A 64,429-nucleotide genomic window follows, 5' to 3' on the forward strand; every position below is an offset into this window, starting at 1 on the left:
ACCCCAAATGATTGCCGAGTATTAATTTTAGTAAACGTAATTTACCTTTTCCAGATTCAAAATGTCATTTCTTCCAAATACTTGTTGAATAGTCTCACTGTTTAACTTATAAGCACTCTCATTGAATATTGTCATTATTCATGATGTAAACCATTTGTATTATGACTTTTAGTTTCATAAGCCTTTTTTTGTTTTGTTTTATATTCAGATTAGGGTTTTATTGCATTTTTAGCCAAGATATAAAATATGAAATACATAATTGTAAGATTTATTTAAATGCTAATTGTTTTCTTTAAATATTCTTTGAATGTGTCCTTTTTAAAAAGAATTGATAACCAGAAGTTTTAAAAATAGAAAAATGAATTTTATGATTACATATTTGATTATTATAGACTTGATGAAGTTTCATGACCTTCATGATAATATGATGGGTGTACTTCTTCACAGAAAGTAATTTGGCAAAAATTATCTTTTGGAAATCAAGGTTTTTATTTTTGTCCAAGGATTTGAATGATATTTAATGATAAGGTATCTAATTTCTAATTGTTGAAGGGTGACATATTAATCCTTCATATTTTTCACCAACAATGATGTAGAGTATAAATGTCTTGATAGAGAAATTCAGAATTGCTGTGGTTTCATGACTTTGTAATTTGAGTAACGCATTAAAGATTATATAATAGGAAAAGATTAAAAAGATATCGATAAGCCATTTTTAGTACTCTTTCAGAACCTTTCCACTTTGTTTCAGTTTGGTATTGGATTACCTGCATTGGAATAACTGAGTCTATTGCTTTTAAATAAGATGCATAATATAGGGCTCCAGATTTATTGAATCAAAATCTTCGTCAGGGTGGGGCCCAATAAGTTGAATTTAACAAGTTAGGTGTTATTATGCATAAAACAGTTTTTAAAACACTGCCTTCAGTTGTTTTTATCAACTGAATCTATATATCATTTGGCATTTAATCAAAGGCTAATGGTAATTTGAAATTTGTTTTTCTTCACTGTGCTGTAGAGCCAATATGAAGTTGATACTGGCACTATTTCTGCTGCTTAATCCATTTTTCTAATAAAGGGCAACCAGCAAATTAATGCCAAACCAGAAACATTGGCAAAGACTGGACATTTGCTCTGAGCCATGAGATGACTACCATCCTTCTCTTCCTTGCACACATGGCCCTAGGACCAGAGGGAAATGCTCAGGAACCACTATCTGAGGCTACATACCATCAGTGACTTCCTAAATCTTTACGGTGCTAGACTTCAGCTTTTAAAATATTTAACACCTTCCATAATTTGGCCCTATCCTGCTTGGAATCTAGTTCTTCCCCCGTAGTGTGTTCATTCCTGCCTTTGCACACGTTCTCCTTTCCACTGAACATACCATCATTCATTATCCCCAAAGTACTGGCATGTTATAAGACTCATTCAATTCTTAAGGAATTCATTTTATATCTGGGTCAAGAATGGTATTAGACACATAATCACTGCTTAGATTGAAAACTCTGTGAAGGCAAGAGCTGTGCACATTCCTTAAAGAGCATAGTTAAAGAATGTGTGTGTGGTTCCTACATGGAACATTGTGATAACCAGGACTGATTCTGTACAGAGCTTATTAGGGTATCATGTGCACAAAAGTACTTAATAAATATTATTACTAGTATTAATAGCAATAATGTTTGTTCTGGACCTGTTGTGGAATCTGTGTTCCCTTTAGTCTGTGCATTTTTCATAGGGCACAACCAGATTAGAGAAGAGGTGGAGTGACCATCTGTTCTAGATCTCGTCTTGAATATGGAATTTTGCCCTGGGGTGAAATCAAGTGCTTTGAGCATCTGGGCTGGATATATGTGGCAGAGCTGAGACTTTGAATCCTCCTAGTAGCTGAATAAAACACACAAGGGAAATTCCTAGAAGTCTTTGCTCAATTTGATTGAGCCCTGATATAGGCTTGTTAATGTGCTTAGATGAGAGAGTCATATGCCAGATTCTATCTTCTCAGTGGTTTTTGCTAGCTCTGAAATAAATATCAGCCAAAGAACAACATTTAGCTGGAAGCTTAAATCATTTAATTACCAATATATGCTTGCTTTGGAAAGATTTAGTAAGATGTTTTGGGCATATAAATATCTTGCTTCTTTAATGAGAACATTTGTGGAGCACTATAATTTTATTTTTATATGTACCATTGTTAATACTTTGACACTGATCTACTCCCTTAATTATGATTTTTTTCTGCTCTTTTTTCCCACTTTATTGAAATATAATTGATATATAACTCTCTATAATTTAAGGTGTACAGTGTGATGATGTGGTATATGTACCTATCGTGAAATGTTTACCACAATAAAGCTAGTTAACATATCCATCACACCTCACATAATTACCATTTTGTTGTTGTTGTTGTTACGGTAAAGACATTTAATATCTGCTCTTACAGCAACTTTCAAGAATTCAATACAGTTTTGTTAACTTTAGTCACTATGCTGTACATTACACCCTGGAATTTACTTTTCTTATAACTGGAGGTCTGTATCCATTGACCAATGTCTCCCTCCCCCTACCCCTCAGCCCCTGGCAACCACTGCTCTACCCTCTGCTTCTATGAATTCAGCTTTTTCAGATTCTGCAGGTAAGAAATATATGGTATTTGTATTTCTCTGTCTGACTTATTTCACTCAGTATAGTGCTGTCAAGGTCCATCCATATTGTCAAAATGGCAGGATTTCCTCCTTTTTATGGCTCAATAATATTCCATTGCATATATATATATATATATATATATATATATATATGTATATGTATATGTATATGTGTATATATATATATGTGTATATGTATATATATATATATACATATACACACACACACACATATATATATATATATATATACATATACACATATATATATATACCATGTTTTCTTTCATCCATTCATCCATCCATCAGTGGACCCTGAGGTTGTTTTCATGTCTTGGCTATTGTGAATAATGCTGCACTGAATATGAGAGTGCAGATACTTCTTTCAAAATCCTGTTTTCATTTCCTTTGGATATATTCCCAGAAGTAGGATTGCTACATCGTATGGTAGTTCTACTTCTAATTTTTGAGGGACCTCTATACTGTTTCCCATAGTGGCTGTACCAATTTATATTCCCATCAAGAGTGTACAGGGTTCCCTTTTTGCCCCATCCTTGCCAACATTTGTATCTCTTACCTATTTGGTAATAGCCATTCTAATAGGTATGAAGTGATATCTCATTGTGCTTTTGATTTGCATTCTCCTAATGGTTAGTGAGACTGGGTACCCTTTTATGTACTCGGTCATTTGTGTGTGTTCTTTGGCAAAATGCTATTCTGATCCTTTACCCATTTTAAATTGGATTAGTTGGATTTTTGCTATTGAGTTGTATAAAGTTTCAAATCAGGAAGTGTGATGCTTCCAGCTTTGTTCTTTCTTAAGATTGCTTTGACCATTCAGTTCTTTTGTAGTTCCATATAAATTTTAAGATAGTTTTTCTATTTTTGTGAAAAATGCTATTGGAATTTTGAGAGGGATTGCATTGAATCTAAAGATGGTTTTGGGTAGTGTGGCCTTTTTTTTTTTTTTTTTTTTAAGATTTTATTTATTTGACCGAGAGAGACACAGCGAGGGAGGGAACACAAGCAGGGGGAGTGGGAGAGGGAGAAGCAGGCTTCCTGCTGAGCAGGGAGCCCAACGCGGGGCTTGACCCCAGGGTCCTGGGATCATGACCTGAGCCGAAGATAGATGCTTAACGACTGAGCCATCCAGGCGCCCCACGGGTAATGTGGACATTTTAACAATATTAATTCTTCCTATCCATGAGTATGGGTTATCTTTCCATTTATTCACATTTTCTTCAATTAACTTTGTCAGCGTCTTATAGTTTTCAGTGTATAGATCTTTCACTTCCTGGATTAAATTTACTACTTTGATTTTATTGTTTGGAATGCTATTGGAAATGGGATTGTTTTCTTTATCTTTTCCAATGTTTTGTTGTTAGTATATAGAAACACAACTAATTTTTGTATGTGGATTTCGTATCTTGCAACTTACTGAATTTGTTGATTAGTTTTAATGACTTTTTGGTGGAGTCTTTAGGATTTTCTATATATAACATCATGTCACAGGCAAACCAAGACAATTTTACTTCTTCCTTTCTGATTTAGATGTTTTTTATTTCTTTTTGTTGCTTAATTGCTGTAGCCATTAAGTGGCATCCTTGTCTTGTTCCCAATTTTAGAGGGAAAGCTTTCAACCTTCCATTGTTGAGTATAATTTTAGCTGTGGAATTTGTCATATATGACCTTTATTGTGTTGAGGTATGTTCCTTCCATACCCACCTTGTGGAGACTTTTTATCATGAGAAGAGGTTGAATTTTGTTAAATGTTCCGTCTACATCTACTGAGACGATTGTGTGATTTTTTATCCTTCATTCATTTAATGTAGTATTTCACATTTATTGATTTGCATATGTCGACCCATCCTTGCATCCCAGGGATAGATCCCACCTGATCATGTGGTATGATCCTTTCAAAGTACAGAGAAAATCTGTGCAGGAGAAATACAGTGGTTAAATCTTCAGGGAGGCAAGGGGGCTATCCTGGTCATTGGTTTCTTCAGCAGCAAAAACTGATTAGGTCCTTTGCAAGACAGGCCACTGTGAACCAAGGTTGTGCCTGTGCCTGGCTGATACTGGTAGCCCTAGCCCTTCTTCCTTGTTCCAAGCCATCTCTGTACATCTCCGTTGTGCCGGTCTCTGGGTGAGATGAAACTGCAGCAGGTCCTTCATACAGTGCATCAAAAAGCTGGGGAAGCTGGTTGCTCACCTCACTCTTTCTTCCGCAGGGAGGGGAAGGAACTCTTGAAACTGGAAGTTCCCTCTATATGCTGAGCAGCACAAGCCTCAGTGATAGGCTGATACAGGGAAGGCTGATAAAGGGAAGCTGTCCTTCTTTTATGTTTGGTTGTTCTCAAGCTTTTTGTTCCACTGTGTTTTGGGGCTTTGAAAGGCATGTGCCCTCTCCTTCTCCTTTCCTTGATATTACTGACAAGAATTTAGATATGGTGGTGAGCCATCTTAGACTATTGAGACAAAAGCAATATCGACTTAGGAATAAGGCACGGATGTCTCTTTCATTGCTACTATTATCTTTTTTTTTTAAGATTTTATTTATTTATTTGACAGAGATAGAGACAGCCAGCGAGAGAGGGAACACAAGCAGGGGGAGTGGGAGAGGAAGAAACAGGCTCATAGTGGAAGAGCCTGATGTGGGGCTTGATCCCACAACGGCGGGATCACGCCCTGAGCCGAAGGCAGACGCTTAACCGCTGTGCCACCCAGGCACCCCTCTTTCATTGCTACTATTAATACTTGTTCTACAGGTTTTTGGAAATGTAAATACACAAGTAAAATATATAATTATAGGATGTATACAACCAAAATGTGATTGTCAATGACATGTTTTTAAAATTTTGTGTTACATTTCCATTTTCATTTGTCTCAAGGTTATTTTTTTTTTGTTTTTTGTTTTTAATTTCTCTTTTGATTTCTTCTTTGGCCCATTTGTTATTCAGCAGCATGTTGTTTAAACTTCACACACTGGAATTTTCCACTTTTCCTCATAGAATTAATTTCTAGTTTCATATCATTGTGGTCAGAAAAGATGTTTGATATGATTTCAGTTCTCTTAAATTTATTAAGTTTTGTTTTGTGGTCTCACATGATGTATATTAGAAAATGTTCCATGTGCACTTGAGAAGAATGTGTATTCTGTTGCTTTTGGATGGAATGTTTTACAAATATTTGTTAAATACATTTGGTATTGTGTCATTCAAGGCTGATGTTTCCTTATTGATTTTCAGTATGGATGACCTATCCAGTGATATAAGTGGGTATTAAAATCCCCTACTTTATTTTTGCATTACTGTCTATTTCTTCCTTTCGGTCTATTAATATTTGCTTTATATATTTAGGTGTTCCTAGGTTGGGTGCATAAATATTTACGAATGTTATATTCTCTTGTTAGATTAACCCTTTATCATCACGTAACACCTTTCTTCATCTTTTACTGCAGTCTTTGTTTTAAAGTCCATTTTATCTGATGTAAGTGTAGCTACTCCAGCTCTCTTTTGGTTTCCATTTGCATGGAATATCTTTTCTATCCTTCACTTTCAGTCTGTGTGTGTACTAACATCTAAAGTGAGTATCTTCTAGGCAGCAGATAGATGAGTGTTGGTTTTTTATTCATTCATTCAATCTATGTCTTTTGATTGGAGAGTTTAGTCCATTTACATTTAAAGTAATTATTGATAGGTATGTACTTATTGCTATTTTGTTAATTGTTTTCTAGCTGGTTTTGTAGTTCCTCTCTTGCTCTCCTTCTTTGTGTTTTTTTTTTATGATTTTATTTATTAGAGAGAGGGGGAGAGAGAGAGAGAGGGAGCACAAGCAGGGGGAGTGGGAAAGGGAGAAGCAGGCTCCCTGCTGAGCAGGGAGCTGGATGCGGGATTCGATCCCAGGACTGTGGGATCATGATCTGGGCTGATGGCAGATGCTTAACTGACTGAGCCACCTAGGTGCCCCTTCTTCTTTGTGGTTTGATGACTTTCTTCATATATAAGGAAAAATTATACTTATATTCTTTTCTCTTTATCTTTTGTGTATTTACTATACCTTTTTTTCTTGTGGTTTTTTGTTTTTGTTTTGTTTTTTAAAGATTTTATTTATTTGAGAGTGTGAGAGCAAGAGAGAGCATGAGCAGTAGGAGCAGCAGGTGCAGAGGGAGAAGCAGACTCCCCACTGAGCAGGGAGCCCAATGTGAGTCTCAATCCCAGGACCCTGGGATCATGACCTGAGCCAAAGGCAGAGCCTTAACCTGAGCCACCCAGATGCCCCTTTTTTTTTGTGGTTACATGAATCTTACATATTATAGCTTATATCTGTAACAGTCTGTTTTATTTTGATAGCAACTTAAGTTTGATCCCATTCTGAAATGCAACATTCTTATTCTCACTCCATGTTTTGTTTTTGAAGCCACATTTTACATCTTTTTGTCTTTGTATCCCTTCACAAATTGTTGTAATCATAGCTATTTTTACTACTTTTGTTTTTTCACATTCATACTAGCTTTGTAAGTAACTAATTATTGTGGTTTTGATTTGCATTTCTCTGGATGAGACATGATTCTTTACCTAGATAATCCTAAAGATTTAAAAAACAGCTACTAGTATTAACAAGAGAGTTTAACCATTTCATAAGACATAAGGTCAAAGTACGAAAATCAAATGTATGTTTTATATATTAGCAGTAAACAACTGGAAAATGAAATAGACTATTTTCAACTTACAATAGCATTAAAAAATTCTTTAAATAAATTCAAGAGAAGACATGTAAGCCACCAAATGTTGGAATGAATGTGGGAATGGAGAATTTTTATCCCCTGTTGGTGGTGCAAGTTTTGGTGGAAATCTCTAAAAGTTCTAATATATGAAACATTCACCTACCTTATGACTCAGCAATCCTACTTCTAGGTATTTATCCAAGAGAAATGAAAACGTGTACAAACATACACACAAAATGTGTACAGCAAAATATATAGCAGTTTCATTCATAATAGTCAAGAACTGGAAATATTAGTGGAAAATGCATTTTGGAAAATTCTGTCTTAATTTTAGTGGGGTAAAATCATCATCCCCCCCCCCCCACCGGAATCAAGCAGCAGACAAGAATGAGAAACAAAAATTCAACTCCTTTTCACAGTCAACGTAGGTCAGAACTAAAACTGTACTTCAAAAGACATGGAAGAAGAGTGAAAAACAGGTACGGTTGGTGAAAGCATGCAAAAGGACACAGAAATAAGACACCAGGAAAAGAAGACTTAGGTCCTACAGACCTCTGAAAGATCAAGACCTTTTAGAAGATGAAATTCACATGAGGTACAAATCCAACATCCACTATTTGCAACAATGGAACAAGTCTGCAATGGTTTGTGATAACCATCCTCAAACTGATTTGCTTCCATAAGGATATAGGGCTTAATGAAGAATGAAAGAGACAAGGAATATCTGAAGCAGGCAGCTTTTCTCATAGCAGTCAAGAAAAGAGATTCCTTACATTGTAAAAACAAAACAAAACAAAACAAAAAAAGCAAGCAAACCATAACAAACATAACCTGGCAAATGGAATTCATAAAAAAAAAAAAAAAGTCGTATGCAAAATTTCACTAGCCTGGAACATACCGCAGGCCCGTCTGCCATGTAACTTTCTATAAATAGGTGATCTAGGAAAAAATCTTCTCCTTCAAAAATGAGTCCAGAGATATGAACCAACACAGTATCTATGCAAATGTAGTAGAATAAGAATGGAGAAAAACAGAAAAAGTAAGTGGCAGAAAAATAAGTTTCACCACAGACAAGTTGCTACAGAGCAGATGAAAAATTTTAGTTTGAATTTGAAATATTACTGAAATAATTTCCTCCAAAAAGTACATGTTTAAGGTGGAATTAAATGTAAGAATGTAGGGAAAAGATGATGAGACATAGGAGCAGATGGAAGCAAGGTGGCAGGCAAAGCAAAGAAGTAAAAGACAAGAAATTATCTCAGAAAGTATGTATATTGCTGGTCTCATATGAATATATGTGTGTCAACAATTGCTGTTTGGGTGTGGGAGGAATGGCCTCGGAAGGGACATCAGAGAAATTTCTGGAGTATGAAGAATTTCTATATCTTGAGCAGGGTAGTGGCTCCAGACATGCATAAGCTGTCAAAGCTCATTAAACTAAGCCCTTAAAATGTGTGCACTATTTCAATATAATTATGCCTCAATTAGAAAATAAAGCATATTGGGGCAAAAGGATTTATGAAGCAAATGACAGAGATTCAACATATGTATAATTGGAGTCTTCAAGGAAGAAAACAAATAATGACACAGAACAAATATTGAACCTGTAATTCAACAATAATTTCCCTCCAAAAAGTAAATAAGCTAGCAAGAGAAATAAGTGAGAAAGAGAAAACTTCGAAATGATCCTAAGAAACACAGATAAAAGACTTAATTGGAAGGGAACACGATGGTCTTCAATTAGGAGGACTCAACATGCTAAAAGGTTACCCTGACCCAAATGAAATTTAACGTGATTGAAATAAAATTACTGGTATGATCTGTTTTTTAGGAGGAGGGAGACTAGACAAGGTTCCTGTGGAAGTTCATATGGAAAATAAAACAAGCAAAAATTACCAAGAAAACCTGAAAAAGGAGGGTGGTAGGAGGGAACTAGCCTTGCCAGATATATTATAAAGGCTTTCTAGTTTAAATACGTTATAAAGCTTCACTAATAAAAAGAGAGAGAGGACAGAACAGAAAGTCCAGACACTGACCTAAACACATAGGAGATCAGTGGGAGAAAGGTGAACTTTTTTTTTTTTTAATGATTTATTTTGTTTGAGAGAGAGACAGAGGGAGTGGGGCGGGGAGGGCAGAGGGAGAGGGAGCGAGAATCTTAAGCAGACTCTGTGCTGGGCTTGGAGCCTAACGTGGGGCTCGATCTCACTATCCTGAAGTCATGATCTGAGTCGAAGCCAAGAGTCGGACGCTTAATTGACTGTGCCACCCAGTTGCACCAAGTTGAACTTTCTAATAAATTGTTGTGGGATGACTGAGTATGATTTTATGTAATAATTTCTCAATGATGACAAATGGGTAAAAAATACAAAAATGAAAAATAAAAACTTAAAAGTAGCAGAAAAAAACCATGGTTAGAAAATTCATTTATGGGGTGCCTAGGTGGCGCAGTCGTTGGGTGTCTGCCTTCGGCTCAGGGCGTGATCCCAGCGTCATGGGATCGAGCCCCACATCAGGCTCCTCCACTATGAGCCTGCAACTTCCTCTCCCACTCCCCCTGCTTGTGTTCCCTCTCTTGATGGCTGTCTCTATCTCTGTCAAATAAATAAATAAAATCTTTAAAAAAAGAAAAAGAAAATGCATTTATATATATATATATATATATATATATATATATATATATATATATATCTCATTGTGGAGAATGGTTTTTGAGTATCACACAAAATTCAAGAGTGGGAAAGAAAGGAAAAGAATCAGTGAGTATACAAAAAAATAAGAAATATTTTTTTTCCGGGGTGCTGGGTGGCTCAGTCGGTTAAGCATCTGCCTTCAGCTCAGGTCATGATCCCAGGGTCCTGGTATCAAGCCCTGCATCGGGCTCCTTGCTCAGCAGGGAGCCTACTTCTCCCTCTGCCTGCTGCCCCCCTGCTTGTGTGCTTTCTCTCTGACAGATAAATAATAAATAAAATCGTAAAAAAAAAAAAAGAAAAAGGAAATATTTTTCCCTTGGCATGAAACACTAATTACTGTCAAAAGAAAAATACAAGTATGAAACAACTTAGATATGTACAATAGACAAATATATAAACAACTCCTATAAATCACTAAAAAAATAGAAAAAAATGACAAAAAAAATACAGTTATCTCTTAAGGTTGATGTTCACCTTTTTTTTTTATAAGAGAAATGAAATTTAAAAATACAGTGAAAAAACAAACTACAGTGAGATCCCAGATTAGTGTTTTGCTAATGGTGTGGAGAAACAAGTACTTTCATATGTTCTTTGTGGAGTTGTATCTCGGTACTATCATGGAGAGAAGGAAGATTAAGTAACAGCTTTCAAAATTACACTTAGATCCTTTGGTCCAGCAATTTCATTTCTAAGGATATATCCTAGAGATGCAAAATGTGTACATGAGTACTGTTATTTATTGCAACATTGCTTGAGCTGGCAAAAGATCGAAAAGTAACCCAAACATCTAACAAACCTGCTCTTAGATCACAGAGCTAGGCATCTAGGTCCAGAGCTCTGTCCACGCAGAGTAAGGGCTGTCCTTTTCTTATGCATGCGTTGGCATGGTATGAACCAGCATTGACTCATTTCTCAAAGGGAGAACTTAAAAACTGTGAAGCAGTCCTAGATTTTTAATTTTTTCGACCTTTATTGTTATCTTGCCCACACATAATTTAATTACATGTTTACCCAACTTTCTCAAGTCCTTGCAAAGCATTTCTGATCCAGCTTTAATAAAATAGAAACAACTTTCTTTCTGTAACCATTTTTCATGAGCTTATGTAATAAGTAAATTAATCATGTAATTAACCTATTACAATGAACATACAGAGAAATGACAGTTGGCATCAGCTCAGTGGGCAGGAGTGGCTGTGCTCTGGCATGACAAAGAGTTGCCTGCCTGCTTCCAGCATCCGCCAACCAGGATATTAGTTGGTAAATCTGAAAGAGAGATTGGAGAGTTTGGTTAATCTAGCAAGTTAGTTAAGTGTGCGTCTAAGAGAGCTGTTATTACATGCAGACAATAAGTAAAGAGCAATCTACTGTGTTGCAAAATAAATAAAATCAGAGCAATGCTAATACGCAGTGATTTGCTGCTGTCTTCACATTGTTATGTTGTGACTGCTTTGTCTTCATTTATGACTCCATATGAGCCCACGTTCTTTCCAATGTGCTGCAGGCTTTGGTTAAAGAGTTACAAAGTGATGTCCATGAGATAAGGCAACAAATTAGAGAGTTTCAAAAAATGCGAAAAAACAGGGATGCGCGCAAAACCTCAACCCATAAAGTCCAGACCTTGGCAGCTTCAATCCTGAACATTTCACGGTCAGATCTAGAGGAAATAATGGATACAGAAGATGAAATGGTAAGATCATTTAAATATTTATTGATAAAGGGCTTTTAACACATTGAATTTAACGTACTTTTGTTTTATAATTCTTAGAGTTTCCTCTTCGAGATAATATTAATGAAGGTCAGCTTAGTAATGTACGCATGAAAGTTACATCAGGGCTATTAGCCAACTCAGAAAACATTTAGAGAAATTTCACTGTATGATACAGAAATAAGCCAGTACATAAAACCTTTAGAACTGCGTGTTTGTTATTCAGGTCAGTTATTCAAGTCCTTTCCTGTCTCTTCTATTTTCTTTAATTTAGTTAATCATATATCTTGTAAGCTAGTATTTTTAATTAAACCAATTTGAATGGATTCAGTTAAGGTGGGTCATCATTGATTTGAGGACTTTTCCTCCTAGATGAGCAAAAGTAGTAAATCTAGCTTTCCTAGCTAAATTCAAAATTATTGCTGATCAAGTTAAAGAAAAAACATATATTTATGGCTTTAAGTTGGGTAAAGTCCTCCTGTCTGAGTGAATTTCTGTGCATATAGATATGGGTCCTCAGTAGCTGCTCTCTACCTCCTGGGGAGGCCAGTGCATTTTTCACATAGTTATGACCTCTTAGATAGCAGAATCTCATCCTGTGTACCGTCTTCTGTGAAACCTGAGAGTGATACTCAATCCTGTTCTCCCATTAAGTCTCTGAACTTTGATACATGAACATTAGATTTGGTTGTTTAGAAACATTAAAGAGATGATGGCGCTGGTAGCTTCCCAATAAATATTTGCTCAATGAATAAGTAAAATGATAGACTTAAATATTTGTATGAGAACATCCTTCAGCCCCCAATTAGCTGCTCCAAAAACTTCTGGAGAAAATAAAACAGAAAAACTTCTGGTGTAGAGCAGATCTACAATTTGCAGAGGTTTTTAATAAAACTGCCAAGAATTCTTAGAAAAGAGGTCAAAGGAATCCTGCAGAGATGGTTTTCATCCCATGGGTGAATGGGATAGTGAACTCTCCATTTCCTATTTTCAGCACCCAAGCTACAATGCCTGTGACTTTCTACACTTTGAATTCACTTTGTGAATTCTGAACTTTGAAGTACAAGAGCATTATCAAATACAGTATCACATGTAAGACACACAGGAAATGATAGTGTCTCTGGCAAGGGTATTAACTATACTTACTATAGACGCTTAATTAAAATGTATTGATTGATAGTGAGAATCCTAGCAAAAAATTAGGGTTGAGTGCTCCACTGTTCCCTAAGAGTTGTAAAACAAGTAGATTACCAGAATCCCCCGTGTGTATGTGTGTGTGTGCACGTGTGTGTAGATACATATTCTAGAAGATAGGCCCGTCAGCTTTGGGTGGTCTCAGGAGATGCCCCCTCTGGGCTTACAGATTAGTTGCCCCCTTCGGGTATATGAATGAGGAGATCTCTCTCTATAGTCCCAAAGAGTAGCTGGCACATTTCTGTGAAGAAAGGGCACCCCGGCCTCTGGGCAGATACATTCTAGAGCCAGAATATACAGCACTATGAAATGCATATCACCCAACCTTCAGTGGACATCCTCCTGGAAGAAGAAGGACTCCCGTAGAAATCACACTGTTCTGAAAAGGACCTGTGCACCTTGATACATTTACTAGATTTAATTATAGATCAGGGCTTAGTTAGACAGATCCCTGCATCTTTTCAGAGGTCTAGAGAGTTGACAGACTTGTCCAAGCAGAGCCCAAACCAGCTGACTTATATTCTATAACCACACTGAACTCTAGTAAATTCATATAAAAACAATGAGAACCTACGCAAAGTGCCTCGCCCAATACCTGGCATCTAGTAAATTTCAACAATTGTTCATTTTCCAAGCCCTTCCCTTTTTTGTAAGCTGAATCATGATCTTAACTGAATAATCCGCTGCACATATGAATACATTATACTTTCAGAAATATTTTACCTTGATCATTGAGGGGTTGAAAATATTTAGGAGCTTACTTCTACTTGAAGTAGAAGCCTCCCTTGCCCATCAGTTGGTTTTTGGATGTTTAAAACAAGCAAGCATTTAAAAACACTGGAGCCATGCCATGTCCTATTTTGTTTGCAATTGTAACGGTTACTCCTTAATTATCTATTGACAAGTCAGATTTTTAAATTAATATAAGGTTTTATGTTATCTTACAAGGGTCACTTGTAAATGATTCTTTTATACAGTTTTGTCTTATTTTTCACTTTTTTAATTGCTTTCGGCGCCACCTCTGTCCCTACCTTGAGCTCCACTGTGAAGGCAGAAATAAAATATTCTTGAATTGTATTGTGAAATAGAGAAATACAGCTTTATCTCCCACGTGTCAGTATTTATAAATTAAATATTAAGAGCACAGATTTGCATATTCCCTACTTTGGAAGGACAGGCTGGTCTTTACTGAATCCTTTACTGAATCTCTTTAAATTTATTCGGTATCTAACAGTATGATCAAGTTCATTGTAAATGCAATTAACACCGGTGTTTTGATTTTCTTCCTTTAGGACATAGAAAGGACAAGGATAGATGCTGAGAATGATCGAGAATGGCTGTTGTACATTCAGAAACTTCTTGAAGGACAGGTATTTCATTTTTCTGCTTCATCTCTAAAAACTTAAAAAAAAAAAAAACATATTCCAAGCCTTACACTTTTCCTCGATGTCTAACTTTTTGTAAACACTTACCACATCATTTACTTCTGTTAGGTAAAGAAGTATTCCAATAAGTAGACAGGAAAGTTAACCCTCTATTTGTACTTGTGGACTTAACAAATGAAACAAATGCCTTGGGAAGAGCCGACACAGGTCTTAGCAAATGCATTAATTAAATTATTGAGTCCACCTCTAGGCTTGCTACACTGAAAAGGATCCATTCTCTCAGCCCTCTTAGGAAAAGAGATTCTTTATTATGTGTCTTTAAAGTTGGTGGTTGATATGGACACCTGAGGAGTTCATGGGTTTCGGTGACCTTTTACTATGGACCTGTTTCCAGTCAATTCATGTTTTCCTCACAGCCAGACAGCTGTTTATTACTGTGTCTTCCCGCATTCTCTACAATATTTTCTACTGAGACCTCGAGCAGCTTGTTAGTGGGAAGTAAATATTGATTTGGCATCCTGTCAATGCAGAAAGAATGAAAAAATTTCCACCAGAGGCCCCTCAAACATTTTCCTATCGACATTTTCTGGGCCGAGTGGAAAGCTGCATAGAGGATGACAAGGCCAAGACGAGTTGAAATCCCTGAGGGGTCCATTGAGACTGCTGCTGTGACCTGTGTGATACTTTTTCTTCCCTTTCAAGTATTTTTTTAATACACATAGAGTCTGCTGGGATGTGCCCCTCTTGTAAGTGATCAAGGGCAGTTTATTGGCAGGTGAGAGCCCTGCCTTTCTAGTCATAGCTGGCTTTTGTTTTGACATCACCGACAGCACATAATGTATTCGAAAACTTTTTCATTACAGTTCTTTTGGCTGGACCTAATTGTCTCTTTTAGAAATGAACCAAGAATTGAAAGAGCTAACATGTGTTTTTCAAAAAAGAAAAGAAAATTGTTAATGTCCTGTAAGTTTTGGAAAGTCATCGTATATGTTTCTGTGTAAAGATTAAAAATAAAAGCAGATTTAAATGCAGTTATTTTACATTTATATTAACAAACAGCAGTATCTATCCTTTTGGAAAAGTCAAAGACAAGTAAAATCATATAGGAGCTACTGATATTCTTAGTATCAGTTTTGTACATCTTTGAAACATTATCAGGAATCACTTCAATACTAACAGACGGTGATGGGCAATCTTTGGCTTAAAGTTGTTCAAGTGCCGACGTGCAGACGCTGGACAGAGTCTTCTATGGTGACAACTTGCTTTTGAGAAGAAAGGCCATGTCTTAATGATGTTGCACACCCCACACCCAGCCCCGTGCCCAGCACATCGAAGGAGCTCAGTAATGATTGCGTTGGGTTATATTTTTAAGCTTGAGAATGATAAAAAGAAACTTCTGAATGAATTTTTTTAATGTTCAACATGTAAGTACGACCCTTTAATCTGGAACTTCCATCGGTTATGAACATAAAAATCATACGTCCACGTGTGTACATCTTTATTAAATTTCACGGAAGCGACATTGGCACCAGCGAGCCCTGACTCTTCTGCCGTACCTGTGTAGACGAGCACACGCACATTCCGCGTTATCGGGGTGCGTGCTTATTCTGTTGAGTTAGTGCAGAAAAATCCTGTTGAAAATGGCATTAGACCGCTTAATACTACAGTTTGATGTAGTGCCTTTTTGTGCCACTGAGCCTGGACTCTGGAATATAATTGCCTGGCAGTATTGATTTAATTGCCCGGGTTTATTTGTGGACTCCTAATTATTGACCGGAGGTAAATTTAATGGGGCGGCCTTTATGAACACCAGGAAGGCTCTGCTGTTGCTGTTCTACACAATGAACTGCACTGTGGGCCTTTAGATCAGTTTTCAAGCTAATTTTATTCCACTGTGACAGTATGAAAACATTGACAAAGTCAAAGACTTTTTATTTTTATTACTGACATAGGTGGTTTTGCTGATGTCTTTGAATGCTGTGAGAAAAAAACAGGGACTTCATTGGCTGCACTTGGATGTCACTTCGTAATTACACCCAGGAGAAAAATCTATAAAATAGAAAACATCTCTCTCTTTTTTTTTAGCCTCCTTTTCTTCTGTCTCAGTTCCAGCAATTATATTTGTCCTGAGTTGTAGAAAAGGTTTTCTTTGTCCACCGGTTTGGTGAGAGGCTAAGTGATGCTCACAGGATCATGTGGACAGAAGCGTGTGTGCTCCTTCCTACGTCCACTGAGTAGGACATACAGCCCCGTGTGTCTGGGTTACACGATCATCAAGCCGTGGGATAATTGCGCACCTTTCCTTAAAAAACGAATTAATTCAATATTGATATTTTTTTAATAATAATATTTTTATTATATTATGTTAGTCACCATACAGTACATCCCTAGTTTTTGATGTAAAGTTCCATGATTCATTACCTGCGTATAACACCCAGTGCACCATGCAATATGCGAAATAAGTCAAGCAGAGAAAGACAATTACAATATTGATATTTGATTCTTAAAATATTTTGAAGATAAGATCAGATTGTCAGAAAACCTCTCTTTTACGTCCTCCCTCTGCGTTGGGTGCTGTGTATAAGGGAATTCTCAGATCCGAGGAGTCAGTCTGGCTCTGTGGTTTTAGCTTTGGTTTAAGGATTAGGCCATGAAATTATTTTCTTGCAAAGAAATTTTTCTCTGCATTCATTGGATGAAAATTTGTATCGATACGACATTTACCCCAAAATAAAAAGCTGCTCTGCCGATGTGGCGACGTGGGACTCGAGTATAAGAGTATAATGCCTACTGCTGTCTGTTAGCCGGATTCCCTGGGAACTAAAAGGTCTACAGCCTTAACTTTCCTATATTTAATACAGAATGCAAGGATATGTCCTCATTCCTGCAAGTGGCCCTGATACAATTGATAAATTTATACATTTAATCTTTATTGGCACCTAACCTTTATCCCACAGATTAATAGCAATAAAAATTACACTTAAAGAAATCTAATATCTATTGCCATTTTTTTATGGTACAGTTGCCTTTTAATTTCTTTGAATATTTCTACTTGGAGTAATTCCTCTTTAACATTATTGCGTTTTTAAAAACTTATCATTTATGACAGAGACAAACAAGCAAGTTAATGATTACAATAGGATGGGGGAACCCTTCAAAATTAGTTTTTCTATAGTTTAAGGAGTGAAAGGAAAAAACAGAGATAGGAAAAGTAGGCTGGGACCAAACTAGGAAAGCTTTTGAGCAGGAAAGGTATATGATGAGGGTTGTGCTTTAGAACAAATACCTGAGATCAGCAAACAGCAGGTTTGGAGGGAGAGAGACTGGGAGCAGGAAGATAGTTGAGGCAAAGGGTAATGAGGGCCTGCATGTGCCGTCGCCATAAAAAGAGAAAGAATGAGAAAGATGTGATCCACGTTACAGTGATTGAATCAATAGCAGTAATGAGATAAGGTGAAGTCAGAAAGCAGAAACCATAGAAGGGTGAGTTTAATACCCTCCATAAAGAGACAGATGATGATACCTTTAAGAGTTTGAGGGACCCAAAGACATAGATCGGATTTGGTAGGGAGTACGTGCCAGTACAGAAGCCATAGGAAATTTAGTAGGTGCATCCCATTAACAATATTCAAGGACTCACGAGTTTTCATTAATTCAGCCTAGCCTTCTCTCCGGCTCTTCTCAGTGAAACTGAGCCTCTTTCAACTCAACAACAAAAAGCAAAGAAATTGATTTGAGCAGACATTTCTGCGAGAAGATAAACAAATAGCTAATAAGCACATGAAAAGGTGCTCAACAGCATCAACCATTAGGGAAATGCAAACCAAAACCCGCAATGAGACACTGCTTCACCCCTGGTAGGATGGCTGTAATGAAAAAGACAGACAACACCGAGGGTTGGTGAGGAAGGGGAGAAACTGGAACCCTCACCTCATGCGTTGCTGCTGAGAATGTAAAATGATGCCAGTCCTGTGAAACAGTCTGTCAGCTCTTCAGAAAGTTAAGGAGAGAGATTATATAGCCCAGCAGTTTCATCCCCTAGGTGGATGCCCACAATAAATGAAAACACATCTCCAAAAAAAAAAAAAAAAAAAAAAAAAAAAAAAAAAAAAAAATTCCTACATGAATGTTCCCAATGGCGTTATTCCTAATACCTCAAAAGTAGAAACAACCCAAAGGTACATCAACTGATGAATAGATTAACAAAAGGTGGCAAATAAACATGGGCTGTTTATTATTCAGCCATAAAATGGAATGAAGGATTGGTACGTGCTACAACACGGAGGAACCTTTAACTCTTACGCTATGTGAAAGAAGCCATAGACAAAAGGCCACATGTAGTATGATTGCATTCATATGGAATGTCCAGAATGGGCAGATCTATAAACACAGAAAGTAGATTAGTGGTTGCCAGGGGATGGGGGGCTGGGGAGGTGGGGAGGGGCTGCTAATGGGTACAGGGTTTCTTCTGAGAGTGATGAAAATGTTCTGGAATGAGATAGTGGTGATAGTCGCAAAACCTTGTGAATATACTAAAAACCAGTGAATTATACACTTTAAAATGGTGAATTTTGTGTTATGTGAACTGCATCTCCATTTAAAAAATGCTCTCCTTGATATTGAAAGAGAAAAAAAAGAATACATTTAAAAGTAAATTCAGTAAATTTCTTATATCATATGTGCCCTTTCCTCCACCATTAATTAGCAGAGATCGCCTTTTTAAAAGCCTTTGAATTTGAATTTCTGTCTATTGGCCATACTTATGAATAAATGAGATAAATTATTTTGTTTCTTATTTAATTTGTTTCCTTTCAGTTGGCACAGAAGGAGATGCCCCCTGTGATACTCTGATCAATACTACCTTCTCATATATCCAAACTAGGAGTGGTTTGTACTCTGCCCTCTAAGAAACAGCTGTATATTTGTTCTGCCCATTCTGACCCTCAAAATTAAAATTGTAATAGAGGTCATTTAGCTTTGTTTTCAGGCCTTAAAAATACGTGAAACAGTCCTTTTTGATTGGGACTTGAAAAGGCAATGGAGGGAATTAGAGGAGATAAAACCAAAGCTATGCTATGGAATCCTTTCAAAAATCCTATACTAAGTACCCCCTATGTACCAGGAGATGTTTCAGGTTTGGGGTACAGAATTGGACCAAGGAGACAGAAATTACTGCCTTCATGGAGCTTAAATTTCTGGGAGTGGAGGACAATAATCAAAGAGTTAAAATGGATCAACTGTGAAATTTATTAAACAACTTGAACAGAATTATGGGTGTATATATTAAAATATGTATACTTGGACAAAACAATATACACTTATAAACACAATATGGTTCTTTACTAGGATTTGTATAAAAAGCTTGAGCCAGAAATGGCTGGAAAATGTTTCTTGATTTCGTTGTGTTGTTGCCCTGTTCTTTGTTATTTGCTCATCCTTTTCTGCACTTCATTCAGTCCGTTTTAGTCCACTTTTTTGGAGATCATATTCTTGCATTGGGACTGTATCAAAAATTCCTTCTGCCTTCAGCTGTTGTGAATTTAAAGTACGAAACTTGATCAGTGGTTTTTCTTTAGCTTTAAATATCCCTGTTCCTATTAGTTGCTTCAGATCTTGCAAATGCTGAAATTTAAAATGGCTCTTTCCCCAGTGCCCTCTCTGCAAAATATGCTTACTTTCTACAGAATCCTTGCAATACGGCAGTGAGAAGGGTTTTATAAATCTCCCTGGCTTTTGTAAATAGAGTACCTTCCGGCCTGAAGGTTAACTGAAAGTTTCTCCTTAGAACTCTGAACACATCTACTCTGTTGCACTTACAACACATGCTTACACATGCGTGCGTGCTCACACACTCACCCTTGCTCACACGCATCAACCCTCACACTCAACCACCCACAGGTTTCTCACATCTAGCTGAAATAGCAAGAGTTCAAATTTTTCCATTCAAAGCCTTCCTGGTTTTTTTTTTTTTTAATTTAACAATGTTAAACCTTCTTTCATGTTTCCAGTAAAAGCAAGTATACTACATAAAATTTAACATCTTTATTTTCAGGATGACTCAAGCGAGGTTAAAGTCAGTTTGTGTTTTAAAAGCAGTATCTTCTCGATAATAGTTTTCAAACCCAGAACAAGGATGAAAATGGTGAAAATGTTCATTTGCCCCTTAGATTTAAAAAGTTACTCTTATTTCATTTTTGTTCTTTTAACACAAAAATTTTCCATTTTCTATTTTTAAGAGCACATTCCAATTAGTGCTCAAGCTTTAAGTTATCTATATGTTTAATAGTCATGGACTTTAGACTTTGTTTTTCTTTCCACTGTTGCTCTCAAACATCTGCAGCCATCATTCATATCTTACCTTTATACAGAAACACCTCTAAATGAAACCACAATTTGTAAGTGTGAGGGACAAATCTGAGATGGTGTCAGCGACACACCAGTTCCTAAAAGCGAACATCTGTAGGTGTTTACATGTAAGATAAGCCAAAGTCCGTGTGAAATCTGGGGAAATTTCTCCGGGATAGAAATCACTGTTCGTGGCAGGGACAGCCCGAATGACTAGGAAGATCTGCTTGAAGACTACAGTACGCACCAAGCAAAACTCAGTTGTTCCAATGTCCCAGTTACATTTCCATCCCCAGAAACCTCACACGGTATCCCTGCTCGCCTGTCTGTGTTTCCCACTCTGTCGAAGAGGTCAAACTTGTGGAACTCTGTATTGACATACCCAAGAGTATCACTTCTCCTGTGTTATGCAAGAGAGAGGAAGAACTCACGCAGGCTTTCTGGACTTCGGGGCCCCTGGCATAGGCCATCTAAAATGCAACCCTAGGCAACATGATTGTTGGGTTTGTTGTTTCAGATACATTTCCTGGGATAAGTGAGAAAGTTTGCTCTTGGACACTTCAGTCCACTTCAGTCCAACTCCAAAATCCTATCAGTGAGAGGATCGCCGTGCTTTCTGTGTCTGACAGAGTTCCCTCCAGAATGCATGTAGAGAGATTTTAATTGATGCTAAACTCCCAAGTAAAATGAACCGGCACCTAATCTAGACTAAAGTAGCAGAAAGTTCAGGTCTCCTGGTCTTCGTGTTTTTAAGACGTTTTGCAATTAAAAAAACCAAAACAAAAAACAGGGCAAACAAGCAGACCGTGTGAATGTTTAAAGCACTTTCCAAGGCATTTCATATTTAAGGAGAGTCTTAACTGTACCCAGTCTATAGCTGTAGGCTGAAAACTGATGTTTGTTTGGTACAATAGGATTTTGAAGAACTCTCTTGAATCACAGTGGATTAAATTATGTTCCATCAGTCTTCAGGTGAACTATAATTTGTAAGATTTAAGAATTAATAATAATCTGTAAATGATAAAAATGATTACTCTCAGTTGACGAAAATAGCCAGTGAACTCAGAATGCCATTCTTAACCACTCTCAGAAAACAAGAGTTTTCATTACTCCATCCTAGACTAAGCAGAAGTTTTTATCTGTGCAGTCTATGGAAGAAGTTTGCCAAATAAGTGGATAGTGCGAACTTGGCAAGAAAGGCTATTTGTAAACCCAGCACTGCTAATACGCTCATTATTTGAATATGTATTGAGTCTACTCCATGAGTAAGGAGCAATTAATAATGTAGGAGGGACATGTGCTTACAATTTTTTGGTTAACAGTTCCTTTCAGTTATTATAATCATTTGAAGTGTTTTGTGATTCTGGCTTTTCCTTAGACTTCCTCTAAGTTTGTTTCCATTATTAAGGATCTTATTATAAAGTTACATTAATTTTATATTTTATAAAATTGCAGTCGATCCTTATATATTAAAAAAAAAAAAAACACGAAAACTTCTGAAAGGCCTCTTTGAGAGCCGGCCTTATACTTCCCAGTGAACAACAAGTCATAAAAGCATGTACAGTGAGCACTGTGTTCAGAGGAAAAAATTCAGAATTGGTTTATAAAAAAGGAAATAGAACCGTTGAATTAAAGTAAACATCTCCAACCAACTTGTAAGATATATGAACTCTCATTTCATATTAGATAGATAATAACATTCTTCTGACCTATTTGCAGGGCAGAAAGACGTGCACATACGGTGCATCGTGATTAAAAGATTGAGTGCTTTTTGAAATCCATATGTGTTAGCCTCCATACAAAGCTTAAAAGAAGCTTACAATCCAATAAAACAGGATTGACAAACAGTTGTGCTTAACCGTGGGGCTTTACGTTTTATTGGGAGCCGGAGGACGAGAATAAAGTGAGTTGTCAGTAGTAAATTAGTAAATGGACCTCTTGTTCCGCCTTGGAGGCTTCCTGCAAGACAAATTCTTTGAGATAGATTTTTTGCAAAGGAAGTAAAATTTCTGAGTGTATGACATGTTGAAAACTGTTCAGATCCCGAGATAATAAGGTTTAATTTTTAACTTGAAAATGTGATATGCAAATAAGATGATGAATGTCGGCACATGTGGCCTGATGAAAGTACCGGGTGATGTCATTACATAAGCAATTACAGAAGCAGCATGTTTCCCAAAGTGTGTTCCATGGACTGACTGCTGGTTCCACATGATAAATAGACTATGTGAAAAGCATGGACCAAATGAACTCAGAAACAGGATATTGCATTGCCCTCTTGGAGACACACAGTGCCTGTTAGTATCTTAAAGCCTCTAAGAAATCCTGAAATCAAGGAAGTTTTTAAAGTTTGGTTTGTTTCCCAAACTTATTTGGTCATAGAACCCTTTTTTTCCTTGACCTTTTGTTTCTACCAGGAAGAAACGGGAGGTTATTCTCATCTTGTTTGTCTGCTTTTTTTTTTTTAATAATTTTTTTAATGTTTTATTTATTTATTTATTTATTTGAGAGAGAGAGTGCGTGCAGGAGCCTGAGGAGGGGGTGGGAAGGAGCAGAGGGAGGGGGACAAGCTTATTCACCCCATGCGGGGCTCCCTCCCACAACCCTGAGATCACAACTTGAGCTGAAATCAAGAGTCAGAGGCTTAACCGACTGAGCCACCCAGGCGCCCCTGTTTGTCTGCTTTTTTGATGAGAATGTGTATGGGACTGATAGCCATGGCCAACATTAAAGAAAGGTGCCTGATAGTTTTCTTATTTTTTCGTATGTTCATTTCTTTAACATCTATTAATGCCCTGAGAATTTAAATTACCTCATTTATAAGACCGACAGTTTTGCCAAATAAAACCCCTTTCTGCCTCCCAGAAGGGCAATCTGTCAAAGTAAGGATTTGCTTTTAGTATCTTGCAGAAGGAAGTCTAACATTCTTCTTCCTTCTGTCTAAGATGCATTTCCCCCACATTTTCGTATTTCTGACATTGAATGTCAACACAGTATGTATATATTTATGTGGAAGGGTTGGGGTTTTTTCTGAGAAAAAGCTGTTTTTAAGTGAATGTGTGGATTTTCTGTGCAAGTCTGTCTTCAGAACTGAAGAAATGTGATATTTTGGTATTTTGGTACGTTATGACTTCTTCAGTGGTAAGTTTCAAGGAAGACAGCGTGTGAAGCTCCTGGCATGGACTTAGGCTGCCCTAAGGAGAGGTAGTTTGTTAGAAAGACGAGAGAGAAGTTTAACTAGAATCTTAGTTAGAAACTTGATATCTGAGGCAATGCTATGGACCAGCTTTGGTCTTGCTTCTTTCCTGGGCCAAGTCATCTGTTTGCCTGTTGTTTCACTACCACTGGCCAATCTTTGCTGTTTTCCCCCCAATTCAGATTCAAAAAAGAGCCATTCTGTTCAGTTTAGCTAATTATAATACCCTAGCTGAGCGCAGCTGGTGCCGATGGGGGACGCTGCCAGTGGTCATCCTACCACCAAAAAAGGGCCTGATGCCACTTCCCTGCAGGAAAGGGGACTGGGCGTGACAAGCATTCCCAACTAACACAATCAGAGAAAGAAAAGCAGTCTTTCCCTGGTTAATCCACAGGACAACTCCAAGAAGTGACTTAATGAACTGCTTAATTGTTAGAAACCTCTTCTGTGAGACTAGAGAACTGGACGGGAGATGGAAGCAAGTTGGAGGAGCTGTGTGAGTAATTAGATAACGGTTTAGATTTTCTCCTATTTGCAGCACACACGTGCATTGTACGGGTTGGAGTTCTCCAGGAAGCCCGGGGAAACAGAGGGAACAATGAAACTTTACCAGAAAAGTTATATAAATTATGAAATTTAAAAATGTACTCTACATTTCATAAACTCAGCAGTTTGCAACATGTGTATTACACTTTGATATGCCAAACTTTTCTATAACAACTTAATCAATGGGTATACTTTTGCCATTTTTTTTCCCTCTGAAATTTTACCCTACAACTCGAGGTGTTCGGCTCCAACACAGACAAGTGTATTGATAGTTCTCTCTCATTCTTTGATGAGTGATGAGCATACAGTACGACTTCTGTGGGCCTGTGGGCCCTGGAGTTGGCTGTAACCTGCTATTGATCAGCTGATTGAAGACGAATGGCTTAGCTGCTTGTATTGCAGATTACATCATTAACATGGTCAGTAAACCATGAATTGTTCAATAAGGCGTTTATCTTTTTTCATTTTACTTCTGCTCTTTTATCATTTTTATTATAAAAGACAAAATTACCCCCACTAACCGGTAAGATCAGCTGAAAAGAGACCCAGTAGGGTACCATTATGGGTGCAAAGTTGCAGATAGCCGAGTTCTAATGGTTTAATGATACTTAGTGTATGTTTTTGAGCTGGAGAAAATATAGAGTTTTGATATCTTTTTTTCTGTGTTTCTCTTCCAGCTTCCTTTTGCCTCCTATTTACTAGAAGCAGTGCTGGAGAAAATAAATGAAAGAAAGAAACTAGTCGAAGGATATTTCACAATTATGAAAGATATTAGATGATATTACCATGGAGAACTTTTTTCCAGAAATGAAAACTTTTTGCACGGTGTGACTGGAAAACATGCATTACCATCCTGATACAGTTTCTGCTCCAACTATCAGTAGTCAGGTTCGATACCAAAATAAGAAGTCTCTGAAGCTAATTAATTGCTGAGCAAGTGAAACTAATTAAGTACATAGCCATTTAAAAGGAAATAGTGTAGCATTTGATTGTTGAATACAAATATTGCCACAAATCAATGCAAACTTAAAAATGATTTCCCTTCCAGTGCATTCAAAGAAATCAGAACAATCTTGGACACACAAATTGGTCTGAATAGGAGAAGAAAAAGGTGTAACTGAGGGTTTAATGTTTTAAGTTTTATAAAGACACTAGGCTATTGACATAGAACACTATAAAAGGCCTTAAATCATACAATGAAGAACACATTTGTATTGTAAGCAAATATAAAATGTGAAGCATCATTATCTTAAGGATGAGCATTTAATGAAATAAATTGTGTGGTCCAGTTTTATCTGTTCTCAATGTACTGGATGACATAGGAGATACTGTATTTTCCCAGAACTATGTGGCAAAAATAAAAACATTTTCTCCTTCTCTCCCTTTCTTTTTTTAAGTTCACAAGACTTGGTGTGCTCCTCTAAATTAGCAAGGGACCACAAACCCAGTGTCTAAAATCAGGTCTAGCATAACTCCTACTGTGGTCAACTAGTTAAAGTTAATTTCTTAACTTTAAAGTTAAATTCTTAACAATGATGTCATCTTCTTTAGATTTCCAAATATTCTCACCCCATTTCACCTTTTACCATGTTCCTGCCGCGTGTGACCTTTTTAGGAAAAGGTTCCTCTAATTCACCAAACTTCTGCCTGCCTCCAGCCTTTACTCTTGCTATTCTTTTTCTAGAATACTCTGTACTCAACTTATCTCATGACTGTCTTATCATGACTTTTCTCCTCATTCAGGATCACCTTACCTGTTCCCTCAGAGACACATTCCCTGGCCATCTTACTATTTAATTTCCTTCATCACAGAAAATTATCTGTTTTACCTGTTCACATATTTATCTTCTTGTTAATTTGTCCTCCCCACCCCCTTTAGAATATAGGTCCCCTGAAATTAAGGCAGTGGTTGGCATATTATGGCCCACAAGCCAAATCTGGACTGCTACCTGTTTTTGTGTGGCCCACAAGCTAAGAATAATTTTTACATTATCAAATGGTTTAAAACAAAAGGAGAATATATTTTGTAGCATGTGAAAGTTATATGAGATTCAAATTTTAGTGTCCATCAATAAAGTTTTATTGGAACACAGTGATGCTCATTTATTCATGTATTGTTTATGGCTGCTTTCAAGCTATTGTAGTGCAGGTAAGTGTGCGGCCCAGACCACATGTGGTGCTATGGTCACTTTGCACTACTTCTTGGCTAGCTACAAATCACAATGACACAATTATAACTTGACAGCTTTTCAAGTGCCACGAGTACTACTCTACTGTGCTTAAAAAAAAAAAAATACCAGTACATACCCACCATGTCAAAATAAGAAGAGAAAAATGACTATCAAATGTCATACTTTTTAGGGCACAGTGGAGTGTGGACTATCTTACTGTTGAACTCGGTGGCAAACCATCGTGTTTATTGTACGAGGACATTTGACCTGAGCTAAAGGAATGCCCTGTCTATTGACATTACCAGCTATTATGAATACTCGTGACTGTATTCCCAACTCGGAAGAAGTTATAAAATTTAAAATGTAGTATCTAATCACAGCAGAATTTTGTTTCAAAGATAAAAATGTGACTGCACAGTATTACCCTGATACCAAAACCAAATTAAGGACACTCCAAAGAAGGAAAACGTGGTAGGCTAAAACACGGCCTCCAAAGATGTCTACCTCCTAATTCCTGAAACCTGTGAGTTTGTTACCGTTTATGGCAAAAAGGACTTTGCAAATGTGATTAAGCTGAGGATCTTGAGTGGGGAGATTATCGTGGATACTCTGGGCCTGATGTCTTCCAAGAAGGAGGCAAGAGGAGTCAGAGAGCAGCGTTACCACAAAAGCAGAGGGACAGAGAAATTTGACAACGCTACCCAACAGCTTTCAGCGTAGAGGAAAAGGGCCAGGGGCCAAAGACTATAGGCAGTCCTTGGACACCAAAAAAGGCAAGAAAATTGATTCCCCCCCACAGAGCCTCCAGGAAAAAAAAAAAAAAACAGCGTTGTTGACACCTTGACGTTAGCCTAGTGAAACTGATTTTGCAGATCCGCAGCTACAAGAGAATAAGTTTTTGCCTTTTTAAGTCGCTAAGTTTGTGGTAATTTGTGATTGCAGCAATAGAAAACCAAGACAGTTTTCTAAAATTCTGTTTAGAATTATCGATATTTATGAGGGACATTGGTCAGAAGATACAAAATCAAGGCTGATTCTGTATTCAAAAACCAATGTAAGACATGTAAACGGCCCAAAGGAGAAATTTCACATGATCATAAAATTTTAGAAAAACATTTGAAAAAATTCAACACACATGCATGAGAGAAAAAAAAAAACTCAGAAAATTAAGAACTTCCTCAGTTTGATGAGAACCATCACAAAAAGCCTACAGCTAACATTATACTTAATGTTGGAAGATTGAACACTTCCCCCTAAGATCAGGAAAAGGCAAGGATGTCTATCTACTCTCACCACTCTTATTCAACATAATGTTAAAAATCCTGGCCAGCGTAGTAAGGCAAGAAAGGAAATAAAAGGCATACAAGTTAGAAAAGATGAAGTAAAGCTATCTCTTCCATACGTACATGCATACACCTCCTAGATCAGTAATAAGTTACTTCTCAAGATACAAGATCAACATACAAAAATCAATTGTATTTCTATACATTAGTGAAGTAGTAATACATGTGTGGAAATGGTAATTTACAATACAATTCACCTTTGCTCAAAAAAATAAAAAGAATTACTTAGGTGTAAATCTAACAAAGCATGTATAAGACTTGTACACTGAAAACTACAAACCCTGATGAAAGAAGATTAAGTAAGTAGGAAGACATACTGAGAGCACGGATTGGGATACTCAGTATAGTGTAGCAAAGATGACAGTTGTCTCCAAATTAATAATACAGGTTTAATATAATTCCTACCGACATCACAGCAAGATATTTTGAAAACAGAGACAAGATTCTTCTAAAAATTGTATGGAAAAGAAAAAAAGAATGAGAGTAGCTAAAGACTTTTAAGGAAGAATAAAGTGGGAGAAATCACTCTACCCAACTCCAAGATGTATTATATAGATACACCAGTCAAGAGTGTGTGGTGTTGGCAGAGAAATAGATACATAGGTCGATGGAACACAACGAAAAACCAAGAAATACTCCTCAATCCTCAAAATTTTGCACGATTCTGCAAGTAAAACAAATCATCCTTAGATTTAGATGGTCCGAAGTGAAAATTACTGTAAGAAATAATGAGTCATCGAGCCTTACATCGGAAACCGGGGATGTACTGTATGGTGACTAACATAATATAATAAAAAATCATTATAAAAAAAAAAAGAAATGTATAGCCACAAATAAAACCAAAAAGAAGGAGTGAGTGCCAGGAGACATTTTGAGAGAGCCCTTTATTTTCTGGGTTCAGAAGGATTCATGAAATAAATGGCCACAAGAGTTGCTATCTTTAGTTCTTACATACCCGTGCATGTAACTGCCCTTGGTATTAATATGAAATGTATAACAGTGATTTAATATAACAATAGAATTTAAAAAAGCTTTTTTGTTTGGTTTTTGGGTTTTTGTTTGCCTCTAAGCTAAAATTTCATTAAACATTTTTTTAAAGAAGATATGGGGTGTGTGTGCGTGTGTATATACATACACACCATACATATATATACACATATATGTATATATAACGGAATATTATTCAGCTATAAAAACAATCTTGCCATTTGCAACAACATGGATGGATGTAGTGTAATGCTTAGTGAAATAAGTCAGGCAGAGAAAAAAATACCATATGATTTTACTCATATGTGGAATTTAAGAAAACAAAACAATGAACAAATAGAGAAAAAACAGAGACAAACAAAAAACAGACTCTTAAACACAGAGAATAAACAGGTGTTTGCCAGAGGGGAGGTAGGTGGGGAATGGGTGAAATAGATAAAGGAGATTAAGAGTACACTTATCCTGATAAACGCTGAGTAGTGTACAGAATTGTTGAATCATTATATCGTACGCTTGAAACTAGTATAACACTCTCTGTTAATTATACTTCAATTTTTTAAAAAGCCTCTTGCTTACCTTTTGATTCTTAAACATGCAAACATACATTTGATTGTTTTCCCCATTCACTACAGAATGGTGGGCACTCCAAGGATTTCCTCCCCACAGTCCAATCCTCAATTTTCTTCTTTCTTCTTAAACCAACACACCTGGTCCATAATACCACAGTCTTGACCCCAGCCCTTTTTGCCATTCAGTCTTCCTTTCTCCTAGGATATCATCACTGAGAATAAGTAAAAAGAAGGTGCCCTTCTGCATCCTTGTACTCGTAGTTTATAGTAAGAAAATGTCACTCTTTGTTAATCCTAAGTCTGGAGTGAGGGACCCAGAGCTATTTAGAAGAGCAGTACTAGAGACTTCCCTTGGCTTGTGTCCCACCCTACTCCAGACACTGGAGAAATATACCGTTTATCTCCTGAACCTACTTAAAGCACTCACAGCATATTTGGGGATGAAATTTAATTAGACAAAAAAAAATTTAAAAACATAAGTGAAGTTTGTATTTTCCTTCAATATCTTATCTCAGGTTACTACTACTCAATCTGAGGATACAAAAAATAAAAAAAATAAAAAAATAAAACTTCCTGTTGCCCTGACAAATGTCTTTGGTTTGGGGCCTAGTTCTTTTCTGGAGTTTAATTCCCATTGTATGCTCCCTATCTTAGACACCTGTCAACATCCTTTGTCTTATAAGGAATCCTCTCCAGTCTTCCTTATTGTTCTAGTTCTGACACTGCTCATTAATTCAGTGATGGGAGCAAATTAGAAAAAGAAAAGTATATCCAAGCAATTTTTATTCCAGCTTTTCTTTTTCCTTTTTTTATATAAATTTTTATTCTGAAATAGTGTAACATTCATAAGAAGTTGCAAAAGTAGTATAGAGAGTTCTTGAGTGCTCTTTATTCAGATTCCCTGAATGATAGCACCTTACATAACTACGGCACATTGTCAAAATCAGGAACATGACATTGGGACAATGTTATTCACTCAAATATAGGCCATACGTGGATTTCACAAGTTTTTATGTTCACTTTTTGGGATATAGTTTTATGAAATCTCATCACACATGAATATTATATAGCCATCACCACAATTAGGATACAGAGCTATTCCATCAACATAGAATATTCCCTGTGTTGCTCCTTAGTGCTCATATCCTCCTTCCAACCCTAAGACCTGCAACTATTTATTTGTTCTTCATCACTATAATTTTGTCACTTTGAGAATGTTATATAAATGGAAGCACAGAGCATATAGCCTTTTGAGATTGGCTCCTTTCACTTAGCATAATGCCCTTGAGATCCATCTAAGTTGTGTGTATCAATAGTTTATTTCTTTTTATTGCTGAATAACATCCCAGTATATGAATGTACCACAGCCGGTTTGTTCATTCACCCATCAACAGATACATGTGATGATGCATTGATTCATGGGCTGAATTGTCAGAAACTTGGAAGGAACATGTTTAGAATAAGGTGACAAGGAAGTCTGGGGAAGAGATATGGGGATAGACCTCTCTGGGTAGAAAAGATGAAGATTTTTGTGTCCCATGTGAATGCTCACCAAAGGGCGAACTTAGCAGAGGAGGATTTTAATAACCAGTGAATAGAATGAACTGTTTTATAGATATCAATGACCCTCTTTTCCCAGCCACTTCTGTCATTGCAGAGGGCTCATGAACACAGTGCCATGGTGGCAGGTATGGACATTATGCATGGGCTCAGCAACATGGACATCCACTCACCAAGGCTGACCTGACAACCACTATTGAGTGTCCAGTCTTCAAGCAGCAGAGACCCAACACTAAGTCCCTGATATGGCACAATTCCCCAGGGGTGATCAGCGAGCTACTGGGTGACAGGCTGATTATATCTCACTGTTTCCACCATAGAAGAGAGTATTTTGTTCCTTCTGGGATAGGCACTCACTCTGGATATGGATTTGCCTTCCCTGCAAGCAATTCTTCTGCCCAAACTACCATCTGTGGACTTCCAGAATGTCTTCTCCACCATCATGGTATTCCACACAGCATTGCTTCTAATCAAGGAACTCACTTCATAGCAAATGACGTGGGTCAATGGGCCCATGCTCCTGGAATTCACTGGTCTTACTGCATTCGCCACCATCACAAAACAGCTAGTTAGAATGGTGGAATGGCTTTTGAAGACTCAGTTACAGGGCAACCTAGGTGGCAGTACCTTGCAGGGCTGAGGCAAGATCCTCGAGGAAGCTGTACGTGCTCTGAATCAGCATCCAGCACATGGTGCTGCTTGATCCATAGCCAGGACTCCCAGGTTCAGGAATCAATGGGTAGAAGTGAGCGGCCCCACTCACTATTACTCCTAGTGACTCACTAGAAAAATCTTTGCTTCCTATCCCCATGACCTTATATTTTGCTGGCTTAGAGCTCTTACTTAGCACCAAAGGGAAGAATGCTTCCACCAGGAGACACAGGAATGATTCCAAAGAATTGGAAGTTGAGACCAACCCAGCCACCTGCAGTTCCATATGCCTCTGAATCAACAGGCCAAGAAGATGGTTACTGTACTTGTTGGGGTATTTGATTTTGACTACCAAGGGGAAATGGCACTACTACTCCACAGGAGACTCCTTAGGGCATCTCTTAATATGAGCATGCCCTGTGGTGTGATATAATGAGCACTGGGTATTATATGCAACAGATGAATAACTGATCTCTACATTAGAAACTAATGATACACTATATGTTAACTAATTGCATTTAAATAAGTTTTAAAAAATAACCTTTCGTAGTATTAAAAGAAAAGAAAAGGAAAAGGAAAAGAAAAGAAAGTCAATGGAAAATCCAAACCAGCTAGCACTACCGATGGCCCAGACCCTTCAGGAATAAAGGTTTAGATCCTCCCACCAGGTAAAGAACTACAACTGAAGTGTTTAATGAAGACAAAGACAATACAGAATGGATAGTGGAAGAAGGTATTTATAGATACCAGCTATGACCACATGACATATGAAGTGTATCAATAGGCCCATGCTCATGGAATTCAGAAGCAAGGATTACAATTATCTTGAGTATTTCCGAAATCCTTACTTTGGTGTGTGTGTGTGTGTGTGTGTGTGTGTGTGTGTGTGATTGAAGTTGATAAGGGGTGGACTTGTGATAGATAATTTTATGTGTTAAGTTGGTTGGTCCACTGGCTGGTGCCAGATTTGTGGTCAAAAATTCTGGATTTTTCTATGAGGGTGTTTTGGGATAAAATTAATATTTAAATCAGTGAACTGTGTGTAAAGGAGATTGCCTTCCATAATGGGGAGGTGGGGCACTCATTCAATCAGCTGAAGGCCTGAATAGAACAAAAGACTGACTTCCCCCAGGAAGAGAGAATTCTGCCAGCAGACAGTCTTCACTTTAAGTTGCATTGACTCTGCTTCTCCCTGCCCACCTTGCAGATTTTAGACTTGCCTGCCTCCAAAACTGTGTGAGCTAATTCCTCAAAATAAAGATTTGGTTTTGTTTCTCTGGAGGACTGTGGCTAATACACTAGATTTGGGCTATTACGTAAAAAGATACTATGAACATTCCTGTATAGGGTTTTGTATGCACAAAGTTTTCATCACTCTAGAATAAATACCCATGAGTGTGATCACTGGGTAATGTGGTACACATGTGTTTCACTTGGTAAGAAACTGCAAAGATGTTTTCTAGAGCACTTATGCCGTTGTCCAGCCCCACAGCCAAGTCTGAGAGATCTGGCTGGTCTTGATCTTTAGTTCTTCAGGACTTAGTATTGTTGGTATGTTTTATTTTAGCCATTCTGATAGGCATGCAGTGGTCATATTTTGATTTTGAACTTCTATCCTCCACCTGATCACATTTATCATTATTTGTTTTCCTATCTCCAAAACCTGCATGAATCATATTTTCAGAAAGGATGGGCTGATGGAGACAGGATGATTTGGGTTTGGGTGGACAGATAACTCTTTTCCAGACTGATGACCTGAAGAAAGAACTTCCAATAATCACCGTGGATTTTACAAGAAATTTCTAAAACACAGGTCTATTCATTACCTATTGCTACATAACAAGTCACCCTAAAACCTAGTGGCTTGGAACAACAAAGGTGTCTAGGCCAGTTCTGCGGGTCAGGAATGTGAGCACGGCTTAGCTGGATTCTCTGGCACCTGGCCTTCTGGAGGCTGCAGTCCTAGCAAAGCGTGACTCAAGATCCACTTCCCGGTTCACTGAGGCACTTGGCAGTCTTCAGGCTTTGCAGGCTGTTGGACCGAGGGCTTTAGTTCCTTGCTAGCTACTGGCTAGCGGCTGTCCTCAGTTCTTTGCCACATGAGTCTCTTCAATGTGGCAATCTGCTTCACCTCTCTCTTTCTCTCTCTCACACACATGCTCAAAGGAGATTGCCCAACAACGTGAATAATAGGACGTGGCGATCATTAGGAGCTGCTGGTGCTGCCTACCACAGCAGGTGTTGAAGCTTGACAATCTAGATGGAGCAGAGGCTACTGGAGAATTTCCCTTGAAGCCATCTTTGCAAGGTAAGCGTAAGTTTTACTTATGGAATGATTGTTTATTTGTGGTAATTTGGGGAAGGAAGACAGATGGAACATATGGGTTCCCAAACTGCAAATACCTCTTGGCACCACTGCTATAAGATATAAACAAAAGAATCCCTCTCCTTCTGAGAGTGAGTGCTGTCACTTAAAGAGGCTGAACAGATAAATTTAAGAAGGTAGTTGACTCTCATCTCTAGACTTGAAATCAAGAGGCTGGGACAGCACAATTAGGCTTCCACAGCAAAACAAAACTAATATCAGAAATCCACAAATTCAGAGAGCCAAGGTGAGTCTATTCTATGGCCCTTTCTCAGATGGGAGGATAGAAACCATGTGGACAGCCAGAAGCAGGCAGCATGGAAAGTTAGTTTCAAGACCACAAAAGAACAAGTCTTGGGCTCCCCAAATCTACCATACCGTACCAATGGCCTGGGGAAGCCTCCTAAGAAATTAAACTAGAAGTTAAGAAATGTTTTTTTACTTTGATTTTTTTAATTTGTTTTTAATTTAATCTAATTTAAAATTTTAATTTTTTAAATCCAGTTAGCATACAGGGTTCTATTAGTTTCAGGTGTACAATATAGTGATTCGACAATTCCATGCATCACCTGGTGCTCATCATGACAAACGTGCTTCTTAATCCCCATCACCTATTTCACCCATCCCTCCACCCACCTGCTTTCTGGTAACCCTCAGTTTGTTTCCTAGAGCTAAGAGTCTGTTTCTTGGTTTCTCTCTCGCTCTCTTTCTCTCTCTCTCTTTTTCCACTTTGCTTGTTTGTTTTGTTTCTCAAATTCCACATAGGAGTGAAATCATATGGTATTTGTCTTTCTCTGACTTATTTTGCCTAGTATTATACTCTCTAGCTCCATCCATGTTTTGCAAATGGCAAAATTTCATTCTGTCTTATGGCTGAGTAATATTCCATTGTATAGTTATACCCCATCTTCTTTATCCATTCATCCATTGATGGACCCTTGGGCTGCTTCCATATCTTGGCTATTGTCAATAATGCTGCAATGAACATAAGGGTGCGTGTCTCCCTTTGAATTAGTGCTTTTGTCTTCTCTGGGTAAATACCCTGTAGTAGGACTGCTGGGTCGTAGGGTAGTTTTTTTTTCAAATTTTGAGGAAACTCCATACTTTTTTCCACAGTATGGCTGCACTAGTTAAGGAACACTTTTCAAAACATGTATTTGTACAATATATTCATATTGCTAGAAGGAAACACCAGAATCTGATTAAGATTAGTTATCTCTGGAAAGAGAACTAAGGGGTCTGTGCCGAGAGACAGACTTGCTTGTTAACAAAGTATCTTTGTATGCTTTCTCAGTGTTTCAATGAACATGTATTTCTCCTTCCATTTGAAGACAGTATTAAAAACACTCTTAAATCACTCCTAAAGCAAAGATAAAGAAAATGGAAGCGGCAAATCACCTGGAAAATAATGACAATGAGGACACTTTTTATCAAAAACCTATGGGACACAACTCAAGCTCTAGTCAATAGAAAATGAATAACTCAAAGGTGTATATTTCTTTAAAAAGAGCTGAAAATAAACTAAACATGCAACATATAGAAAAAACAAAACCAAAATAAACCTAAATAGAATAGGAAGAAAGAATTCATGAATATGAAAATAAAAAGAAAAACTCCTCAAAAAGAGATAAAAACAGCTGATACTTAAAGTTTGATTAACTCTGGCAAGCCTAATTATGGATAAAAGAAAAATGAAAGCATAATGTTAGGAATTGGAAAAAATATATGTATGAGTATAGGGTTTCTTCTTGGGGCGATGAAAATCTGGAAGTGGATAGTGGGGATGGTGACATAAACTTTGTGAATATACTAAAATTGCTTTTAGATCAGTAATTAGAGTCAAACTGCAGCCCTGTTTGACCATACAGGTATGCCCAGGCTTCATAAGTAAAGAGGTATTTCACAGAATAGTTACAGTTTCTAGCAAAAATAATATCAGCAAGAACAGGGAAAACAAAAAGATGCTTGGAAATGAATGTTGAGTGTGCTGAACAGAATATAAGGCTGGATACAGAAGAGTTTGTTGATATGGGACACTCTCCTATAACTCATCACTTAACATTCTGCAAGGACACCTGAGACTGGTCTTAATATATTGCTGGAATAATTCCTGGAATCTCAGGGGGGAAATACCCTACTTTAAATTAGGTGGAGGTGCCATAATTACTCTAGTAATTGAGGAAGGGGTCAGGTGGTTCAAAGTAGGCCTTGCTAGACTCTATTTATAAAGACTGTAAGACTCACCAGCTGATTATGGTGCCCAGGAGGGCCTAGAGGACACACTCTTTACTAGAACAGTAAGAATTCTCTAGAAAGGGGGTCACTAAGAGCATTAAGAACCTCAGTGGTGACTGTCTCTTGTAGGCTGGGGTGGCAGCTATGGAAATGAGCTCCCTCGTGACAATTAAGGTGAGGGGATCCTGAAATATCAGAAGTCAAGTGACAGCATCCAAGACAATGAGAGGCAAGGTGGACATAGTTACCATACTGCAAAACCAGAATGGAAGTGGAGGCCTTAATCCTCCAGGATCTGTAGTGAAGGCTGAGAGACCACAGTGTTCCTAAGGGTGAAATAGATGGATGGGTAGTTATTTAGGTAGTTTTAGATCTATATAATCTAAAAAGGTCACAGGTGAAAGATGACTGATGTCAGCTGTTGCAAAAAAAAAAAAGTATAATCCCTCACACTGTTTCCAGACTTGAACCTATTCTCAGGCCTAGTGTCCTTTGACAGCAGAGTGCCTTGTAGAAGGACCAGGCCAACACCTCAGGTATACTGCAGAGATTTTCCCAATCCTGTCCCCCAAAGGGACTCCAGTTACAGAGTAATTGCACACTGTGAAAAAGGCAATACTCCTTTTTTGGATATAGGATCTGAACTGACACTGGTCCCAGGGGCCCCAAACACTATCATGGCCCCTGATTAAAGTGGATCAATCATGCAGAGGTCAGGTACCAAGCTGAGTTCTGGTTCAAGTCTGTGCCACAGTGGGTTGCGTGGGCTCAGGCATCTACTCGGTGGTCATTTTCCTCATTCCATCAAGGATATCATCCAAACGCGTGTAATTTTCAGCTAACAGAATCATGAGACGGGTTTCCTGACATGTTGTGAAAGCATCAGAACGATAGGAATGACCAAGTGAGAGCCTCTGAAACTGCCCCCGCCTGGGCCAAGAGAGTAAATCAGAAACAGCACTGCATCTTGAATATAATAGAAGAAACTAGGCCAGTCTTCAAGACTTGAAGGATGCCAGGATGGCTGACATCCATGATTCCATTCAGCTCACCAGTCTGGACCTTGCAAAAAGCAAAATGGTGGTAGACTGTACAACTGAACTAAGTTGGAAGCTCCAATTACAGTTCCTATACTGAATTGATGTCTTTGTCAGACTGATCCCCAGATCCCCAGGTCAATAATACGCAGCTCTTGATATGGCAAACTCATTCTTCTTGACCCCTTCAGGAAAGAAGATCCAAGTAGTAGGCAAATCTACCTTTATTTGGAACAGACAGAAAAAGGCATTGATGATTTTGCCCGGAGTGGTATTTATCTCCCATTCTTTATCATACTATAGTCTGCAGGAATCTTGACTGGACACTCTGCCAATATCACCTGGTCCACCACGTTAATAAGATCAGGTTAATTGGACCAGATGGACAGGAAGTGGCAAGTACTCTGAATGCCAGACACATACACTCCAGAGGTTGGAAATCAATCCCACAAAGACTAAAGGGGCTGTTGCATCAGTAAAAATTTTATATATCTAGTGGTTTGAGGATTTCCGGAACATACCCTCAAAGATGTAGAGGTTCTTGCAATCCCTCCCATGCGCACAAAAGCAGCACGCTAGGTAGGCTGCTGCAGATGTCGGAGATAGCCTATGTCTCACTTGGGAATACTTCTCCAACCTATTTATTGGGTGACTCAGAGGTCTTGGAGCAAGGGAGGGCTCTACGACGATTCAGTCTGGTATAAGCAATACTCCCTTCGGATCAGTGACCCAGCTATCCCACAGTGCTAGAGGTATCTGCCGTAAATAAGAGTGCTGAGAGGATTTTCTGACAAAGCCGCAATAGGAGAATTACAGCATAGACCTCCGGGTTTCTGGAGAAAGACTGTGCTGTCTGCAAAAAGCAGCTCCAGGCATACTACTGAGAGGGCTCATCAAGGAGCTACGGAACCAGAACAGAGCTGTCTCTAAGCTGGGTGTGGTCAGACCCAACAAATCATAGGTTAGGGTAGGATCCTGTTTCATAGTAGAGTCACATGTCCTTGAAGGCAAATTCATCAGTTTGCCTGGGCAATGTGACTGCGTTGTAGGTATCACAAAATAGCAAATTAACTGTTCAGGGAGTTTTACAAACTGTGGTCTTATCCCATTTAGTTTAGTGAAATAAATTATTTTGATGTATTCATTGGATGCAAATAATTCCTTAAAATTAGTTGTTCCATTGCCTGTTAATTGTTTTTGTCTTTCTCGAAAATCTGTTCCCTACCTTAAAAAATTATGTATTTTAAAAATCCTCCTATATACCACCCAGCACCTGTTAAATAGCTTTGTTCTTTATGTGTTGATTTAAATCCGTTTCCATCTTGAATTTATTTTATGTGTAATGTGATGTAGGGACCTATTGTTTTTCCAAATTAATAGTAAATTTTTCCACCCCTTAGCCTTTCCTTTTCCCCAGTAATATGAAGAATTCCCTTCCTAATATACTAATTTCTCAAGTATACATGGTTCTGTTTCTGGATTCTCTATAATGTGCAATTGACTTCCTGTGCTAATAGTTCTCTGTTTAATTATTGTGGTTTTATATTACTTCTTGATATCTGGTATGATATTATCTCCTTTGGTGTTCATTTGTTTATGTGTGTTGTATTTTTGGAAGCCTATTATTGTGTAGTTTCTCTTCCAAGTAAAATTTTAATTGAAATGTTTATTGAGATAATTATAGATTCCAATGCAGTTGTAATAAACAATACAGAGAAGAACTCATGTACATTTTACCCAGTTTCCCCTAAGTAGCAACATTTGTAAAAGCATAATATGTATAATACCAAAACCAGGAAATTGATATTAATACAATCCACTGATGTAATTTGGATCTCCCCAGCTGGGTTTACTTGTATTCATTTATGTGTCTATGTGTGCTTAGTTCCATACAATTTTATCACATGCATGGGTTCATGTGAACCACACTCAAGATAGTGAATAGTTCCCAGGCAATTATTCCTCATGTTGTCTTAAAAAAAATTTTTTTTAAGATTTTATTTATTTATTTGACAGAGAAAGAGAGAAAGACAGAGCGTGCATGAGCGGGGGAAGGGACAGAGGGAAAAGGAGAGGGTGAAGCAGACTTTCCGCTGAGCAGGGAGCCCCATGCCTGACTCCATCCCAGGACCTTGGGATCATGACCCGAGCCGAAGGCAGACGCTTAACCAACTGAGCCACCCAGGTGCCCCTTTTTAAAAAAATTAAGTAAACTCTAACCCCTACATGGAGCATGAACTCATGACCCCCAAGATCAAAAGTCACATGCTTTCCCGGCTAAGCTATCCAGGCATCACTCATGTTGCCTTTTTATAAATATACTACTTCCCTCTGGCCCCCATGGTGGCTATTAACTGTCTTCTGTTTCAAAAATGTCATTTCAGAAGTGTTATATCAATGGAATTATTAAAGTACGTAACCTTTGGAATTCGAATTTGTAACTTTTTTTCACTCAGAATAATGCCCTGTGTATTTATTCAATGTCTCTGTTTCAATAATATGTTGCTTTAATTGCGGAGTAGTACTCCACAGCATGAATGTACTGAAGTCTGTTAAAACTGTTCATCTGCTAAAGACAACTGGACTGATTCCAGTTTGGGACTATTACCAATAAAGCTGCTATGAACATTCATGTACAGGTTCCTGTATAAAGATAAATTTCCATTCCTCCAGAAGAAAGGATCAAGAGTCTAGTCTCTGGCTGGTAGGGTGATTAGGTGTTTACGTTTGTAAGAAATTGACAAACTGGGGCGCCTGGGTGGCTCAGTCAGGTAAGTGCCCGACTCTTGATTCTGGCTCAGGTCACGATCTGGCTCCTGAGATGGAGCGTCACCTCGGGCTCTGCGCTCAGTTGGGAGTCTGCTTGTCTCTCTCTCCCTCTCCCTCTGCCCCTCTCGCTTGTGCATGCATTCTCTCTCTCTCTCTCTCAAATAAATAAATCAATCTTAAAAAAAATTGACAAACTGTTTTCCAGACAGGCAGTTTCATTTCACACTCTCACCAGCAATGTAGGAGTGATTTCTCAGAGCAAAATCTTTTAAGCTTGAAGAAGTCCAATTTATCAATTTTTTGTTTGTTTATGGTTCATGCTTTGGATGGCAACTCTAACAACTCTTTCCATAGCCCTAGGTTCCCCAATTTTTTTTCTTCTTTTTTTAAATAGTTTTATGTTGTATTTTTCAGCTGTGACTTTTTGCAGTTAAATTTTTTTAAATTTATTTATTCTTCTTATTTTTATTTTTATTTTTTTTAGAGAGAGGGAGAGAGGGAAGGGAGGAGCAGAGGGAGAGGGAGGGAGAAAATCCTAAGCAGGCTCCACAGGCAGTGTGGAGCCCTTACACGGGGCTTGATTTCACAACCCTGAAGTCATGCCCTGAGCTGAAATCAAAAGTTGGATGCTTAACAGACTGAACCATTTGGGTGTACCTTTTGCATTAATTTTTGTATACAATATGAGGTTTGGGTCAAGTTTCACTTTATATTTTGCCTGGGGATGTTCAATTTCTCCATATCATTTGCTAAGAAGACTACCCTTTTTGGGTTGTTTCTGCATTTTTGTCAAAAATTAGTTGAGCATAGGGGCACCTGGGTGGTTCAGTCAGTTAGGCATCTGCCTTCAGCTCAGGCCCTGATCTAGGGATTGAGCCCCACATTAGGCTTCCTGCTCAGCAGGAAGTCTGCTTCTCCCTCTCCCTCTCCCTCTGCCTTATCCCCAGCTTTTGCTCTCTCTTTCTGAAATACATAAAATCTTTTAAAAAAATTAGTTGAGCATATTTGCATGGGTCTACTTCTAAATTCTCTATTCTGTTCCATTGATCTATGTGTCTATCCCTCTGCCAATACTACACCATGTTGGTAACTGTAGCTACATATTAAGCTTTAATATCATATAGAATGGTTTCTTCCATTTTATTCTTCTTAGTCAAGATAGCTTTAGCTATTTTATGTCTGTGGGATTTTCCATATAATTTTAGAATGACTTTGCTGAGAATTTCATAACAATTACATGGAGACTCTTGAACAATTTTGGGAGGAATGATATCTTCAGTGTGTTAGGTTTTGCAATCCATTGCAAGGTGTGTCTCTCCATTTATTTAGATCTTCTCTGATTTCTTTCATCAGAATTTCATAATAATCAGATCCTACACATGTTTGCTAAATGTATACCTAGGTATTTCATTTTCTTTGGAGAAATTGCAGTGGTATTGTATTTTAAATTTTGGCTTCCACGTGTTTATAACTAGTACGTAGGAACATGTTTGGTTTTGATATGTTGATCTTGTGTCCTGTAACCTTGCTGAATTCACTTATTCGTTCTTGGAGGTTTTCTTTTTGTTCTTTGTTTGTTTTTTCCTTTTCCTTTTTGTTTTTGTTTTGGTAGATGCCTTGGGATTGTCTACGTAGACAATCATGTCATTTGTAAATAGAGATGGTTTTATTTCTTCTTTTGTAACTGGTATGTCTTTTATTTCGTTTTCTTACCTTATTGCACTGGCTAGAATTTCCAGTACTATGTTGAACAAGAGTTGTTTGAGTGAAGAGACATTCCTGCTTTGTTCGTGATCTTAGGGGGGAAAACATTACATGTTTCACCATTAAATATGATGATAGCTCTAGGTTTGGGGTAGGCTTTCTTTATCCAGTTGGGCTATTTCTGCTCTATTTCTTTCTTGGTGAAAATTTTTATATGAATAAGGATTGAATCTGTTAAATGCTGTGGAGGGGAAGTGATATCACCTGACATGATCATATAATTTTTAACTTGTTGATATGATGAATTATGCTTATGTATTTTTAAATATTTAACCAGTCTTGCATACCTGAAATAAATCCCACTGTGGTCATAGTATATAGTTATTTTTACACATTATTGGATTTAGCTTGCCAATATTTTGTTGAAGATTATTGTGTCTATGTTCATGAGAGATATTGGTCATTGTAATTTTCTTATTTTGTACCATTTTTGTCTACTTTTGGAATAATAGCGGCCTCATAAAATGAGTCAGAAGTATCCCCCCACTTCTCTTTTCTGGAAGAAATTTTGTAAAGTTGATGTTAATTCTTTAAATATTTGATAGCATTTTCCAGTGAAATCATCTACATCTGGGGATTTATTTTCTGGGAGCTTTGAAATTATGAATTCAATTTCTTCAATGGCTAGAACTATTCAGATTATATATATCATCTTCATTGAATTTTGAGAGTTTGTGGGTTTTGAGGAATTAATTTATTTCTCCTAAGTTGTTGATCAGTGAATATAAAATTACTTAGATTATTCCTTTATTACCTTTTTAATGGCTGTAGGATCTGTAGTGATATTCCCTACTTCATTTTTTATATTGGTGGTTTGTCTTCTTTAGATTTTTGCAGTTTACTAGAGGCATATCAATTTTATTGAAATTTTTAAAGAGCCAGTTTTTTGTTTTGTTCTCTTATTTTCTTATATTCAGTTTCATTGACTTCTGCTCTCTATTTTTCCCTTCCTTCTGTTTTGAGTTTATTTTGTTCCTTTTTTGGTAGACATTTAGTGCTATTAATCTTCCTCCTAGTACTGCTTTATTGGCATGATATGTTGTATTTTCTTTTTACTCAGTTCTACTTATTTTCAAATTTCTTTTGAGACTTTCTGTATGACCCAAGGATTATTTAGAAGTGTGTGGTATAATTTTCACAGGTTTAGACATTTTCCCTTTGTCTTTCTGTTATTGATTGCTAGCTTGATTCATTATAACCCCAGAACACACTCTGTATGATTTCAGTTCTTTTAAATTTATTGAGATTTGTTTTATGGATAAAGATACAGATTGTTTTCATGAATGCTCCATGTGCAGTTGAGGCAAAAATTTGTATTATGCTGTTGTTTGGCAAAATGCTCTGAATGTCAGCTGGAACCTATTGGTTGATTGTGCTGTTTAGAGCTTCTATATCCTTGCTGATTTTTTTCCCCAGTAGTATTGTTGGTAGTTGAGAAAGGGGTGTTGGAGTCCCTAGTTATAACTGTGGATTCCCCCAGAGAATCAGTTTTCATCCCTTAGGGAAAACGTTTCCCCCATTGATCTAAAAAAGAACTTTAGTAAGGCTTATGTATACATGTTCCAGCTCTTTCTCTGGTCTCTGATAGGATTATAGTTCTCTATCCACTCTGAAATTAGGTGAGAATACATGATTTGCTTTAAGCACTAGAGTGTAACTGGAAGTGCCATGTGTCACCCCCAGTGGGAAGCTCTAAGAGTGAGTACACGAGTCTCCAGCTCTCTTCCTTCTGTTCCTCTAATTCTGGAGACACAGGGTGTGCTAGAGTCTCCAGTAACCAGAATGCCTGAGTGAAAACAATGGGCAGGGCTTCCCTCAAATCTCAAAGTGTGCTACATATGTTAGTGAGAAATAAACTTGTGCTGTGAAAAGCCACTGAGATTTGGGAGGTGTTTGTTACTATGACAAAACCTACCCCATCCTGACTAATACAGCAATGGATGAGGGAAAAAGTCAGAGGCATAAAATTAACTCTTCTCATTGTAATTTAAATTTAACTAGTCCTCACAAGGAAAAATTCCAGTAAATTTTTAAAACATAATTATAATACAACTTTTCCAAGTTTATTGTTTGATATTTACCTTCTTACTTCTCTTATTACATATTAAAATTTAAAATGTATATAAAACAAAGGTTCACTACTCTAGAACTCTAGGTTAGAAATTTAATTCAAACATAGACTGACATGGAGGTAAGTGTTTGGGTTGAAGGGAGACCTGCCAGCATTCTCTGAAGGCTCAGTGCTTTTCTCCACTTTCTTTGCAAGGCATATGGTAATAGATCATGGATTTCATCACCAGTGAAAAAATAAAATTATGTGTTTATTGGATTCGTGTGACCTTTTCCTCCAACAATCTCAGGACACTGAACTTTCAGCACATCCATTCCTTAAGTAATTTTAACATGCAGAGAAGATGAGAAGGTCAGACAATTACAAGAAGTCTGCTAGCCAATGTCAGTGGAATGCATTAGATGTCAGTAGAGTTCCTATTTCAGATATTAACAAACAGGACACAAGGCAGTGTAGCCGTGGTGAGGCAAGAGGCATGCTGGGAAATATGTAAATAATGCCTGGGAATTGGGCAGGTCAGCCAACCCTCTCAGAGAGAATAGGGAGGAAGCAATAAAGAGCAAGGTTTTCAAAAATAAATATCTAGGATTTTTATCAGTAAACCTACCTACTACAGTATCTTCACTCGCATTCAAATACTTCTTTTTCTTGTATGAATTCAGCCATTTGTAAAAGTAGGAAAGTCTTTTCCATCTGCTCCATTAATGACTTTTGTTTGTTTCACTGCACAAACTTTTGCAGGACTTTGTGAAGTTTGTTCTTTTGTTTTTGTTTTTTGTTTTTTTTTTTTTTGGTCTGATTTTCTGTCTTAACCACTGGTACAACTTTTAGTAATGAAAATGGGTTCAGTCCAGAAAACAACCACTGCAAATATTACAGGGGTAAAGGGATTTGATGTAGGAATTAGGGCTATGTACATGCCGGGGAGCTGAGGGAGGGAGGCTCTAGATACTGCAGGGAAACATCAGAGAAATAGTTCACTAATGACTTCAGCCTGAGGATCTGGGGTAGGGTGGGGAGCTATTGTCAGCAAAAGCCCAAGAAGCCATCACCTCTAGCCACTATGTCCTGAAAAGTACAGCTTAGCTTTCTAAATCCCATGCAAGTTTCTCTCATGGCAGAAATCTAACCCTGAACAGAACAGAAAGGACATTCTGGGAAACACAGTGGCCAACCTTGGAAGGGAGAGGTGGTCCTGTGGAGATGTCCAGAGCATCTAGCACAGTCAAGTGCACAAAAAAAAAAAAAAAAAAAAAAAAAAAAAAAAAAAGAAAAGAAAAGAACTCTTTATTAAAAATAGGGTTTGCTTCTTTTTTAATAAAGATTTTATTATTTATTTGAGAGAGGGGGAGGGGAGCACAGAGGGAGAATGAGAAGGAGAAACAAACTCCTCACTGAGCAGAGAGCCTGATGTGGGACTTGATCCCAGGACCCTGAGATCATGATCTGAGCCAAAGGCAGATGCTTAACTGCCTGAGCCACCCAGGCGCCCCAGGGTTTGCTATTTTAACTGATAATTTGGTGTGCAGGCTAGTGGTAGAATAAAACCAAGGAATTGGGTGAGTATATTTTTCTTTTGTGAAGAACAAAAGACCAGCTGATATATTTATAATTTCTCCTGAAATTATCTCCATTAGATTTCAGAAGTGTGTTTGCTACAAAGAGAAGCTCTAATTTTAACGGTCAGGGCAGCCCCTTGGCTTTAATGTCTTGGTGATCAAGGCCAGGCAATGGCAATGTTTTGAGCCATGTGTTGTTTAATAAAGAAATGAATTAAAGCTGACCTCTTCTTCTGGTTCTAAAGCATAATTTGGGTCTGAAGCATGAAAAATTCTGTACACTGTTATTTGCACTAGAACTGAAAACTGGCTTGCAGTCAAAGTTTAGAAAATGAATACGTGAGCCTTCAAACTATTTATCTACAAATAATATAGCGAGAGGCCCCAGATAATTGTCAAAATGAAGTTTAAAACAAGCAGAAAGAAAGATTGCAAGCTTTGATTAAAGATTCTGGCGGCATTTTGGTTTGAGGTTCCCGGAAGACAGAAAAGAGGCCCCTTGTGGCTTAGAACAGTGGGGAGAGTTAATAGAACTGGGACATGAAGAATAGTAGGGAAGCTGTGGTGGTAGAGAGGAGGCTTGCAAAGAGGCTACTAGAACAATCTAAACCGTAAGTCAGCCAGGTGAACATCCCCGTGACCAGGTTCTGTCATGGAGCAGAACAGAAATGTGGTTTAGCTCGTTCTAGGAATGAGGACCAGCAGAAGGCTTGCTCAGTTGTATAATTCCTTCCCTCCCTCCCCAGTTCACTCTTGAGTATGGATACTACCTGTTTAATTTAATAACCTAGCTTTTAGCCATATTCTTAATAGAGAAATCTGTTCCTTGAACAAAACCCAAACAGCATTGCTTTGTGGCTTCTTTCCCGTTTAGGAGCCCCCTTTCCTCTCGGATGATGTGGAACTCTACTATCACCAGGTGGCAACTCACAACTTTGCAGGTGAGAGAAAGAGCAGAAGAAAGTTGGGTCCTTTCACGCACGGAGCAGCACTGTAATCACAGCTGTCTTTGACATTAGAGCCAGAACTTCCGAGACAAAAGGTATTTCGGATTTGGGCCTGCTTGCACAGGTTCTTAGAAAATGACGCCGATAGTTTCTTCCAAGTGTTGCTCTTAAAAATCGCAAATGTTCATTCACTGTAACTGTAGCTTTCCCAAGCCTGTATTTTCTCTTTTAAAATTCCTGTCAATATTGAGAAAGCTGACTAGAACTCGGTGCATATTATCTTCATCGTTATAGCATCGTTGAATCGTGACCTGTTCACTAAAAGAGGATTTAGCAACGATCTGCTTACAATGAGAAGCCCACCACCCCTCCCCTCAGCGCCGTTTCTACTACACTTTGCTGCGATAGAGTTTCAGTTCCAGTCTCCTATGACACAGAAGAAGAAGATCTGTCTCCCAGGGACTCTGTAAGGATTCAAGGACATAACACCCAAAAATGACTAGTATGGTGCCTGCCACATGGTAGGCACCATTTAAATGAAAGCTGGCCTCCATACGTGCAATGTAGGTGATAGCAGGAGGGATGGCTGCCATTTGTTGAGCTATGGACTGGATGTCGTACTCACTGGTTTCCTCCCTAAAACAGCCCAATAAGGAAAATGAGGCTCCAATACTAACTTGCTCCAGATCCCACATTCAATGTGTGGGTGCCCTGGATATCCAAGCTCTGGACTTACGAACCTTTTACCAGAAGGCCATCCTGGCCTTGATTCTTCAGCCAGGTAGGACACCCCACCATATCTCCCACAGCCTTTGAATTACTTGGGGGGCTGGACTCTTATGGGAGAAGAAATCCTGTGGTTTTCTTGCATTTGGTTTTTGAAACTACAGTGCAACCCCAGCAAGCCCTGAAGGTTCAGACTGACTGGGAAGGGCAGGCTTGGGGTGGGGGGCACACACTGAAAGGGGGCCTGCCTTTCTCCTAAGGCGCAGGGGTCGTGAGGCCATAGCCTTTTGTATGATACATGCGAGAATACACAAATATGAAGACATTTTTAAAAAACTACTCTTATTCTGAAACTTGATGTGCAAACGCATATCCCCGTGGCTCTTGTCTCCCTGGATTTTCCTTTCACTTGCATAGCAGCCCCTGACGGAATCCTCTTTTGGTTCCTGACTGTTTCTCCAAGTCCCATTAAATTCTGGTCCCATCTTCCAGAGACTTATCTCTTTTCAATGGGTACTTTCTTCTAAACTGCTGCCTACTTTTTAGGAGCTCAGTTTCCAAAATCACTGAGTGAAAAGTACTAATGCACCCCTGGATATGCGGATGAGTAGGAAACCGTTAGCCCAAAGATGCCTAGAATCTCATACAGAGGCCCCAACTTCATCACCCCAAGGGCACCTTCGAGACCAGTCTAGAAGCGCCCATATCCAGAGACTGCTTCACCTAACATCTTTGACACCGTAAGACTGGTCCCAGAACCTAAAGAGTTTTAGGTGCTTTCTGATGGACTTAGACATGCCTATTTCTTAGCAAATGAAAATCGGTTTGAAAACAATTCTACTTTGATTTTTCACAATGGAAAAGTGAATCTGAAGATTATCTGGTGGATTGTCTGCCTTCTATCCTTTTGTTTAGCAGTAGAGCATTGTGGATCCCTGGCTTCATACAATCTTCCCTCCCTCCCTTCCTGCCCGCCTCCCTTCCTTCTCTCCCTCCCTCCCTCACTCCTTCTCTCCCTCCCTCCCTCCTTCCTTCTTGGGGCATTTGCTTAGTATCTCTGAGACTCCCAGACCTTTTACGCGTATATCTTAGGAATTGAATATCTTTTCTCTTTCTTAAAGGGATCCCGTAAGGAAGCTTGGGCCTACGACAGAGGAATCGATTAAAGCTTACATTAAGGAGCCCTCATCACCTGAACACGCTCCTCCATTAGGGGTTGACCCCCTGGGGATCTGTAAAAACTTCTTGGTCAAAGAACATTAAGAACAGTTTTCCTCTTGAAAAGATCCCTTTACTCTTTCTTATTCCAAGTGTGTGAAATGTTTCCTAAAATGAGAAAGGTTAAAGAAGTTATTTGTAAATGGACTTTCTGTATATGACTGATACGAGTTAATAGTACCTTGCTTCATATTTTGTATTAGTCAGCAGTCTCCAGAGAATCAGAACTAAGAGAGAGAGAGGAGCGAGTTCTATTCAGATCCTCCATCGACTGCATGAGGCTCACCCACATTAAGGAGGACAATCTGCTTTACTCAGCCTACTGACCCAAATGTTAATCTCACCAAGGAAGCCCCTCACAGACACACCCAGAATAATGTTTGGCCAAATGTGTGGGTACCCCATGGCTCATTTAAGTTGACACATAAAATTAACCATCACAATATTCCATTACTGATCACATTTAATCAGATTAAACTTCATTCTCAGCCTCTATGAAGGCTTTTACGAGCACAGCTATTAGTTATAAATTTTTAAACCCTGGTTTTTTTTTTATTGATTCTGATTCAGTGTCTCTATCAAAACATCCTTGGCCATGTACTTCAGACTCTTTTCAAGATTTGGGTCATAGACATTTAAAAGGAAGAGAAAAGCAACCCTTGATATCCAGGAGCTCGCTCAATACTATTTTCTAGGACTTATGGTTACGAGCTGGACTTGGCATTTTTCTATTAAACATGAACAATTTCACAGAATGTCAAAATCAGACCACTCTATAATCCTCATAAACCAAGACAAAAAACAACAAACCACTCTCAAATCATGTTTGAGCACAGACTAAAACGTGAACTCTGTCTAAACTGTAAAATGACCAAACTATCTCCCTGCCCTGGCTAATATGAATGATTGCTTCTTTCTTAACAATGATAGATTAAGCCTCACTCTGGCCTTCCCTCTTTCTAGATAAGACTTATTCAGATACTCAGCCATAGAATTACCCCCATTTCCTAACAGCATTCAATCTAAAGCCCCACTCCCTTAAACTTTCCTCAAACTCTATGAGTTCTTTCCGACATTTCTTACTAAGTTGCCCTAGGGCTCCCCACGTTATGTGTTCTCTCTTGCTGCCTTGAGTAATAATCCAACACATTCCATTATAGGTGGTCCTTGGCTGAAGGGCATTAACAAAAATGGAACTCTGCTGAGATTCAGCTGAAGCCCTCCCCGCCATTTCTCCCATCGTGTATGTTCTTCCTCGCTGCAACCTGTAATCACCCCATTTGTTCAGCAACATCTGTGTTTCTGGTAGTCTTTGGAGGACATTGGCCAAAGCACGATTCAATCAATGATGACTGTCGACATGCTGACAGTGGCCAGCTTTGAATTTATGTTTTCTGAGAGTAATCCATGCAGTTAAAAGAATAATCATTTCAAACAATCATTCTCATTTTATATGGTAGAGATTCTCCCCAAAGACTGTTTCTTGAGTTGACCTCAAGAGGGCAGGCTTGAATAAAAGATATTTCCATTTCTAAATTCTGAGCTTCTGAAAAGTTCTCTTTGTTATGAAGAGTTCAAGTTAGAAATGATCTTTTTCTCACCCCATATTGGCTTTAAAAAAAATCTGCCTTTGTTTCTTCTGTCTTTATTTTTTGCATTATTTCCTCAAGGCCCAGAGATTTTTCTCTAGTTTTTTGTCTTAAGATACCAAAGCCAGTTGTAAGAATCTGGAAGCCTCTTAACATGGAGATAAATGGAAAAAGAGCTACATTTAGGCCAAAAATGTAATAGCATGGGATCAGGGGTGCACATCCTTCACTGCTCCTAAGAGAAGGCTAAATATTATCGGTAAGACCTTAATTACAAGAAGACTTAGAATATCAGATCTAAGTCACTATCATGTCTAGGGTAATTTTACACTGAATTATTGGAATGAATTTATTCACTGTCCTAGTATGCCACAAAAAAGTGGAGACTAATGCAGGAATCCCAACCAGTGGGTCTGTAATACGGTGTCTAAAATTCTCCCCAAAGAAGTTAAACAATGTTTTGATTCAATTTGGTCTTTAAAAAAATACACTATTTTCTCCCTTCTCCGAAGGTACCATAGCATGGTAGTTAAGGACATAGGCTGGCCAGACAAACTCAAGTTCAAGATCTAATTCCGCCGCTTACTGGCTGTGTGACCATGTGCGTGTTACTTAACCTCTCTGAACCTCATCGGTAAAATGAGGACAACATCATTCACAGGGTTGACGGGAAAGTCAAACCAGATCATGAATGTAAAGCCCTTAGCACAGCTGAATAAATGACAGGTTTTATTACTATTTTGAGAGAAGGAGGAAGGGGTGAGGTGAGTAGTGTCACAAAACATACTATGAACCGTTACAACTCCAACAAGATGAATAAAAATGTACTGAGTTTTTAAATGTATGTATGCGGTCAGAAGACTCCCACAAGTGGTCAGAAGACCCAGGTTTTAGCACTGACTCTTCTAACGACTTGGGAAATCTGAGGCAAATTATCTCATGACTAGGACTCTGTTTCCTATTCTGTATCTGTGACCACAAATGTGAACCAAAGATCAGGAAGCATTTCCTGAATGTTCTATGCTGCATAAGACTCCTCAGACCCTCAGATGATTCTGGGGCTAGGATGAGGGTGGGTAGGGTAGGGTTTTGGAAAATCCCAATAATAAGCCTGATTGAAATCCCCATCAGCCTGACAGGCTAGGGGCTCGGAAAAGATTAAATTTATTTATTTTTTATTTCTAAAATTTTTTTTATTATGTTATGTTAGTCACCATAAATTTAATTTAGAACAAATATAATTATTTACACATGTAATGACTGCAAATACCCACTCATTCAAGCACACAGATAGATTTATTTTATATTCATTCTACCGCCTTGTGGGCTTTCAAGGAGTAAAGAAGGACGTTGGCTTTTCAGTGTATTTGGTGACTCTGCATAGCTGATGGAACATGGGCAGAAAAGTGAGAGAATTCTAAACCTAATCTGGACATCTGGGCGCCAACTGGTAACAAAGATTTGATGTCAGATTCACAGGAGTCTAAGGAAATACCCGGATCTCATTGAGATCTTCTGGTATTTTTATTTGAAGTAGATGCTGGTACTGAAGGCAACTCACCTGCCGCTCCCACCGGACTTCTCAAAAGAGATACTAACTGGGGACCAATTGATGGGCTGGAGAGTACCTGCCTCTGTCACGGTCTTCAGGACAGAAAATGCCACTAGCCTAGAGTCACGGAACCAAAGGAGGAAGACGATTAGTCCTTTGCTATAGAAGGAGTAGTTTCCACTAGGAATTAGGGATACTTTTTCTTTTTGAAATGTTGTCAATTTTGGAGTCCTTTAACAAGGTTTAATATTTAAAGCCACCCCTTGAGTTACCCAATCCTCACCACCAGGTTTGTTTTGTTCTTTTTTTTTTTCCTCTCCTCCTTGATTTGTAGACTCACAATTCTGAATACTAAATTATCAACCCAGGAAGACAGTGAGAATTCATTGGACATTGAACAAACCAAACTTCTTCATCAAAATTAAACTACAAGTGAGGAAGTCACCAAGAAGTGCTGTTCTTTCCCAGGAAAAGGTATGTCTCAATAATGGCAGTGGACACTGGGGGGCAGTAACACACAGCATATGCAACTTGTTTTCTTGAACCTTACTAATTAAATCTAATTAATTAAATGTTGGTTTTCTAAGTCTCCACTTTAAAAAGAAACTTCTCCAATAGTTTGTTGTTGAAGGGACATTATACAGATATATGTGTCCAAAACATTGTTCATTTGGCCCTTCAGTCAATCAGAGGATCTGATTCAGTTTGTGAATTCAGTTTTTACTTTGACGATTGATAGGACTTTGCAAATTACATTGCCTTTTTACTTCTTAGACTCCAAATTAGGATAGATTGTTTTTTTAATTGGCTTGTCTCATTTTCATGGTAGAATCACCAAAAATTGTCCTCGACTGTTTATCTCAATGTTCCTGAATCAGAACATTCTCATTTGAGAGGCGTGGGCTAGCCTGGGCTGAGCACAGGTTCTGGTGGCTTCCTGGTCAGCTCTGAGGGGCGGGGCTAACGAGTGCTTGGGGCAGCCGCAGGGGGATGGAGCTTTGCTCTGCGGTTCCGCCTGAGAGGTCACCTTGAGAAGGGGCTGCAAATGTACCATGGAGACGAGCTTGAGGTGATCTGGAGCTGCCTGTGCTTTGGGAACCACAAGCCCAGTGCCAGTCTTCTTCGGGGCCTGGACAAGATGCAAGGTCCAGCTGAGCCTTCTGTAGCGCTGGCTGGAGCAGGACGGACGAGGGCATTTACCCTCTGGTTTTGCTGTCCCTGAGAAGACCTGGGGCTCTTTCAGGGTTTCTCCAATGCCATGGCCACCCTCATCATCAACCACCTGCCCCTGGCTCAGCTTTTCTGACTCTAGGCACTAGGGGCAAGGAAATCACTAAACATCAACCAGAAATAGGGGAATGCCAACGTCTCATGCCTTTGGAAAGCTACTGGGCGTCTTTGTGTAACTGCAGGAGAAAAAGAAATCCTCAATTTCTAAGATCCTGCTTGTTAATAAGTATGTAAGCTGCAATTTTCTCATGGAAAACAACTATTGTTTAGTTAACTGTATATAGCAGTCATAGGGCGTGGGGACTGTCAGCACTGTTCAAAACGTATTTAATCTTTATAATGATCCTATGGGGTAAGGGATCATGATTATTTTACAGATAGGGACCTGGGGTACAGAAATGTTCAATGACTCAGCCAGAACATAGTAACTATTAAGTATTCAGAGCTGGGATTTGAACATGGGTGGTCTGGTACTGGAATTCTTCTATTAACCATTCTGTTATCACACTCAGAATGAAAACTGCAGCTCCCTGCTGTGAATGAGGGAAAACTCTTATTTTAAATTTTCATAATAAATTATTTAAATGCATATATCATAAATTATCAGAACAAAATGCTGTTTTACAATGAATTGCTTAACTCTTCTTTGAAATTTATGTTGGGATTTTTGCCTTTAATTGTTTCAATTCTACTCCCTGGTTAGAGAAACTTAAAAAAAACAAACAAACAACCAAAAACCCTTTATATGCCTCTACTAGAAATCAAACATCTGAGAAAAATCACATCTTTGTGTTACCTTTTTAGCATTTGGGATATTTAGCATCTAAACCAAGAAAAGGTCTTCAAGAAGTGCTTTTCAGCTGCTTTAATATTATTGAATGTTACCTTGATTTAATAAATATTCATTATGGGTGAAAGGTACATCTATCGGAAATACTTGTACTATATATCATTGTAGGAAAATAAATTGTATGAATTTGTAAAGATATGGAAAAATTTACAAACTAAAATATATTTTAATCATTAATGTGTTTTTAAATCAATGAGTTTCCTTTTTTTTTTTTAAGATTTTATTTATTTATTTGACAGAGAAAGAGACAGCCAGTGAGAGAAGGACCACAAGCAGGGGGAGTGGGAGAGGAAGAAGCAGGCTCCCAGCAGAGAAGCCTGATGCAGGGCTCAATCCCAGAACGCCGGGATCACGCCCTGAGCCGAAGGCAGACGCTTAACAACTGAGCCACCCAGGCGCCCCATAAATCACTGAGTTTCTTAACAGGTTAGTGTACCTAAAAGAAAATGGAGTGGTAATGCAATTATCAAAATAACAAATTCAGGATTTTTTTTAAGATCTTATTTATTTAAGAGAGAGAGAGTGAGAGAGGGGAGGGTCAGAGGGAGAAGAAGACTCCCCACTGAGCAGGGAGCCAGATGCGGGGCTCGATCCTGAGACTCTGGGATCATAACCTGAGCACCTGAAACTCTGGGATCATGACCTGAGCCAAAGGTAGAAACTTAACCAACTGAGCCACCCAGGTGCCCCACAAATTTAGGATTCTTAAGGGAAAAGAGCTAGTACTGTGGACCAGGCAACATGCTAGGCACCTTCACCATTACCGGATTTTAGCCTTCTAGAAACTCAAAGAGGCTATTTTATTATTTCCACTTTACAGGTGAAGAAATGGAGGAGGGTGAGGGAAATCAGGTAACAGACTTTCCAACTAGACAGCATTTGAACGTGTCTACTTCCAAACTCTAAGCAAGAAATCAAGGAATGGAGCTTGTCCACTGTAGTTTATAACAGGAACGGGTTTTTTTGTCACATAAAAGCTGGCGTAAAAGTGCCTGGTTGCTGGCGTTGCATCCTGGCTCAGTGACATAGGCGCCGCAGTGCTATGACGTCCCGACTTTTCCTCGTGGTTGAGAGATTCAAGGAAGGAAGGGCACGGGAGATGTAGGCAACACTCACACCCCAAATCCAAAAGCTTAGCTAGGAACCCATAGCTGACTTCCACTTCCACCCCATTGGCCAGAACAGGGCTGCAGGGGGAGGAGGAGGGGGAGGATGGTGAGGAGTCAAAGAAGCCAGGGAAGTGTGTCTCCACAACGTTATTGTGTTATTTGATGGTAGGTTCCTGTGCGCCGTGTCTGAGTCATGGGAGTTAAATGAGCAGCTGCTCCGAGCTCATCTGGGGGGTGTGGACTGTGATGGAACAGGTGAGTAGTCACGTGCGCCTGGCTTCCTGGTCGCCCTTGCTCCTGTCAGGACAGCCCCGTCCAGGTGCCAAGGAGGACAAGCCGGTAAGCGCTGCCACCTCTCGCCCGAGTTTCCCAACGAGCTCCTGTGTGTAGCACGGTGCTCTAGGGCGGTGGGCACTTTTTGGATCGTTCCTTTTCAAGTGGCCACAGAAAGAACATCAGTAACAAGTCAGAGTCCAGCTTTAGAGTCTAGTCTAACTTTGGCACCCACAGAGAGATCTGGAATAAGCCCCTGGAGCTCTAAGAGCCGTTGTTTTGTGATCTGTCCAGGCTGGGGATAGTTTTCTTGCCTATTTGTTGAGACTGTAGAGTGTGCCGTAAGTGCTCTCATCATCTCCAAGGTCTCATATGAAGTAGGAAGCTATTGCTGTTCCTAGGTGCAAACGCGTCCTCTGGCTCCAAGGACTGTTGTGAAGTCTTAGACCCTGAGGCTATAAGATCCCAGAGGGCAGAGCTGTGTTGCCCTTTTCTGTCTCCCAAAACCAGCACGATATTGCGACTAGTACGGACTCAGTAAATGTTCATTCACTGAGCGGCTAAGTGGGTGAATGCCTAAGACTAAAGAGTGCATGAAAGATCATCCTGCAGCAACTGAGCTCTGGCCTTGCCTCCGCCTTCCTCCTGGCACATCTAACTGGCTCTGGAGGTCACTGCCGGGGTGTCCCAAAGCACCCCAAGTCCTGGTAGCTCTCTTCTTCTTCAGAGAACTGGGGACGCTTCCTGTTCCGGCTGCCATGTCTCTCCTCCAGCCCTTCAGCCTGCAATCTGTCTCTTGACTTGCCCTCACTCTCAACTTCCTACCCTTTGAAAGGTCTTTGTTTGCTCCTTCTGTGAGGCTGGGGCATGAGGTGCGCCTCAGCCACCACATGGCTCTGCCAAGAGCTGCGGCTCATTCAGAGACTCGGGGTTTTTTGAGAAAGCGTGGATGACCAGGCGGGGCAGCCTTACTTCTGTTCCCGCGAGGGTTTAGTCCGATCGGGCTCTGAGGCAGAGATTGGCTCGATGCTCTCAGAGACTTCCGACCCATCTCAGATGCCCTCACGCACCCGGCTTTGATGTTTTACAACCAACTGCCAGCAGCTTGGAGAGTTTCTGGTTCCTGAACTAAAGAGCTGGTGTGGATTATTAGACAATAATAGCTTGTGTTCAAATAAAGCACCAAAAAATTACGCGTTTAGGTTGGATCGGAAATTATTTTCCACTTTTGTCATCAGTTTGCTTCTGTCACTTCTAAAATAACATCTTAAGGGGTGCCTGGTGGCTCAGTCGTTAGGCGTCTGCCTTCACCTTGGGGCGTGATCCCGGCGTTCTGGGATCGAGCCCCACATCGGGCTCCTCTGCTGGGAGCCTGCTTCTTCCTCTCCCACTCCCCCTGTTTTCTCTCGCTGACTGTCTCTCTCTCTGTCAAATAAATAAATAAAATCTTTAAAAAAAAATAACATCTTAAGATACAATTTACATATCATTTAATTCTGTCATTTATTTATTCGATTTATTTATTTATTTGAGAGAGAGAAAGCTCGTGTGCTTGTGTGCGCGAGTTGGGGGAGAAGCAGAGGGAGAGAGAGAATCTCAAATAGACTCCCTGCTGAGTGCAGAGCCTGATGCAAGGCTTGGTCGTACAACCCTGGGATCATGAGCTGAGCCAAAACCAAGAATTACACGTTCAACCGACTGAGCCACCCAGGCACCCCTCAATTCCACCATTTTAAATGGCCAATCCAGCGGCTGTTAATATATTCACAGTTATGCAACCATCACCACAATCAATTTTAGAATGTTTCAGTTACTCCCCCTTCAATAAAACCCTTACCCATTAGCAGTCCCTCCCCTTCTCACCCCCGTCTTGCTCCCCCTATCCCACCAACCACCATCCCTAGGAAACCACTAATCTATTTTCCATCTCTGTAGATTTGTCTATTCTGAACATTTTGTATAAATGAAATCATGTAACACGTGGTCTTTTGTGACAGGCTTCTTTTACTTGCCATGATGTTTTCAAGGTTCACCCACGTTGTAGCGAGTATTAGCAATTCATTCCTTTTTATTGCTGACACATCACATTTTACTTATCCATTGATCAGTGGGAGGATATTTGGGTTGTGCCTATTTTTGGGGTTATTATGAATAATGCACCAGTGAACGTTGGAACAAGTATGCGGGCAGATGTTTTCTACCTAAGAGCAGAAGTGCTGTGTCATATGACAAGTCTATGCTGACCCCTTTGATGAACTACAAGACTGTTTCCCAAAGCAGATGTACCATCGTAGAGTCGTTTCTAGCTCGGTGGCATTGTTAGCACCCGAACAGAGATGGGCATCTAAAGCGAGAGCGCGAAGACGCTTGGATTTAGACATGTCAGAAGAACACAGGATTTTGTATTTTTAAGTCCTGTGCATCTGTGGATTTATCACTTGTGTCTGAGTCACTCTCAGAAAATCCCCCAGGAGAGAGGATTGCATTGTGCTATTAGCTTTTCCGCGGTGAGGGGAGAGATGCCCGGTTCCGTCCGCGGTGAGGGGGGAGATGCCCGGTTCCGTATCTTCATACAGAGCAGCACCGTCACCGCAATCCGATCTTGAACCAGTGTCTTTTTCTGTCCCCCGCCCACCTTGAGCTCCTTGTTAGGAGATCCAGGGACAGCCAGCCTCAGTCCTCCCTTACCATTCTCGCCCTGGAGCCAACGCTCAGCATAGCCTTGTGCTCGTGGATTTTTTCCGTAGTGGGTGGCTGTGGAAGAAAACGATGTCACAGAGACAACAGCATGACCTCTGCGCAGAATGAGAGAGAGCGCCCTCTGTAGTGGCAATAGGGAATTACCCCATAGTGGTTAAGGAGGGAGAAGAAAAATTCGTTTTCATGACTTTAAGATTTTAAATCGTATGTTCTATGACTCTGACTATATAAACTATAAATGGCATACTCTGTGTTTAATGATGTTGGCTTAGCTTCATAATTTAAAAAATGAAAGAAAAGAAAGAAAGAGATATCACTGCCACTGTCGGTTTGAGCTTACCCTTTATTCAGACTCTGTAGATCTCACCTCTGGGGATACTGAGATTAGATGAATTTCTTATTTCAGCAAAGAGGAAACTGTGTTTCTCTCATGGATCTGAACATCTCCTTAAAGAAGGATCAGCAACCCCTCCCTCGCTGTTTTGCCTTTTTTCTTTTTTAAGATTGTATTTATTTGAGAGAGAGAGATTAAGACTGAGAGAGACAGCACGAGTTGGGAGGGAGTGGCAGAGGGAGAGAGAGAAGCAGACGCTTAACTGACTGAGCCACCCAGGCACCCCCTCTCTGCTTCTTCTTATGAAGAACTGGTTTTCAACGGACAGGTTTAGCTTTCTAGCCATACAGATTGTCTAAAAAAACATATCAATTGTTAGAAATAGGGGGTAAGGCATCTAGAAAAATGGAAGACCGGAGAAGCAACACATATTGCTTAAAGTCTCCTGGTCAATACAAGGCCCAGGAGCACGCCCAAAGTTTCTAACGCTCACACGGGTGCTGCCCAACATGGACTGCCCAGCCTCTGGCTGTTCCGGCCCCCTTGACTCTGTGCATGAGGGGCAGTGAGGACACCCTGCTAGCCAGGGTGTGTACAAGTTCCCAGCCTTCGGAGCCGAGTACCCAGTGGGGCTCAGTGGTAGATATTTACAGTGCAGGGTGTGGGGGTAGGAATCTTAGGCTCCGGCATCTGACCCTTCAACTTTGGGGGCTGCTACGAGCACACACAATAGCTTTGTGTGAACAAGAAGAACTCAGCATTCCTCAGGGTGGGTAAGATCCTGTGCCAGGGCTTGGGAGCCATGTTCAGGCTCAATCTCAGCTGCACTGTGCTTTTGCCCAGAGCTCTTGTGCAGGACGCCACCCGCACATCCGTACAGGATGATCCCGTTCATCTTCAGGGACGTTTCCTTTGGTCATCTGTAAAATGGGGACAACATCAACAGCAGGCCTTCTCTAATAAGGATCTGTGATGATTGGGTTGGACCCTGTCGGTGAAAGTACTTCAGAAACAAGAAAGAATCACTGCTGGATAATTATAAATACTTGTGCATGTGTGTGCACATATGGACACACACACACACACACACACACACACAGCTTTTGCCATTTTTAAGTGTCAAGAATGGTATGTTCTGCAAGTCCTGTGGCCTAGGAAATGGGCCTTTGTAACCAGTGAAATGCCCCTGGATTTTAGTATCAGAGAGTTTCCAAGTAGATATCTCAGCAAACGATAAAGAACAAAGTGAGATGCATCTCCAACCCCGTGCTCCTCAGACCTGGCAGCATGTTAGAATCATCTGGAAGATTCAAACCATACAGATTCCCAGGACTCACCCCCAGAGGGTCTGATTCAGTTTATTTGGTAGGGGTTGGGGGTGGGTAGAGGCCATCATGGGTCGTTTTAAAAGCTCCAGAGCCAGGGTTAAGAAACACGGGTCCTTACCCACTGTTCACTAGTCATCCTAATTCCGGGTTCCCTCCCAAACCCTGTGAGGCCACTCAGTGTTGCCATCAACAGCCAGGCTCAGACTTCCCCTGATGCTGCCTGACGGCCCATCCCCTGCTCTGCCGCACTGTGGCTGAGGTGCGATTACATCACACACTTAGACCTGCAATTACATAAGAGGCCAGGAGCCATTTTGGATTGTAGCCCTCCTTATTTGAAGGGACCATTTAAGGGAATAGTAGTTTGCTAGGCCATAACCCAGTGCCACAGTTGGGTGGCTTAAACAACAGAAGGTGTTTTTCTTCTAGTCTGGAAGCTGAAAGTCCAAGGTCAAGGTGTCAGAAGGGTTGTTTTCCTGTGAGGCCTCTGTCCTTGGCTGGCAGATGGCTGCGCTCTTACCGCCTCTTCACGTGGTTGTCTCTCTACCCATGAGTGCCCTTGGTGTCTCTTTCTGTGTCCGAAGGTCCTTTATCAGGACACCAGTCGGATTGGATTAGGGCCCCCCCCATGGCCTCATTTTAACTTAATTATCCCTGTAAAGGTCCTATCTCCAAATATAGTCACAGAGGTACTGGGGGTTAGGGTTTCAACGTGTGAATTTGAGGGGACATAATTCAGCTTAAAACAGTGACCCAATCAAGAAACTGGATGGTATCTCAGGGACAGGGGATCTCTCTACTGGTGCCCTGAGGAGTGCCAGCCCTGATGGGACCAAAAATGGGGGTGTGCTCAGAGACATCCTAAAAGCCTGATAAGCCGTCAACGTCTTTTGTTCCTTTTGAAATTAGTCTCTTTTCATTTAAAAGTCTTACAAGTCCTCTTTTTTAAGTTGTAGTGGTTGGAAGTTTTAACCTCTGTTCTGGCAAAAGATAAAGAGGAAAATCAATTCTTAGCGTCCCTAGCAGAGGAAATGGGTTCAAACATGAAGATGAGAAAAACAAAACAGAGCACAACATGGAGATGAGGAGTTGACCCTAGTCCGTTTGCAGGGCCTGCTTTTGACCCCAGCAGGGCTGAGGGTGAGCGGCGTTCTGCCTGTCAGAGCTCTCGTTCCTGGGTGAAGTCAGCACACTAACAGCGGAAGAACACACTGTGAGCAGAACTCACCGGGTCACCCCCGGGCATGGTTTCCAGAGAGCACCAATGCTCCCTGCCTGGGGCCAGGGGACAGCCTTGGCAGGATAGGGTCAGCTGTGGAAGAGAGAGGGCTTTTGGGTCTCAACTTGAGGGAGGTTTCACCTCTTCAAAGCCAAGAACGAAGCCACTGGGCAGGGAGCTGGCATGGCTACTCACTCTATGGCCTCAGGCGTTGCTGTCACCCTCTGTGCCTCCGTCTCTTCATCTGTAAAATACAGGTAATAGTACTGCCTGATAGAATTGTTAGGAGGATAATCACGGTGCTTGGCACATAGGAAATGGTCAATGAATATTTATTATTATTTTTATCATGAATATCCAAAATGTTTTGTAATAACTGCATTCAAGTTCAGGAGTGCTGTGAAAATCATTTATGAAAATGGACTGATGTTATTGACCACAGTATCTATAAAATAGAGCAGAAGTTCACCTTTCTCATTTTGCTCATGTATCAGAGAAAAGCATTTGCCAGAAGATTGGAGCATGAGTTGGGGGTTGAGATGGCCAGTGTCTCCCCAGTTATCTGTAATAGTAGCTAAGAACCACCTATTCGGGCAAGGGGGCTTAGGGGAAGCAAAGACACATGGGGAGACACTCTAGCCAGATAAGGAAGATCATTTCTCACCCAGGTGAGAGGCTCTAACACTTGGACTGAAGAGTCAGTCCTAATAGTTTCTTCAGCAGGACTGGAGTCACATGACTTATCAACTGAGCAACCTTATGGCTTTTAGTCATTCTTTCCACCAAACATTTATTGAGTACCTACTGTTCTCCAGGCCCTGTGCTGGGGCTATATGGTGAGTCCTAACCAGGTATGGCCTCGGCTCTCATGGAACACACAGTCTTGGGGTCCGTCCTTGGAAAACCTCAAGTGAGGCAAGAAATAGGAGACTTCTCCACCTCCTTCCCTTTCCAATCGCTTTTGACCCCCAGGGAAATGTCCTTTCTTTTTTCTTTCTTTTTTTTTTAAATATGCCCCAGGCCTCTGGCTTTGTTTGTCTTTAAATACACTGGAACAAAACTTCTATTGTGAAGTAAAAGATAAGGAAACTTAATAGGATATTGAAACTAAAACCCTCAAAAGAAGTTGTTCCTAGCAGACTTTCCTTCCCTATAAAGCTTAGAGTTTGCCACAAATGCATCCCCACCAGTCCTCCCTTCTCTGCTACGCTGCCATTCCCACAATTCTCTTTGTTTCCTCTCCTGGCTCATCTGTCCCCAGCTACCCAGGCTGCTCTTTCTCCATTATTGAGTGTGTGATGCATCTGGGAGGAAGGGAGGGCAAACAAGCATATTCTAATTCAGTCTCCTATGTTAACAAAACCGAATACTCATAGCAACAAGCCCTCCTTGGCTCTCTGTATTTCTGCCTTATTTTCCTATTCTCATCCGTAATCAAATTTTCAAGAGTTGTCTGCATTTTTTAAGTAGCTGTTCGTTCGCTCAGTCAGAAACCTATTTCAATTTGACTTCTACTCCCTTATCTCCACCCACTGCGCTTGCTAAAGCCATCAGTTACTTCCGGGTAGTCAAATGAGGTCACATTGTAAAAAAGTGGTATTTTTCTTTTTAATGCAGTGTAATGATATATGGATTGAACATTTGTGCCCCCTCCCAACCCCAAATTCATATGTTGAGACTGTTCTTCAATGTGATGGTGTTAGGAGGTGGGGCCTTGGGGGGTGATTAGGTCATAAGGGTGGGGCCCTCATGAGTGGGATTAGTGCCTTAAGAAGAGGGACTCCAGAGAGCTCTCTAGCTTCCTCTGCCTTGTGGGAACAGAGTGAGAAGACAGCTCTCCATGAACCAGGAAGAGGGTTCTCACCAGCCCCTGAATCTGCCAGCACCTTGTTCTCAGACTCCCAGACTCCAGAACTATGAGAAGAAAGTGTTTGTTTTGAAGCCACCTGATCTGTGGTATTTTCATAATGGCAACTCATATCGGCTAAGACAAATGAACACACAGAAAAGTACAAAATGCGTCTGTGTACAGCTTGATGAGGGTTTAAAAGTGATCACATCCATTTAATCATCCCCGAGGCTGAGAAACAGGATATTTTCAACACTTGAGAATCATCCTTATGCCCCTGCTGTTCTGATCTATCAAAAGGTTAGTATTGTCAATTTTGGAGCTTTATATGAGAATATATAACCTTTCAATGAAAATATATAGTAGGCGTTTTTGTGTGGGTGTTTGGCTTCTTAGTCTCAACATTATGTTTGTGAGATTCAAATATTTGTGAAATTGAGGTATGAATATTCTATTTTTGATAAACTGAATTGTTTTCCATTTGGGGCTATTATCAATGCTGTTGGTCTAAACATCTTTGCATAGGTTTTTAATGTACATATGTATGTGTTTCTTTTTTTTAGGATTTTATTTATTTATTTGTCAGAGAGATAGAGAGAGAGAGGGAGAGCACTGGTAGGGGGATTGGCTGGCAGAGGGAGAAGCAGACTCCCCCCTGAGCAAGGAGGCTGATGCAGGGCTCCATCCCAGGACCCTGGGATCATGACCTGAGCTGAAGGCAGACGCTTAACCTACTGAGCCACCCAGGCGCCCCTTTATGTATGTGTTTCTGTTAGTTATATACTGAGGGGTAGAACTGATGGGCTGTGGGTGGACCTTACTACCGGCCAGTAGTACCTATAATAAAATGTTGAATAAATACAGTGACAGCAGAAATTCTTGTTGCATTCTGGATCTCAAGAGAGAGAATTTCAAGATATCCCCATCAAGAATGGTATTTGCTCCATAAGTTCTATAGATAGGCTTTCTCAGTTTAACAAGTTGCCTCCTATTCATAGTTTGTGAATAATTTCTCAGCATAGAAGAATATTAAACTCCGTTTTCTCTGTATTCATTGAAGTGATCATATGGTTCTTACACTCATGATATAGCTTTCCCATCACCCCTTCTCTCTGAACACTTCCCTTCCATCACTACCTGGGCCCCATTCATGACTTGGCAGGTTACAGGAGTGATGGCCCTTGGGAGCAAGTTGAGGTAGAAGCTGTGACTTGGAAGTTCCTCCTATAATTATCCAGTGGGAGGGGAAAGAGGAATAAAGGATTCAGGAAGTAAAGCTAAGAATAGAAAGGGCTAATAGTTGAGTCCAGAGGAAAGATAACACAGGTGATGAGGAGATATAGTGAGCTGTGGTAGGAGTGAGGAAAACACATTTCAGATTTAATCTGCCAGTGCTAGCCAGCTATGCAGATTACCTTTGTACATGGGCCCTATCTTGTTTCAGGCTTGGATTATTTAGAGAGCCCTAATGAGCCATACTGTCCCATCCCCAGTGTCTGCCTTTTTCAGGTTATAATCTGGTATCTCACATTATCTTCCCTTCTCCTGAGTCCTTAATGACATCTTACCCTTCTTTCCCAGTTGGTTGATAGTGACTTTTATTAAATAAAATATGGTTTCTACTCTTAAAGAGTTAAAATTCTGATGGGTAGGGGCACCTGGGTGGCTCAGTTGGTTAAGCATCTGCCTTCAGCTCAGGTCATGATCGCAGGGTCCTGGGATCGAGTCCTGCATGGAGCTCCCTGCTCAGCAAGGAGTCAGCTTGTCCCTCTCCTTCTACTGCTTCCCCCCGGCTCATGCTCTCTCTCTCTCTCTCTGTGTCAAATAAGTAAATAAAATCTTGAAAAAATTCTGATGGGTAAAGGAAGTATATAAACAGAGATGATTCATGTTAATGAGGGAAGTACAGACCACAGGGCTGGAGACTCTGGAGCACATGACAGGGTAGTTGAGATATTTTGGAAAAGGGGGCTCTCCTGTGGTTTTTTC

At 39.5% G+C, this 64,429-nt stretch overlaps 1 protein-coding gene and 1 long non-coding RNA gene across 12 annotated transcripts in view; both read left to right on the forward strand.

Annotated features, from left to right (window-relative positions):
* Positions 1-26,527, forward strand: part of CNTLN (centlein) — a 495,968-nt gene extending 469,441 nt beyond the window's left edge. For 9 of the 11 annotated variants that reach the window (XM_057313468.1, XM_057313469.1, XM_057313470.1 and 6 more), the window contains 3 exons: positions 11,566-11,751; positions 14,256-14,333; positions 25,113-26,527. In XM_057313468.1, the coding sequence (XP_057169451.1) occupies positions 11,566-11,751; positions 14,256-14,333; positions 25,113-25,214 (366 nt within the window). In that variant the 3' untranslated portion in view covers positions 25,215-26,527. Of the gene's footprint in view, positions 1-11,565; positions 11,752-14,255; positions 14,334-15,555; positions 18,777-24,283; positions 24,386-25,112 lie in introns of those variants that run through there. The other 2 variants (XR_008959874.1, XM_057313466.1) reach the window with 2 other exon arrangements.
* A 6,920-nt stretch (positions 26,528-33,447) lies between these two features.
* Positions 33,448-54,033, forward strand: LOC123001410 (uncharacterized). Its single transcript, XR_006410274.3, has 4 exons — positions 33,448-34,024; positions 46,391-46,457; positions 51,883-52,022; positions 53,868-54,033. It is a non-coding gene; the product is annotated as an uncharacterized LOC123001410 (long non-coding RNA).
* The last annotated feature ends 10,396 nt before the right edge of the window (positions 54,034-64,429 follow it).

This window comes from Ursus arctos, unplaced genomic scaffold (assembly GCF_023065955.2).
Source record: "Ursus arctos isolate Adak ecotype North America unplaced genomic scaffold, UrsArc2.0 scaffold_18, whole genome shotgun sequence".
NCBI lineage: Eukaryota > Metazoa > Chordata > Mammalia > Carnivora > Ursidae > Ursus > Ursus arctos.